The 72,089-nt window shown below is 32.6% G+C and overlaps 4 protein-coding genes, 1 non-coding gene and 1 pseudogene across 5 annotated transcripts; 4 read left to right on the top strand and 2 right to left on the bottom strand.

The window, feature by feature from the left end:
- Positions 1-17,395: 17,395 nt before the first annotated feature.
- Positions 17,396-17,490, top strand: LOC130942737 (small nucleolar RNA Z103). Its single transcript, XR_009071296.1, has one exon. It is a non-coding gene; the product is annotated as a small nucleolar RNA Z103 (small nucleolar RNA).
- A 916-nt stretch (positions 17,491-18,406) lies between these two features.
- On the bottom strand, positions 18,407-21,346 carry LOC130940705 (protein SET DOMAIN GROUP 40-like; annotated as a pseudogene).
- Positions 21,347-32,923: 11,577 nt separating this feature from the next.
- On the top strand, positions 32,924-35,190 carry LOC130941519 (universal stress protein A-like protein). The gene is made up of 4 exons (XM_057870056.1): positions 32,924-33,294; positions 33,806-33,915; positions 33,995-34,113; positions 34,822-35,190. The coding sequence occupies exons 1-4, from the start codon at positions 33,114-33,116 to the stop codon at positions 34,916-34,918; spliced, it is 507 nt and encodes a 168-aa protein (XP_057726039.1). The 5' UTR covers positions 32,924-33,113; the 3' UTR covers positions 34,919-35,190.
- Positions 35,191-44,728: 9,538 nt separating this feature from the next.
- LOC130940327 (transcription termination factor MTEF1, chloroplastic-like) lies at positions 44,729-45,806 on the top strand. Its single transcript, XM_057868438.1, has one exon. The coding sequence runs from the start codon at positions 44,754-44,756 to the stop codon at positions 45,663-45,665; it is 912 nt and encodes a 303-aa protein (XP_057724421.1). The 5' UTR covers positions 44,729-44,753; the 3' UTR covers positions 45,666-45,806.
- Positions 45,807-60,563: 14,757 nt separating this feature from the next.
- LOC130940748 (L-type lectin-domain containing receptor kinase VIII.1) lies at positions 60,564-63,330 on the top strand. The gene has a single exon (XM_057868980.1). It carries the CDS (start codon positions 60,691-60,693, stop codon positions 62,785-62,787), a length of 2,097 nt encoding a protein of 698 aa, XP_057724963.1. The 5' UTR covers positions 60,564-60,690; the 3' UTR covers positions 62,788-63,330.
- A 441-nt stretch (positions 63,331-63,771) lies between these two features.
- On the bottom strand, positions 63,772-69,002 carry LOC130941679 (glutamate decarboxylase 4-like). Its single transcript, XM_057870244.1, has 6 exons — positions 68,701-69,002; positions 68,416-68,620; positions 65,382-65,797; positions 65,030-65,283; positions 64,900-64,952; positions 63,772-64,485 (listed from the first exon to the last, which is right to left on the bottom strand). The coding sequence occupies exons 1-6, from the start codon at positions 68,784-68,786 to the stop codon at positions 63,988-63,990; spliced, it is 1,512 nt and encodes a 503-aa protein (XP_057726227.1). The 5' UTR covers positions 68,787-69,002; the 3' UTR covers positions 63,772-63,987.
- Positions 69,003-72,089: the final 3,087 nt, after the last annotated feature.

The following is a 72,089-nucleotide window of genomic DNA, read 5'->3' as shown; positions in this document are numbered from 1 at the left end:
ATTTTCAAATTCAAAGTTTTCGAATTTTTTAGTTTTTAAACCTTTTTAATTATGTTTATAATTGTGGTGATACTCGAAGATGTCAACGACACCGAATAGATGCTTGTTCTGGGTTTAGAACTCTGTTATTTAAATTTAAACTTTTAAGAATATTTAGTGTTTGATCTCTAACACATTTAAAAATCTTAAATTCATTTGTACTGTTTTATTTTATTGGAGAAATTAACTTTTAAATTAAAGTTAAAAGAATTCACCTATTGACAACTCAATTGTAATTATTTTTCAAAATTTGATTGGTTAAACGAAATTATTATTATCAGAAATTTTGTTTTGTCTATCAAGTTCTTATAACAAATAAAATATCTCACAAATAAATAAAAAAAATACACTCTTCTCCAACTTTATGTTTTGAGAAAAATGCCTAATTAAATTGTGGTTTAACTGATCATGTATTAAACTAAAGCTATAAAGCACAGACACTTTATTGAGTTGTCGTATTAACGTATCAGAGACATTTTGGATACGACACTTATTCGATACGCGTGTCTACTGTCCAATCCTGTCACGTTTGAACACACTTAAATATCATTAACATACCTAATCTTATTCTAATATTCTTAACATGTATTTTTAAAATAAATTTAAAAATAGTATATATTATTATTTATTGAAACAAAAAATATTTTAAATATTTTATATAATTAAAATAAGACATTAAAAATAACTAAAAAATTAATTTATATTTTAATATCAATAAATATCAAAATATCATTATAATGTATTTAAAATTTTATATTTTATATGTACGTATACTCTATGTTTTATAAGATTTTAAAATTTATATATCAACATATATCATATCGTATTATATTTTGTATAGTTGTGTTCGTATCAATATCCGTGCATCATAAAACTAAAGTATTAGACGTCACAATTGAATGAATGAATTTGATGCCACATATCGAATTCCTCGTAATAAGCTATCCATGTGTAACATTTTTATTGATAAATCAATTTTAGTCGTATTTAGCCACCATAAACCTTAGACACCACCATTATTGGCCTAAAAATAATACATATATGCTATAAAACAGTCTGTTTGTACTTAATTTAGATTAGTACATGATCTAAATATTTTAAGAGCATTAGTTAAGATAGAAATGAAAGCTTTTCTTTCAATACATTGATTTAATGCATAGAAAATTTCATAAATTTAATATAATTTTTATTTTTTTTTAAGTTAGAAATAAAATTTAAACTCGTAACTTCTAAATAAATATAAAAAAAATTATGTCATTTGAGTTTAGGTCTTTAGCTAATATAATTTACACTTTCTGTCAAAATTTTCCACTTATAATATTCTAAACAAGAGTCATGTTTGAATTGAATTAACTTGAAAATTTTACATGGATATGGTGGAATAAAGCCAGTTCCGATGGCGTGAAAAGCAAGTTCCATTACTGCAGTTAGGCGAATCTATCATGTGTCTGATTAAGTATTGTAATATTATTCGATATAAACTATGAAGCAACTTGCAACACCATGTGTTTCATTTTTGTGTGAATAGCTAGTCAAAAAAATAAAAAAATTAAACAAATAATAAAATAAACAAAATTAATTAATGTAACTGAATTCAATCCTTGGTTCCAATGATGGTAATGGAACCTCTTCCTTGGTTAGTACGAATAATAGTACGAGATATCACTTCTTTTTTCCTGAAATACTACTACTAAGCCCTGAATTATTATTATTATTATTATTATTAGAGTATATATCCATTTTGGTCCTCAAAGAACTTTAAACTAGACATTTTAGTCCCTAACTAAAATTAATTACTCAATTGGTCCCTAACAATTAATTTCGTCAGTCGTCTTTGGCTCCATCAACTCTAACGGAAGACAAAATGGTCCCTGAAAATTCTAACATGGGACAAAATGATCTCTAACAACTCTAACAAGGGACAAAATGATCCCTGACCCCTTTATTCGAAAACGACACTGTTCTTCCCCAATTTTTATGATATCTCGCATAACCCTAACATTCATACTCTCTTTCTTCACCTTCATAGTCTTCTTTTCCATCTTTTCTTTCCTCCTATTTAACTCCAAGATTAAGCCATGGTGTAATTGTCACACGTGTCGCACCTACCTTAACATGTCATGAACCACACACTTCCTAAGTCTTTAGCTTCATTCATTCTTTTCCGGAGTCTTAACAAATGACTTGCTGTCTGGATTCATGGGATCCATCGAAAACGACAACTAGTTGAGAGACATAGGCATTAGTTTCCTGAGTATGAATTGGTTGGGAACAAGTTGAGGATTTTTTTCTTTTTTTTAGATAATTACATCTCCACCCAATTCCAAACAAAGTGGTCGTAGTTCCAAAAAACAGTAACAAAAACAGAGCAATAACTATAAAGAAAACATAAAAACTAGCATAAAACAGCAAATATGGAGTAAAAGAATATAATGATTTTACCTCCTCTAAAGACATTTTAAAATGAACCCGATCAGTTATACAACATCAAATCATGATCATTCTCCTTCCAACTTTTACTCTGCAGAATTATTGGCCTTTTTCATATATCAGTAAATCATGCATCAAAGATCAACTTCATATGTCTTCTTATTCACTTTAGACTTGATATTTGCACTCATAAGTACATCAATTACTCTTATATTGTCGATCTTGACACCATCGATTTGTGCATTCTACAACTTCCTCATTTAACTTCTCTAATACCAACACTCCATTATTAAAGATAATGTTATTTCTACATTTTCATGTGCACCATATTACAGAAAAAAATATCACCATCCACACTTCCTTCATATTTTTCCTTATCTTTCTATCCATCCACACCTCAAAGCATTCTTTGGTGGTTCCTGGCCAAAACCAAATCACACTCCAATCCACCAAGATTGATTCCCACAACTTCCATATCCGATACATGAAAAAAAAAAGTGATGTATCATCTCCAATCTATCCTTACATAAGACACAAAAGGATTCCGCTTCTGGTACAACCTTAAACTTATATAATCTATCTCTAGTATTCAATCTTTCTAAAATTACAAACCACATCAGCAATTCAACCCGTGGAGGATTTTTTTTTCTTGTGAACATTAAATTTATAGAGTGTGCATTGTGTAGTTTGAAGTTACAGTGCTAGACTGTTAGTGTTATGCGAGATATGATGAAAATTGGGAGAGAACAATGTCGTTTCCAAATAAAGGAGATCAGGGACCATTTTGTCCTCCTGTTAGAGTTGCCATGGACTATTTTGTCCTTCGTTAGAATTAACGGAATGAAGGACCTAAGTAACTGACGGAGTTAATTGTTAGGGACCAATCGAGTAATTAATTTTAGTTGGAGACTAAAGTATCCAGTCTGAAATTCTTTGAGGACCAAAATGGGTACATACTCTTATTATTATTATTATTAGAATTAAGTACAATTTTGACTTTTAACGTAGATGTCGAAAATTTATTTCATCTTCGATCTTTTTTTCGCTACAAAATAATCCCAAAAATTTAATTTGTTTTAAAATTATCCTTTTCACCAATTTTTTTATTTTTATTACCATTTTATCTTTTTCACCAAATTTTTTATTTTTATTACTATTTTATCCTTAATGGGTGGGGGAAGAAAGAGAACGGCGGCGGGGAGAAAAAGAACTCGGGAGGGGGGAGAAAGAGAGTTAGGGGGTATGGGAAAGGTGGTTGTTGCGCCGCCCCCTGTGATGGAGAGTGGGAAATCTTCATGCCGCCGCTGCCAATGCTGTTTCCTCACCGCTGCTTTCTAGCTGTTTTCGTTGCAATTTGTGGCGTCGTCACCACTGCTGCAACCCTTTTCACGCGATCCGCTACCACCACGGCATCTCTTATCTCCTCGCGATTTGTAGTTCACCGCCGCAGTCCCTCGTCTTTCACCGCCGCTGTTTTCTGTTTTTGCTTTTGTTTTTGATTTTGTTTTTGTTGTTGTTGGTGTTCTTCTAATTGTTGTTGTTTTACTGTTTTTGTTTTTTGTTTCTGTATTCTGCTTCTGCATGCTGCTTCTGTTTCTGCATTTTGGAGAAGATGGAGGAAGAGCATTTTCGTCTGAAGGACAATTTTTAAACAAATTGAAATTTTAGGGACTATTTTATAGTAAAAAAAAGGCCAAAAACAAAATAAATTTTCGACATCTACGTTAGGGATCAAAATCATACTTAACCTTTATTATTATTATTATTGTTGTTATTACATGGATTAATAATAGTAACTGTTACGGTAGGTAACCGGAGATTAGTCCAATGGATGGCGTTCGGCGGCCCAAGTGTATAATAGAGGAGGGCTCCAGGTTGGTCCACAACTCGGGAGGCTCCGTCCGACTGGTGCTCGCGCGTGAATGGGGGGTGGTACCTGCAAGGACACTCTGATGCCTAAGTTAGCAAGGGTGTAAGCAGGTCTTAGAGAGTATTGGACTTAGGAATACCTGAGGCGTGTCAGTGTACTTATAGTGGTGAGCCAATAACCACCGTTGGAGTAGTGCCGTATCTTTAGGATAATAACCGTCCCATTATCTTAGGGAGGTTAAGATATGGCTTTATGAAGTGGTTAGAGAGATTTCAGGGGCGGTTACTCATTTGAATGAGTATTTATCTGCCAGCTAATCTCATAACCAACCTCTTCGTACTAAGTCGTGGTTGACACCGACTTCTTGAGTGGTGGTGGGTGCTTTGCTAGGCTTAATCTATTGGATCAGGCCTTTCGATTGGACCTGGGCCCTTAACATTGGGCCAGGGTATGAACAGTGCCCCTACTTGAGCCCAAGACCCTTTTAAGGCTTGGGTTCAAGTATTTAACTCGGGTTCGTAGCCGACCTTCACGGGTTTTGAAACCGACGTGATTTTCGCGACCTTTTGTTTCTGACAGTTACGTCAATTCAAGCGTCGTGTCCGTTGAGAAGGCGTTTAGGGATTGAGGGCTTTGGTAACGGTGCAGTCGCATTAATGGCTGCCTCGTTTTTACCATTATGCCCCTTAGCCTATTTTATAAATACTTTCCCTCTCTTTCTATTTTCCGTTTCCGCGATCTTTCAAGCTTCTCCTTATCCTGTTCGTGTTGCATCCTTGCGTTCAAAGATTTCTGTTCTTCCCCAACCCTCATTTTCGGATAAAGGTTAGCTTTGCCTTTTTCATGTCATGCTTTTTGTTTGCATGTTTTGTTTTGCAAGTAGATAGGTTGACCTGTAGATTCTAGTTTCGAATCTTTCTCCTTAGAGGCCGTGTTTTTTGATTTTTCCTTTTCTTTTCCCTTTTTGTAGGTTTCTGCCACTTTTCTTTATATAAAAAATGGCTTCCGTAGACGTTCTTTCTCAATGGGTAGATGTTACGGTCCTTGGGGAGGAACCGTTGGTCGACGCTGAGTTCATCACTCATCTTCGCACTCATCACAGGCTCTGTACTTCAGAGGAGGACGAGCCCAAATACGAACTGATAATCCCGGGTCCTGAAGACCGGGTCTGTTTTGGGAGAGAAAATGAGGAGGCCCCTCATTTTTTCTTTATGTATGAGTGCATGATCACCCGTTTGGGTGTCTTTCTTCCTTTCTCAGATTTTGAGATATCTGTTTTGCATCATTGTAATGTTGCCCCTACTCAACTTCACCCCAATTCTTGAGGTTTTTTGAAGATTTATCAGTTTATAAGCCATGCTCTGGACTTTCCGACCTCTCTAAAGATTTTCTTCTTTCTCTTCCATGTGACCAAGCCCTTTAGTGGGCTCAACAATAAACAGCAATGGGTATTCTTCCGAGCCATTCAAGGTCGGAGGATTTTCACCCTTTTTGATGAATCTTTCCACGACTTTAAAAACTTCTTTTTCAAAGTTCAAGCCGTAGAGGGTCACCACCCTTTTTTTCTGGATGAGCATTCCTCTCCCCGCTTTCCCCTTTATTGGTCGCCGCCCTCCTCTTGCGAAAAATATGGTCCCGATGACCTGGATGAGGTGGAGGCGGCCATTGTAGGGTTTTTCCGAGAAGCGTGGGGGAGGTCCCCATATTTGGATACCAGAAAAATTCTTCAGGGAACACCGTCTTTCGTTCAATCTCAAATAGGTAGTGCATGCATTCTTTATTTCCGAGTTGTTTCCGCCGACTTACATTTTACCGACTTGTAACTTGGTTGTTTCTTTTGTAGATATGGCAAAAAGAACGCTCAGGAGGCCTACCAAAGGGTCCGGGAGGCCAAGGCGAAGTCCCGGGCTAGGTCCGGGGGTGCCGGGGCGATCGCCTCTCCTCCTCCTCCACCTCCTCCTCCTAAAAACACTGGCACTCCTTCTCAACCCATTGTCATTTCTTCCTCGAGTTTGCCCCGACCACCTCCTTCTGCCCAAATTCTCTCCGAGCCCGAGAAGAAGAAGCGTAAGACTTCAGAGTCTGGCTCTTCTTCTTTTGATGGTGGGGTTAAGGCGGATGCTATGGCATTCGTCCGAAAGAACATCTATCCTTTTATCAGTATGGATGATGTTTCTGTTCGAAACCACCTCACCACCATGGCTGAGGAGAGTTTTAGGGCGGCGGGTGTTTGCGGCAAACTTTTGGACATCTTTGAGAAGGCTCCCCTTAGCTCCTTGGGTGCAACCTCGAGGGTTGAGGAGTTGGAGGGGAGACTTCTTCTTTTTGAAAAACATGAGAAGGAGTTGAAGGAGGAGAGAGATAAATTGAGGAAGGAGAGGGATCACCTTAGGGAGGAGGTAGGTAAGCTCCGGGCTCAGTGCACTTTGGAGGCTAACCTGAGGAAGACGGCGCAAGACAGCTACCATAGCTTATTTCAAGATATTGTGGCCGTGAGGAAGGACTTGCTGAACTCTCGGAACGCATAAGCCGAGTTGGAGGACTCTATCGCCGATGGTGCCGAGGAGTCTTGGAGAATTTTCTTGGAACAAGTCAGAGTTATCGCTCCCGACTTGGACCTTTCTCCTTTACATCCCGACAAGGTAGTTATTGATGGCGCCATCGTTGATCCTCCTGTCCCCGAGGTCATTTCCGAGTCAGACCTGAAGACTCGGGGACAGAGAATTATCGAGTCTCCTCCTCGTCCTACGGATGCTTCGGGTTCTTCCTCCGTTCCTCCTCCCGGTTCTGGTGGCGCTTCTCCTGGTGGTGGTGATTCCTCTATTCCGATGAAAAAATGACTCTTTTATTTTTATGGCTATATGGGGGCCCGGCCTGTGGGTCCCTTCTTTTTTAAACTTTATTTCTTTGTTTGGTGGTTGTGAACAATTGCTTTTTCTGGCCTTTTAAGGCCGTAAACAAAATATTCCAATCCGTACCCTTTTTTGGATAAGGGTTTAAGTTACCTTGAGCGTGCACATGCTTTTCTGTTTTGGATATGTTTGATCTTTTCTGAAGAAACCTTTTGTTGGCTTGTATTGTTTTCTCAAGCCCCTTTTCGTTCAAAGGTTTGTATGCAACCTTTGAGCTTTTTCCAGGTTTTGATATCTCTTTTGTTTATCCTTTATACTCAACTTTTGTTCTAGTGAGTTTTTATGACTTAGGTTATTTTTTGCGATGCGTTTTTCATTAACTCGGAATATATCCGAGTTTTTCTACTCGGGTTCTTGTCTTTGACTTATGAGTCGGACTGTTCCCGAGTTTAGTACGATCAACTCATATAACCTCTTTACGCCGACTTGTACCTCGTCGTTTCATCCTGACGACCATGTTAGGTCGGTTCGTAGGATTTTCACGTTTTGTCGAGCTTAAGTCGGCGCGTTTCGTAGAAAAGACTTATAAAAATAAAGAAGGATATTTAAGAGAGATATAATAAACGAAAAAGATCTTTATTAACTGGGAAGGTACCTTTTTGCTACTAAGGGTCTTGATAGCTTATTTTCCCTTAGCCTCTACTATGATGCCTCGTTAAAAACCCTTCTCCAGAAAAAAACCCTTTTCTTTGGGAAAAAATCGTGAAGTTGGGAAAAGAGTACATCAGGGAGTAGAGTTCGCTTCTAACTGTAGTACCTTTTCATATTACAAGCATGCCACGACCTCGGTAGCTCATTGCCATTTAGGTCGGTTACTTTATAATAACCTTTTCCTAAGACTTCTTTGACTTTGTACGGTCCCTTCCAATTCGCGGCGAGTTTTCCCTCTCCCGATTTGTTGACTCCGATGTCATTTCTGATTAGGACCAAGTCATCTGTAGCAAATGTTCTTCGAATGACTTTTTTGTTGTACCTCGCAGTCATTCTTTGCTTTAGTGCAGCTTCTCTTATCTGGGCCCCCTCTCGGACTTCGGGGAGCAAGTCGAGCTCCTCTTTGTGCCCCTGTATATTTCCGACCTCATCGTGGAGAATTACCCTTGGGCTTTGCTCACTGATTTCTATTGGAATCATGGCTTCTACGCCATAGACTAATCTGAAGGGCGTTTCTCCTGTGGCGGATTGGGGAGTTGTCCTATAAGCCCATAATACTTGAGGGAGCTCTTCAGCCCAAGCTCCCTTTGCTTCCTGTAATCTTTTCTTTAATCCTGCCAGTATGACTTTGTTAGCCGCCTCGGCTTGCCCATTGGCTTGTGGGTGTTCTACCGAGGTGAACTGATGCTTGATTTTCAGACTGGCTACTAGATTCCTGAAGGTGGCGTCGGTGAATTGGGTTCCATTGTCTGTGGTAATGGAATAAGGTATTCCATACCTTGTGATAATGTTTTTGTAGAGGAACCTGCGACTTCTTTGGACGGTGATAGTGGCTAGTGGTTCCGCTTCTATCCACTTTGTGAAGTAATCTATTCCCACGATCAAGTATTTGACTTGCCCTGGTGCTTGGGGAAAAGGACCTAACAAGTCCATTCCCCATTTTGCGAAAGGCCAGGGGGAAGTTATACTGATGAGCTCTTCTGGTGGAGCCACGTGGAATTTTGCATGCATCTGGCATGGTTGGCATTTCTTCACAAATTCTGTGGCATCTTTCTGCAAGGTTGGCCAGTAGAACCCGGCTCGGATTACTTTTCTGGCTAATGACCTTGCTCCGAGATGATTTCCGCAGATTCCACTATGTACCTCTTCCAATACCTCGGCGGTTCTTGAGGTCGGCACGCACTTCAGCAATGGTGTTGATATCCCTCTTCTGTAAAGGACATTTCTCACCAAAGTATAATGTTGTGCTTCCCTTCGGATCTTTTTAGCTTCTTTTTCCTCTTTGGGGAGGATGTCGAATTTCAGGTATTCGACTAAGGGATTCATCCATCCGAGGTTTAGGCCGGTTACCTCAAGTACCTCTTGTTCGTCCTCTGTTTTTGATACCGAGGGTTCTTGGAGGGTTTCTTGGATCAGGCTTCTGTTGTTCCCTCCGGGTTTGGTGCTTGCTAACTTGGATAGGGCGTCAGCTCTGCTATTCAGATCCCGAGTTATATGCTTAACTTCGGTTTCCGCAAAGTGCCCAAGGTGCTCCAAGGTTTTTTCCAAGTACCTCTTCATATTGGGGTCCTTTGCCTGATACTCTCCGCTTATTTGGGAGGTCACTACTTGTGAGTCGCTGTAGATTATCACGTTTGTAGCGCCGACTTCTTCCGCTAATTTTAATCCGGCTATCAAGGCTTCATACTCTGCCTGATTGTTTGAAGCCGGAAATTCAAATTTTAAGGAGACCTCTATCTGGGTTCCTTTTCCATCTACCAATATTATGCCTGCGCCGCTCCCCGTCTTGTTGGAGGATCCGTCTACATAGAGTTCCCATGTAGTCGTTTTTTCCTCTTGTTCACCTGCGTATTCCGCTATGAAGTCGGCGAGGCACTGGGCTTTAATTGCAGTCCGAGTTTCGTATCTCAAATCAAACTCGGAGAGCTCTATCGCCCATTGAACCATTCTCCCTGCAACATCCGTCTTTTGAAGGATTTGCTTCATGGGCTGGTTCGTACGGACTCTTATTGTGTGAGCCTGGAAGTAAGGTCGTAGCCTTTGTGAGGCTATCACTAAGGAGTAAGCAAACTTCTCTAGTTTGTGGTACCTTAGCTCAGGACCTTGTAGAACCTTACTGGTGAAATAGATCGGGTGTTGCCCGACCTCGTCTTCTCTGATTAGGGCTGATGAGACAGCCCTGTTTGCGACGGATAGGTATAGGACGAGGTCTTTCCCCGGTATTGGTCGAATTAATATGGGAGGTTGGCTTAAGAATTTTTTGAACTCTTGGAACGCCTCCTCACATTCCGGAGTCCATTCAAACCGGCATCCCTTCCTTAATAGGGAAAATAATGGAAGGGATTTTAGTGCCGATCCTGCCAAAAACCTGGAGAGGGCTGCAAGTCGGCCATTAAGCTGTTGAACCTCTCTCAAACAAGTCGGACTTTTCATTTCTAGGATGGCTCTGCATTTGTCGGGATTGGCCTCAATCCCTCTTTGTGTTAGCATGAAGCCTAGAAATTTCCCTGCTTCTACTGCGAAGGCGCATTTTGCGGGATTTAGTCTCATCCCATGCGACCTTATAGTATTGAAGACTCGTGAGAGGTCGGTTAAGAGGTCGTTTTCTTGCTTGGTTTTTACTAACATGTCGTCGACGTATACCTCCATTAGGTTCCCTATATGGGGGGAAAACACTTTGTTCATCAGCCTTTGATACGTGGCTCCTGCATTCTTTAGTCCGAATGGCATGACCACATAGCAATAGTTGACTTTTGGTGTGATGAACGATGTTTTCTCCTGATCGGGTTCATGCATCGGGATTTGGTTATACCCCAAGTAGGCATCCATGAATGACAGGTATTGGTACCCCGAGCTGGAGTCCACCAGGGTATCAATACTCGGTAGAGGATAAGGGTCCTTAAGACATGCCTTATTCAGGTCGGTATAGTCGACGCACATTCTCCATTTACCATTTTGTTTTTTGACTAGCACTACATTGGCTAGCCATGTTGGGTATTTGACCTCTCTAATAAAGCCGGCTTCCAGGAGCGCCTGTACTTGTTCTTCTACTATTGAGGCTCGTTCTGGGCCGAGCTTGCGTCTTCTTTGCTGTACAGGTCGGGACCCTGGGAAAACCGAGAGCTTGTGGGACATGAGCTCGGGATCAATCCCGGGCATGTCGGAAGCCTTCCATGCGAAGAGGTCGGAATTAGTTCTTAGGAGTTCTCCCAACCTTTGTTTTAGGGTTTCCCCTAGGTTGGCTCCTATGTAAGTGTTTTTTCCTTCCTCTTCACCGACTTGTATCTCCTCGGTTTTTCCTCCCGGCTGGGGTCGTAGCTCTTCTCTGGTTCTTGCTCCACCTAACTCTATGGTGTGGACTTCTTTGCCCTTTCCTCTCAGATTTAGGCTTTCGTTATAGCACTTCCTCGCCAATTTCTGATCTCCCCTCACCGTTGCTATTCCTCCTGGAGTCGGGAATTTCATGCAGAGGTGAGGAGTTGATACCACTGCTCCAAGGCGATTAAGGGTAGTTCTGCCGATTAAGGCATTGTAGGCTGACCCTTCATCAATGACTATAAAGTCTATGCTCAGAGTCCTTGATTTTTCCCCTTTTCCAAAGGTGGTGTGAAGGGGTAAAAATCCCAGTGGCTTTATTGGCGTATCCCCTAACCCATATAGAGTGTCGGGGTAAGCTCTCAACTCTTTTTCATCTAACCCTAGCTTGTCGAAGGCGGGCTTGAAAAGGATGTCCGCCGAGCTTCCTTGGTCTACTAGGGTTCTGTGGAGATGGGCGTTGGCTAGGATCATAGTTATCACCACGGGATCATCATGCCCGGGGATTATCCCTTGCCCATCCTCTTTTGTGAATGATATAGTGGGGAGGTCGGGTGTCTCATCCCCGACCTGATAGACTCTTTTGAGATGTCTTTTGCGAGAAGATTTGGTGACTCCACCTCCCGCAAATCCTCCTGAGATCATGTGGATGTGTCTCTCAGGGGTCTGTGGTGGAGGGTCTCTCCTGTCCATATCATCTCGCTTTCTCTTTCCATGGGTGTCCGACCTCTCCATAAGATATCTGTCAAGCCGACCTTCTCTAGCCAGCTTTTCTATCACATTTTTGAGGTCGTAACAGTCGTTGGTGGAGTGACCATATATTTTATGGTACTCGCAATACTCGCTGCGACTTCCCCCTTTTTTATTTTTAATAAGTCTTGGGGGTGACAGCCTTTCAGTGTTGCAAATCTCTCTGTATACGTCCACTATAGAAGTCTTTAGAGGAGTATAAGAGTGGTACTTCCTGGGCCTCTCGAGACCGAGCTCTTCCTTCTTCTTGACTTCCCTTTCTCTCTCCCTAGAGGAGGAAGTGAGTCCAGGTCGCGAACTCAGGTCTCTTAGCTTTGCATTCTCTTCCATGTTGATGTACTTCTCGGCCCTTTCTTGTACATCACTTAGAGAAACGGGGTGTCTTTTAGATATGGACTGTGAGAAGGGGCCTTCTCTAAGTCCATTGACTAACCCCATTATTACTGCCTCTGTGGGCAGGTCTTGGATCTCTAAACATGCCTTGTTGAACCTTTCCATATAGGCTCGTAAAGACTCTCCGACCTCCTGTTTTATTCCCAGGAGGCTCGGTGCATGTTTTACCTTATCTTTTTGGATTGAGAACCTCATCAAGAACTTCCTTGAGAGGTCTTCAAAGCTAGTGATGGATCTCGGGGGAAGGCTATCGAACCACTTCATCGCTGCCTTTGATAAGGTGGTCGGGAATGCCTTGCATCTCGTAGCGTCGGAGGCATCGGCTAGATACATCCGACTTTTAAAGTTGCTTAGGTGATGCTTCGGATCCGTGGTTCCGTCATAGAGGTCCATATCAGGGCTTTTGAAGTTCCTTGGAACTTTTGCCCTCATTATGTCCTCGCTGAAAGGATCTTCTCCGCCTGGGAGTTGATCTTCTCCTTCATCGCGGGAGTTCTTGAGGGAGGATTCTAGCTGCAAGAGTTTTCTTTCTAACTCTTTTCGCCGTTCCATCTCTTCTTTAAGGTACCTTTCGGTTTCCTTTTGCCTCTCCCGCTCTTGTTCCAATTGTTCCAGGCGGCTATGGACCAATCCCATTAGTTCAGCTACGTGAGCTGGTCCGCCTTTTTCTGATTCACGCCCATCTGAGGAGTTTACCTTCGGATTCTTTACTCCGGAGGTACCCTCTCTGTGTTGATCATTGTCCTGATGTTGGGCTGTGTCTTCATTGTCATTGCCCATGTCTAGATTCTCTTGCTCAGAATCTGTTTCGACATGGCCTTCTTCATGGGATCTATCTGCCATCGAGGGATGATCTCGCGGGTCCCCGGCAACGGCGCCAATGTTACGGTAGGTAATCGGAGATTAGTCCAATGGATGGCGTTCGGCGGCCCAAGTGTATAATAGAGGAGGGCTCCAGGTTGGTCCACAACTCGGGAGGCTCCGTCCGACTGGTGCTCGCGCGTGAATGGGGGGTGGTACCTGCAAGGACACTCCGATGCCTAAGTTAGCAAGGGTGTAAGCAGGTCTTAGAGAGTATTGGACTTAGGAATACCTGAGGCGTGTCAGTGTACTTATAGTGGTGAGCCAATAACCACCGTTGGAGTAGTGCCGTATCTTTAGGATAATAACCGTCCCATTATCTTAGGGAGGTTAAGATATGGCTTTATGAAGTGGTTAGAGAGATTTCAGGGGCGGTTACTCATTTGAATGAGTATTTATCTGCCAGCTAATCTCATAACCGACCTCTTCGTACTAAGTCGTGGTTGACACCGACTTCTTGAGTGGTGGTGGGTGCTTTGCTAGGCTTAATCTATTGGATCAGGCCTTTCGATTGGACCTGAGCCCTTAACATTGGGCCAGGGTATGAACAGTAACATATTTTTCCATCAATGATGATGATGATGGTTCCTTTTGAATGCATTGGTTTAGCTGTATATAAAATTTAAGTCATTTTATATAAAATAAATATTAAAATATAAAATATATATTTATATTAAATTAAATAATATATATATTTATATACAAATACATAATAATTAATTTAATAGCTATTTTTTTATATATATACATAACATTTTTTATAAAAACATTGATGATAAAATATTAAGAATAAAGGAACAAAAAAATAAAAAGAAGAGCTGTAAAATATTAGGATTCTTTAACTTGAAAATTATCTATATTAAATCATAAAAAAAATATATCAAAGTGGAAGCATATTTAAAATTTTGAGAATGGCTCAGAGCATTTAATTTTGGTGATTTTTTTGATTTTTTTTAACCAAAATCTATCGAATCATTATTTTAGATTAAATAACAACTCTCTAATAAGGTAAGAGTTACAAAATGATTTTGGTATATTGGGGACCAAAATTTTAAAATTCTATTTATACTTGACTATTAGTTCTTATTAAATCCTAAAAATTCAAATAAAATATAATATTTAATTTTTTCTCATTTAAACTCAAATTAAAAGTAATAATGATGAATTAAGCTTTAAAATAGTTCTCGAAATTGTACTCAAACTTTAAAGTAGTCTCTAAAATTAATATTTATCCAAATTTATCTTCGAAATTACACTTTAATATTCATAGTAGTTCCTAAGATACTTTTTACCCATCAAAAATTATGTTGGCACTGTAACGATTAGTTGATGTAACAAATTTTTTTTTTTTGCAATTTAATCCTTTTGCCAAGCATGCAGAATCATAAACAGCAGCGAATCCAAGTCGAATAACAATTTGAGACTTTTTTTTATCCTAATAACTGGAGGACTTGATCAGATAGCTGAACTTTGCAAGGCTAAAATAAAAAGAAAACATCAAAATTATACACCTCATAAGAAATGATAATGTGCAATTGAAAAGCCAACTCAAATATAGAACCCTTTAAAATGTTATAAAAGTCTAAACCAGAGTGAATCTTCACAATTTTTTTAATTATCATTTAATACATTCTATCACATATTTTTTTTGTTTCATTTAAAAAATATAAGGTGAAAAATAATATTTTATCAAAAAATTAAAAAAAATTCATTTTTTAAAAGTCATGTACCACTAATTTGATCTTCATTCTAACATCCAAAAAGCATGTTACTTCAAAGTCATTCATAGAAAATGTTGGAGTATCATCATATGAAGTAAGTTTATAACTTACAATGAAAAACGAATAACCGACAGCAACTTCTGTCTTAAACCCTAAACTCTAAACCCTAAATCCTAAACCCTAAACTCTAAAGATTTAACTCTAATAATAACTTATTCTATCTAATATTTATAATAATAAATAAAATCACTTATAATCATATAATATATAAAATAGTTAAGGTGATTATAATCAATTATATATATTGTCCATAAATAGATTATAAAGTTATAATTTCCTAACAATCTCTCATTTAAGCTATACATATATATATATATATATTCTCATAAAATAATCACATTTTACAAATTTTATGTTTATATTTGAATGTTATTTTTCTGATTATTTTAACAATATGGTCTATTTCATATATTAGTTATGAAATTATCACAACTTTTATCACATAGTATCGCAACAAAACTACAATGATCACCATACTGATATACTTAATGACATAAATTAAATTTGGATGAGAAAATTCAGAAATTATATGCGAAAATGATCTCTTGCATACCTATTTTCAATTAGCCAAACTTTATGAGACTATAAGTTAAAGTGAAAATAAAACAGTAAAAATATCTATATTTATAATTTTGTCTAAATCATATAAGCATCCAAATGCACACTCCCACTAAAATAATATATCATAAAATGATATGACACCCATATGAATAGTATTCATAGTTGTGAAGTTTGTCTTGCTCACAAGACACTTAAATACTTTAAACTCTCTTATCTAACAATAATTTAAAATATTAGACTATTAACACATTGTCATAAAATCAAATAATTCAAGTGGTCTTTCATATATATTCATAATTTGTGACAAGTGTTTCTAGTCTTCAAAAAATATTTTATATTCAAGTACTTTAATATAAAGAGTAATAAGTGTCTTTTTAACACCTTTTAAAAGAATTCTTTCAATGAATATATGAATATATATACAATGGATCAAAATTGTCTTTGCATTTAACAAAGTCAGAATCAAAATATATACTAAATGATTTCTAATTTTATTTTCTGACTTCATATATATAGACACATATTGCTTTGTTATAACAAAATCTTTTTCATTACTATTTAGTGATACATTTTTCTCAAATTTTAAAGATATTAATAATGTACACAATAATTATAAGTATACAAATTTAGTATTAACCATATTAGTGTTGAAGCATAAAAATTTTTATACATTTTGAATTTTATAACTTTTTTGACACATCTAATGAGACTATATTTGATTCTTTTAAAATTGAGTATAAAATTTTAATTATGCTTTTGCATGTGATTGGCATATAAAAATAATAAAAATATATTTATTTGCACTGAACTGATATACAATCATCAAATATATTTATCTCGAAGAATTATATAAGATAATAATTTGATAAAATATAAAATACTAATAATAGAAAGCTTTATTGAGTCCATAAATAATTTTTTTAAGTAGTAGTTTATATACTTATTATGTCTTATGAGTTATGATACAATTTTTTAGTGTATTATATCAATTGTCTCATCAACATTCTTACAGAAAAACAATTTCTTATATCTATTTATTGTAACTCAAGATCTAATATACCATTAATATTATTATAGTCCTAAATGAGTGTTTTTATATCTGTTATATCAATTGCCTGCAATCTTATCTTTGTAAGTTTGTTATAATTAAATAGTAGATGCTATGGTAACTTATTAAAAAAAAATAGATAATATTTAATAATTTTTAAATATTTTAATTTTTATTTATAAAAATGAGTTAGACAATTTAAGTATCATAATAAAAATATCATAAAATTTATCTATTTAAATAATAAATCTAGCTGCTGATTTTTTTTTTTTACCGTATTTTTTAACTCAATAGATCAAGGGCTAACCTGTTACTGTTACAACTCAAAATTCTATTAAATGGTTTTATTAAATTACATCAATCTACTGTATCCTCAACGGGCTGAAAAAGAATCTGATTTCGTGCGGGCCCAAATAATAAAAAATTGGGCTAAACTCTTTCATGGCCCTCACTTATATCGAGAAACTTCTCAGATTCAGCTCAAATTAGGGTTTAGTCACCTTTATAAGTAGCTTCACTCATCTCTCTTTGCACTCACAATTTCTCTCATAGTCTCATTAGACTCGTTCCTTACGACGATGCAAATCTTCCTGACATCTGATTTATGCTTCTTTTGGTATTTTTTTTAAATTCTTGTAAACAAATGAAATTGCTTTGAGAGTTTGGTAATGGTTGTTCTATTTGAATTTTCAAGCTAATACTCTGATCTTTTCTACTATCTCTTTTCAACTATTTTGGAATGACTTTAGTTTCTGGTTGGGGTTGATTGTTGAAAGTGATAGAGATGGAAGTGATGATCTTTTCCCCAGATGATCGAAACTGAACATACTGTGCGATTTTTTCTCTTTTGAGAAACCAAGCCAATTACTTCTGATCCATCTCTTCCCTTAATAACATTAACAATAACAGTTATTTGGTTTCCGTTAGTTTTTAATTATTGAATATATATCTAAGATTTTGTTTTGCATCTGGCATTTCACAATGTACCTATTTTGAGCAACGAATGCATGGGTTGATTTGAACAAAAAAAATTAATTGATTAAATCCAGATTTTATAAATGAATTAAATTAGGGAGTTAATTTTTTCAATGCATATTTGTTAAATGTTTGAAAATATTTTTTATTTCAAATTTTTAAATCTTAAGTTCCGAAAATTAAATCTGAAAATCTAAATCTTTTAATAAATTTAAGATTGAAAAATAATTTTAGAATAAAAAATTACTAAATGTTATTTAATTAAAATTTGATTTTTATATTTATTTTTTGTAAATTGAACTAACACTGATGAGTCGAAAGATAATGTTCAGATTAATCTATTTTATAGGTTGTGTAAGTTGTGAATATGAATATGTTTCGATAAAATTTTATTGCTCATTTTTGCTCATTTTTGTTGAATATAAGTTAACAACGGTATGAGTATGACAGAGGGGAAAACGAAGTTTAGTTTACTCATAATGTTTGAAGTTTATACCTAGGAAGATCTTGGATTAAAGTAATTTGAATTGCCAATGAAGTTCTTTTTTTTATACATAGACTACAATGATTATAATATTTAAAAAAATATTGTTAAAATTAAAAGTATTGCTTAAAATGTTACTAAAATATAAAAGAATATGTAATTTGAATTTTAATAATATTTATATAATTATTATAACTACGTTAACATAATCATACTAAAATCTATTTTGTTATATTCAACACTTTCAACATTAACAATATAAAGTAACTGGTTAGAAGAATGTCAAGATTATAAGAGAAATTTGAAGAGGAGACAATTAAGGAGGACTTTCTTGAAATTCTTGAAATAATTAAGAAGGCAGTGAAGTCATAGCACTATTATTTTATTCCACGAGAGAATCCAATATTTGACTACAATAAGAGATACAATTAAGGAGGACTTTCTTATAATTGATTCTCCATTGAATACTCAACTTCCACTTATCCATAGACCACCTTGTTTTTCTAGATAAAACTATACTGCTATCGCTACATTTATCCTTCATATTATGAGCTTCTACGGGTATCAACTTCATCCCGGAAAGACATGAGTTTTGTAACTTCCAAAAAAGTACAAAAATCTTGACTATTATCCATTGCATTCAGGAGCAAGGTGTCATCTTCAATAGATGTTGGCAAATTCTTTAAGACTCCATGGCAAGTCTTCAATAGCCATTTCATGATGAAAATTTCATTGTCTGCAGAGATTTTAGAGCCGGAATAAACAAGATGTGCAACAGACCTCCTCTTGATTTGAGGGGTCGCCCACAGCCGCAATGTAGCTAGTAGTGCAAAGGAAGGCTTCCCATTGTAATGGATGTACAATGATTCCCTGGACCAAGAAGTGGAAGAATACACAGCAGGTTCCAGAGGAATAAACACTTTATCATTTGGATTTTCTTGTAGTATAAAACCATAGTGTTCAAGAAGCTCTAAATTTGTGTAAGTTCCATAACATAGCAGAACCTGATGAGAATAATAATAAATCACATTATTCTAATGGGACGAGTAACTAGTTAATTAATTCAGGCCAGTGAAGCACATGCAAAATATCATAGTGACATCCAGTAACGTAACATAAGGAACAAGAAATGCATTGTTCTCTAAGACATAAGAAGCAAATTTGGAAAAAGACATAAGAAGAATGACTCAATTACTAAGGTTACCCAGTCAAACTATATATATATATTAGTTTGTGTGGGTAATACCTGATCTCCTTTATTGTAATTTGCCCTAGCATAAAAGCAATATGCATTAGCATCTTCTTCAAACCCCCCATCTGTTAATCTCTGAGACTCAGAATCAAGCTGCTCTGTATCTGCGACTGTAGTATTGTCTTCATTTGATGAGGAACCATCATGGATCGAAGAGCTAGATAGCAAATCCTCTAGATCCCCAATGTCCGATGGCTCCGCTCCAGGTGCATCATAATTAAACAGGTCACCCACAGGGCATAAACACCCAGCTGAATCCCACGGTATATGCAATGTCCGGGAAGATATCTAGATTTTGAAAGATCAGATGAGACAAAATCATAAAGGTAGAATTCTGCCATTTACTCTAACAACTGAAATACTAAATAGTAATATAAATATGCCCTGTAATGCAAAAATGCATTTGATGCATCAACCAGCAGTAACTTATCAATAATCCATAAAACAGGTTTATTTTTTCAATCATTGAGATAATTTTTTAATTCAGACAATTAACCACAAGAAGTGTGTCAGGATTTCATGGAGGTAAGAGAAGGCTCAGCAGAGGAAAAGTTTATTCAGTATATTATCACTTAATAACCAAAATCAGAACCAAGAAAATGCAAAAGGCGCTTGAACTCCATGTGTCATACGAAAACCAAATTGAATATTTGTAAATAAATAAATTAGCATGCATGAGTCTTTATAACAAGCTAAATTTCTAACCGTTGCAGAAGCCCACACCCAAGCCTTAAATGTTAGAAGCCGGGGCTTAAATTTGAGATCTTCCATCAAAGCATGAGCTTGCTTCCAATCTGATTTGGTTTTTAGCACGGCTTTTTCAGTTACCCATATAGCCTCATCCACCTAAAAACCACAACATACATAAAAGATTACTTCAAAAAGAGAAGTGCAAATGAAATGCTGATAAATAGTATTAGGTCAGATGCTGTGTCTAACCTAACAAGACAAACTAAAACTTCTAATAGAAACTGAACTTGCAGAGCAGTTTTCTCGAATTCACCAAACATGGCTAGGATGTCATAACTCTTTGGTAAATGCATGAGGTAAGGATACCACCTCGAAGCCTTTCCTTTTCCAACTTCATACAACAAGCAAACATTCAGTATCTGCATTGTGCACAAGTTGAGATGTAAGGCTAAATGATTCATTTGCATAAAAAACTCAATTATAAGCAACGGCACAGGTAATAATAATACAACAATGATGAAGTCACACCATACTATTATATTCCATGGAATCAGACCCTGGTTCAAGCAAAACCGAAAAACATTTGCTTCGGGGGAAATGATGTTGTCAATCCTAGTTTTTATAATGTCAGTCGATCATTATTTTTTTTACACTGTATATTTGCATGAATTTATAAAGAAAAAAAAGGTGGCATTATCAAACTAGGAGCGACAATAACCATTTCCCTGCTTTGATGCAATAACTATTGTCTATTGAGAAGAACTTAAAACAAATGGCTTGAGCGCATTTTCACAAACAGTTAGAGGGCACAAAAAGATTCCAACGTAGCTCACCTAAGACATTCAAAATAGAGTAGAAATAGAGTTATGAAAGAAAACCTGGGTTGAAGAAAGAGAAGGGTGGCTATTAAGAGCTTGAGAGAGGTTTGTATGTTGCATAACACTATCAGTTGTCATCAAAGCAGATTTTGGAACTCTGAGAATGAGTTCCCCCATCCTAAGGTCTCTTACAGCACCCAAACCTCTACTGCAGTATTAAATGAATTAGGTATGAATGTGAAGAGGCTGTGCATTAAAGGAAGAATGAAAAAAGGGGAAGATTAGGTGGTACCCTCCAGAGTGAGGAAAGTGAGAGACAAAGAGAGAAGAACCCAGAGAGAGAGAGTGGTGGGTGGTTGTTGATGCATCCGAGATTCCAATATGTGATGCCCATCTTAGTAAGCTTTCAATGCTTCCATCTTCATCCTTTTCCTCCATCACAAAAATCTCAAACCTGCTTCCTTTCACAACCCTACAACTCAAAAACTTAAACTCGCCCACTCAGCTGTGTTTTTTTCTTTTCTTTTTTTTTTTTAAATTAAAGGTATCTCGGCTTATTTTATCTTGTGTTCTTGGGAGTGGCAAAACGGCCCAAATATTTGCGAATTTTGGCGGGGTAAAGCAAGACGGCCCGTTGGGTCAAAAGTTTTTATTTTTTTATTATTAAATAAAAGAATTATTATAAAAAAAATAATTATTGCTACAAAAACTAATTATTATATAATTTTTAAATATATTTTTTATTTTTTAGTTATTAATTTTATTTATTTTATTTTATATTTTTATATATATGTTTTTACTTATTTTATTTAAAAAAAATCTAGTAACGGATATTATTTTATATAATTTTATTAAAATTAAAAATTTTTAAAAAATATATATTATAATTTGATTATTTTTTAATTATATTTAATTTTAATTATTTTTATTAATTTTATTTATTTTTTAAAAAATAGTTAAGGAAGTTAGTCCATCACAACCTATTATAAAATAAGACGAACTATCATTTCAAGAAAAAAAATTTGGTGAGAACGCCGAAAATAAGCATGTGATATTGATATAGCGTGTCAAGTTTGGATTGTAACACGTGTAAGATGTATTGACTGTGGAGTAGTTATGAGTTTCGGTTTCAGTTTTTGGCCAGTAAAATTAATGATATTAATTTTAGATTAGGTGTTAATGTTGATGGTTATCAGTAGCTAAGAGAAGACGAGGTTGAATCTTAACTTCTTTTTTCTGCTGAATAGTACTTTTGCTTTCTCAAAGAAATTTAGAAGATATTTTTACTTTTGTCTTGTGGTTAACTAAGAGACATTTTCATTTTTGTCTCTTATATAACAGAAACAGAAATGTAGTAAGAAAGAAGAAATAACACACAGATGTATCTTGATTCAGCTACCTTGTACAATGTAGCCTACATCTAGTCCCCATCACATCAGTGGCGAAATTTCACTATCTTTCAATAAGATTACATTCACTAATTCTCCTTAAGATCTACCCAATCCTATATGGGATAAGTTCATATTCTAACTCAATCTGAACTTGACTAGACCTCAATCTAAGTTTCAACAACAAAGTGCTAACCCAACTTGTAAGGGACTAGGACTCACCCTAACTTTCAACTGCAAAGTGTTATCCCAACTTGCAAGGGAATCCCCTCAAGATCATGACAACAAAACAGAAATACCTTCAAAAAATTTCTGAGATAACTATGACTTTTTCTTTAACTCTCTGTCTTTTCCCACTCATTGGCTTTTTCTTACAAAACCTTACATTTTACTTTTTATAAATGAAACACAAGCAGACTAAACTGAAAAAAAGAAATATTCAATGAAAGCCATGAAGGAGAAGAGTAAATAGTTCAAAGAGCTATGGGAACCCAAACGCGTGCTCTCACTCCTTATCTTCAATCCTTGGCCGTTCACCCTTAATATAGAAGAGCGGAGTTTTCAAGATTTAATCACGTTCAACCCTAGCATTGTCTTCTTCTCCAATATCAGAGTAGTAGTGGCTTCATCAGAGAGGATTGAGAGGACCGAGGCTGATGCATGCAAACTCACATCTTCTCTCTCATCATTTTTCTTCAAACTTCTTCAATCTTAACCCTTGAACTTGACTTTAACCCCAAATTTTGATTCTAATCATTGATGAGCATCTGACTTAAACTAGCATCACATTTTTCATTTTTTTCCATATTTGAGACTCTCAGACTTTCCTCTTCTTTGTAGCACAAAAGAGAAAATAATCTTTTGTTGTGCCTTTACCAAGATAGATTTGCTTCTTGATCGAAGCCTTTCTTTTTTTCTATGCAAAAATCGTTTACCCCTTCGTTCATAGACCTTCCTTTTGTGAAAAATATCTTCTTTCTTTCTTCTTCTAGTATGGTGTGGTTGAAATCTTTACCACTAATGGCAAGATGTGGTGAAGAAGCCTCAAGAACTCCATGCCTAAAAATGGTAGCAATCCAATTCAGTCAGAGAAGAAGATCCCTGTGGTATGACTCGTTTCTACTTTTTGTTCATCCATCACAGAAGGTAGCTACTGTAGCTACGTGGAGGAGGAAGCAAAAGTAGAGCAGATGGAGCTGTCAAGGATCAAGTATTCATCAAGGGTCAGAAATCCTTCTTGGGGACCAAGTCAAGATGAAAGGCTCAGATTAATGAAGCTTGATGAGAAGGAATGAGAGAGAGGTACATGCATGTTGGTTTTGCTTTTGGTTTCCCTTTCTCTTCTCTCTGTCCGAACCGATTTTGATATTGAAGAAGAAGAAGTTGGTTCGGTTGAACCGTTTCAACCTTGGAAGCTTCCCCTTCTATAATAAGGGTGAACGGCCAAGGCTTTAAACAAGGAGAGTAAGTACAGAGTTCTCATAACTACCCAAGCTAACAGAAGTTCTTCTCCTTCAATGTGTTTCATTTTGTATTTTCTTTAGTTTTGTCTGTCTGAGTCTCATGATGAAAAAGGCAAACAGTGTGAAGTTTGTAAGAAAAAGCCAGTGAAAGGTAAAAGGCAGAGGGTACAAAATTAAAGAAAAAGTTATAGGTGTTCTAGAGGTCCTTTGTACATCTATGTTGTGTATCATGATTCTGTGGGAATCCCCTTGCAAGTTGGGTTAGCACTTAGCAGATTGAAAGTTTGGTAGGTGACCAAGTCAAGTTCAGGATTGGGGATAGATTCTGGACTTGTCTCGGATAGGAATGGTAGTTCCTAAGGAAGAATTGGTGTCTGTAATCAAGTTTGATTATAGTGAAATTCCATCACTGTTGTGATGGAGACTGGACGTAGGCTGCATTGTACTTAGCAGCTGAACCAGGATACATCTTGGTGTGATTCTCTCTTTCCCTTCTACCCCATTACTGTTTCTGTTGCATAGGAGACAAAATTGAAAAATATCTCTTCAACAGTCACGAGACAAAAAGAAAATGTCTCTTGACCAGTGACGAGACAAAAAGAAGAAATATCTCCTAAAGCTTTCTTAAAAGAGCAAAAAGTGTTCTCAGCAAAAAGGGGCTAAAATTCAACCCCTTCTCTTAGCCATTGATAACCATCACCAAGAGATGGAGTAATCGAAGCATTAGAGAGGAAAGAGAAGAGAGAAGCTTTCGGTGGAAGCTTTCCAAGAAATTAAATTGGATTGAATTTTAAGTTTCAGTTACCAATAAATGAGTAACATATAAAGCTTGGTCTCTTGGGTTTTCTATTATTTGCCCCCCTTTTTTTTTCTTCAGCCACTAATTTTCAATCAATTTGGTATGGCTGAATTTGTTTATTGATCAAGATGGGATTGTTTAATTTAGGATTGTTTAATTTAGGCTACAATTAATTTGCTTATCTGCACACTTAAACTAAATAAATCAAATAAACCAATTGGTGATATTTTTAATAATCAACTTAATTTTTTACTTTTAATAATGTTTGTTCATCATATTAATTTAATATTAATTTTTTTAACTCAACAATCTCTCTCTTGATGACAAACATTATTAAATTAATTGAAATTGAATGAGAGAGGTTTTAGAAACTTCCCTTTGATGTTTTCTTTGATTTGAAGCTTCCCCTTTCTTTTGATCTCCAAACTCCTCCTGAATATTTGATTTTCATAACTTGATACCAACAAATTTTATACTGAAATAATGCCAAACATCCACTAATTTTCCAACAAATTCATATCTTAAGGAACCTGTTCGATCGTATGTCAAAGTTTGCATGGCTATTATCAATTCACAAAAAACATCAACCAACCTTAAAACAAGTATGAATCAGAGCTAATCCAAATATTAATTAAATGCTATTTATTCATAAGCTCAGATGCTAAGCTATAAATAATATTTACAACTAGATCAAATTGCAGACTTTTAAACACAAATTCAAATTATAAAAAGCAACTTCAAACATCATCATCATAGATCAAGATAGAAACAGACAGCAGCCTTTCAAATCATTTTTTTCTCCCCCTTTTGTCATTAAGGAGGGACACTTGCATGGAGAAACAGTTCAACACTAATGCAAAAAATGTAGAAAATCTAGAAATAGAACAAAAACTAATGATAAATCAATTCTTCAAAAACAATTTTTTAGCAACAATATCATGGAGCAGCCTTAATAAAAAATTTAGATACCAAAATAAGACAAAAGCTATATAATAAATATAAGCAATATTCACAATCAGAGCAATATGTATAATCATAGCTGCATGAATAATAATTTAAACAAAGAAAATTTGCAGCCAGTCTCAAGCATCATAAGTTCAACTGTTTCACTATAACTGTTTCAATTTATTTTCACACAATACTTACTCCCCTTTTAGTTATCAAGAATAGGAAACCTGCACAAAAAAATAGTTTAATATGCAAACCATAAGTGCAAAACATGTAATAATGTTAGTATTAACAGAAGTTGTAAAATATATCATAAAAAGTAGATTATAAGAAAATAGCTGCATCAAATTGGGCTAGACATCAGATCCCTCATCCTCGGTTGCAAAAAGATTTTCTTCTTTTAAAATTGTATCCTTGGCGGCCTTTGTGCCCCTTTTTCTTAGATTTTTTTACAGCGCCACTACTCTTAAAATATAAAATTCTGTCTTGAGCTTCATTGCTCATATCAACACTAAAATACTCAAAAATACAAGTTAAAATATTCCATATGTAAGAAATAATAGAAGTAGTGGAGAAGATGAGAAATTATAATAATAACTGCTTTAAATGCTCAAAAATCCTTTAAAAACACAAACTAATTTAATAGAATGGGATTTAAAGAATTTGAATTTTAAAAACAATGCAAGTAGTTTTGAAATGACAAGTCAAATAAAAATTGAAAAGAATTTAAAATTGATTTGACTTGAAAAAAGATAAATACAAATACTCTCTTTTTTAGTGTATGTGATCAAAACAAGCAATGAGACCCACTTCATAAAACACAACAACTTTCTCTTGGGTTTAGTGGTGGTTTTAAGAAAACACATTTGATCATCAAGGATTTAGTTCAAATCCAGATTCATTTAAAATTATCAACACATAATCTAAATTTTATGGAACCTAAACGGAGTCATCATCTGTCCAGTTTTGTCTTCGTGTAACCTGAGAGACAAAAATAACCAAAAAAATCTTTAAGCATATTTAATTCAAAAACTCAACAACCAACAGTCCCTAGAGTAGTTCTCAATTTACAAAATCTATCTTCACATGTGAGGTTTTGTAAAAATATCAACCAATTGATCCTCAGATTTAACAAATTGTATGTCAATTATTCTCTTTTTGCACATGTTCTTTTATCGAATGAAATCTTACTTCAATGTGCTTGTTTCTTGAGTGTAAAATAGGATTTTTTAAAAAATTATTGCACTCAAGTTGTCACAAAACATAGGGATACTATTGACTTGCAATTTGTAATGTGCAAGTTGTGTTTTAAATCAAGTCAATTGAGAATAAGAGAAAGTCGAGATATATTCAGCCTCAGCCGTTGACAAAGCAACAGTAGCTTGCTTCTTACTTGACCATACATTCAAGAATTGTTCAAGAAAGCAAAAAATTCCTGAAGTATTGCTTCTATTCACACGATCTCAATAAAATTTGCATCACAATACCCAACTACACAAAATTCATTAGTTTTAGAGTACCATAAACGGAGGTTGGGTGTGCCTTTAATGTATCTAATGATTCATTTAACAGCTGAAAGATGTAATTCTTTTAGGTTGTGATTGAAATCTAGAACACACACCTACACTATAAACAATATCCAGTCTAGAGGAGGATAAATATATGAGAAATCCTATCATTCTTCTATACCTTATTTTATCAGTATCTTTCCCTTTTTTTCAACCTTTTCAAGTTTGGAATTTGGATGTATAGGTATACTCATTGGTTTAGAATTTTCTAAATCAAATTTATTTACCAACTTCTTGGCATATTTACCTTAGTGTACAAAAATTTCACTAGGAATTTGTTTGATTTGGAGTCCTAGAAAAAATCTGATTTCTCCCATCATACTCATATCAAACTCACTAGTAATTAATTTTTCAAATTCATCACACAAGGCTTCAAGTGCCAATCCAAACACAATGTCATTCACTTAAACTTGAACAAGTATGACGGGGGGTTGAATCTTAATTTCTTTTTCTGCTGAATAGTACTTTTGTTTTCTCAAAAAAAATTTAGAAGATATTTTTACTTTTATCTCATGGTTAACTAAGAGACATTTTCATTTTTGTCTCCTAAGTAACAAAAATAGAAATGTGGTAGAGGAGAAGAAATAACACCCAAATGTATCATGATTCAGCTACCTTGTGCAATATAACCTACATCTAGTCTCCATCACAACACTGACGGAATTTCACTATCTTTCAACAAGATTACATTCACCAATTCTTTCTAAGATCTACCAAATCCTATCTGGGACAAGTTCATATTCTAACCCAACTTGAACTTGACTAGACCTCAATCTAGCTTTCAACAGCAAAGTGTTAACCCAACTTGTAAGGGACTAGGACTCACCCTAGCTTTCAACTGTAAGGTGCTAACCCATCTTGTAAGAAAATTCCCTCAGGATCATGACAACAAAACAGAAATATCTTCAAAAAATTTCTGAGATAACCATGGCTTTTTCTTTAACTCTCTGCCTTTTTTCACTCATTTGCTTTTTCTTACAATACCTCACATTTTGCCTTTTACTAATGAAACATAGATAGACTAAACTGAGAAAAAGAAATAATAAAAGTCATGAAGGAGAAGAGTAAATAACTCAAAGAACTATGAAAACCCAAACATGTGCACTCACTCCTTACCTTCAATCCTTGACCGTTCACCCTTAATATAGAAGAGTGAAGCTTCCAAGGTTGAATCACGTTCAACCCTACCACTGTCTTCTTCTCCAACATCAGAGTAGCAGTGGCTTCATCAGAGAGGATTGAGAGGACCAAGGCTGATGCATGCAAGTTCACATCTTCTCTCTCATCCTTTTTCTTCAAACTTCTTCAATCTTAACCCTTAAGCTTGACTTTGGCCCTAAGTTTTTATTCTGATCGTTGATGATCATCTGACCTGAACTGGCTTCACGTTTTTCATTTTTGTTTCATCCATACTTGAGACTTTGAGGCTTTTCTCTTCTTTGTAGCACAAAAGAGAAAATAATCTTTTGTTGTGCCTCTATCAAGATAGATTTACTTCTTGATCGAAGCCTTTCTTTTCTTTTCTAGGCAAAAATCTTTTAACCCTTCGTTCATAGACCTTCTTTCTGTGAAGAAAATCTTCTTCCTTTTGTGTCTTTCATTTTTCTTCTTTTTTCTTCTATGAAAGAGTGATTTAACTAAAGCAAGAGAGATGAGAGGGAAGAGAGAAACTTTCGGTGGAAGCTTTTAATGAAATTAAATTAAATTGAATTTCAAGTTTCAATTACCAAGAGATGGAGTAAGCGAAACATGAGAGAGGAGAGAGAGAAAAAAGAAGCTTTCGGTGGAAGCTTTTTAAGGAATTAAATTGGATTGGATTTTAAGTTTCCGTTACCAATGAATGAGTAACGTATAAAGTTCGGTCTCTTGAATTTTCTTTCTTTAATTCATCACACTTGGTTCTTGGGCTACTTTTCTGCTTGGACTTGGTTTCTTTTATTTGATATGGCTGAATTTGTTTATTGATTAAGCTGGACTTGTTTAATTTGGGCTACGATTAATTTACTTACCTGTATACTTAAACCAATTAAATCAAACAAACTAATTGGTGATATTTTTAATAATCATTTAATAATACTTTTAATAATATTTGTTCATCATATTAATTTAATATTAATTTTTTAAACTCAACAAATGTATAGGACATATTTGGGCTAATTTAAAGGATTTAGGTAGTGAGCCTATCAAGTAAGTTAGTGGGAGAGATATTTTTTTAGATTGTATTATTTTTGCAAGTATATGAACTTTAATAGCAGTCATTATTTAGAATAAAAAAAAATAGTGAAAAAAAATTATTTTTGTTGGGCAACATAATTTTTTATTATGTAAGTTATGATAAGAACAAAAATATAGAGAAGATGAACAAAAGAAAAAAAATATCAAAATTTTAAGTTTGAAAAATAATTAGAAAAAACAAATAGTAAATTTTATCCTTTTAATTTGAAAAAATTGATATTTGTCAATTTTTTTATGTTACTAATATGTATTTATTGCTTCTCATAATCAATTTTTTATTATTATTTTATTAACATCTGATTTGATGTCAATGCTTATTTATTTGTTTTTTTTAATTTTTTGATATTTTACCACTAATTTTATATAAATAACTTAAATCAGGTGAACAACTTAAATAATAATATTACCTTTAGAATTATTACTAATAATTTTCTTTTAATTTTTTTCTTTTTTAACATGTATTAATTAATTTATATTGTACAACAATAATTTTAACATAATTATAATTAGGTATGATAAATAGTAAAAATAATTTTAATTTGTGGCAATTTAAAACAATAAGAGTGAATTTTTTAATAACACTAGATAATAAGTTAGTAAAAAAATAAAGACCACATATTTAACCACATTAACAATTTATGAAAAATATTTAAAAATTTAACATGTTATTTCTTTCAATATCACGTGCATATTCCTCTTTTTATTTTTTTAAAGTTCTTTTCCTTTTCTCTTTTGAATTTAATATGAAAACTTATATTATATCAACAAGAGAAATTAATGTATAAATCCAAATCCTAATAAATTCTACCATTGGGTTTTACTCACCTACTACACTATTCCAACTCTTAAAAATGTGTTTAATATTAATTAATCGCATTTTTTTTGAACAGAAATGCGAATATTAACATAACTTTACAGATAATTAGTGTCTTGTGAGCTAGTAATTTTTGTAAACACATTGTACTAACATTTAAACACGTAGCATAAGAATTATTTTTATTATAAGTACTAGGAGTGTACGCGAATCAGATCAGATCGAATATGGCTGAAAATTCGATCCGATTCGCATAATTTTCATCGAATCGGATCGGATATGATATCCACATTTTTTTAGTGTCGAATCGGATATCAAATATATCCACATAATTAAACCTTCTCTTTTTAATCATATTTCTATATAAAAAATTTAATAAAAATATTTCTTTCACACTTTTAAATTTATTTATTTCTAAAATATTTTTAATCGAATTTTTTTTAAATAACAAAAATAAAATAATACAATATATAAATAATAATTACTAACTAAAACACACAAACAAGTATAATATAATACCAAATATATATTATTTATTTTTTAATTATTATTGTGCGGATCTGCAGATCCATGAATCGGATACATGAATGTATAGCAGATATCCACGATCCGATCCGTAAAGAGTGCGGATTGAATCCTATTCGATCCGATCAATCTATGGATCGATCATATCTGTAATTTTCGGATCGGAAACGGATATTTACTGCGAATATGCGAATATGAATAATACACAAGAATTAATCAAGTATAACAAGTAAATCAAAAAATAATTAAGCATGTTATACAATTAGAGATAATACGTAAGTAGACAAAAAAAATTCTCATTTTAAATATATTTTATTTAACAGACGGTCCTTAGCAGGGCGGAACAGAGCGGGTGGCCACCTCGGTTCTAGAAAGTACAGAGAACCATATGTGTACATTATAAGCAAAATTCTTCTCAAGCTGTAATCCAATTCCACTTGTAGAGAAATTTTTTATTCAAGAAATTATATTAAAGATGATGATATATTATTAAAATTACGGTTCATCTCAAAACTATTCTTTTTACCATATAATTTGAGTTATTATCAAATGTAAAACAGATATTGAACCAATTAATAAAAAAGCATAAGTGAAAGACAAGTTGCAAAAGGTGTTTATTCTTTTCTGGCTTTGTTATAACTTTCTACTGCTCTCTTTATTCTCATTTCTCAGCATCTGTCGTCTTAAAACAGAACAATAACAACTTCTTTGTAAGCTAATTAATATATTACATTAACAAGTGAAAGCGATTAGAAGCTGTTCCATGATCACAAATTAAATTAGAAAGAAAGGTGATGAATTGGCATACACTTGTGTGTTTTTCTGATAGTAGCTCAAAGGTTACACTCTGTCTTTATCATCATTAATTCATTATTATTATGTCGAAATTTAGATTTTATAAATTTTGAATTTTTATTTTAAAGAATAAAATGTGATCTTTTATTTTTAAATAATTTTTTCTCACATTTTTTTAGTCCTATTTGTAAAATAAATGATAAAAAATCATATTTTATCCTCTAAATAAAATTTAAAATTTAAAAAATACAAATTCTTTATACATATTCCCAATCACACGGCTTTCTTATATAAATATTTTGATATGATAATTAATTTTATTATCGAGTTTTATATTCGTAAGTCGTTTTGATTTTATGTCTTTAATAGAACGCCAAAAATGTTACTTGTTATAATATGTGACATTATTAGATTATGTTAGCGATAATACATAATTTAGTCTCTCAATTTGTACATAAAATTTAATTTATTTTTTAAAATTTTAATTGGCATTATTTAATTTTTAAATCTTGTGAACGTGATTTATATTAATTTCTAAAATAATTTTCAACGTATAGACATTAACAGAACGCTAATGTAGACAATTGGATGTTACGCTGAATTTTGTAAACTAGTATCATTTTAATTTTAATATTCAAGTAATATGTAAATGATGTTTATTGAAACTTTTTTTTTAAAATAAGTAATATGGCATTGATTTTAGACTAATTAAGTGTCAAAACTAAAATTATATCATTTTACAAGTTTTATCATAGTATTTAACTATTCATATCAGCATTTTATTAATGTTTGTAGAGATAAAATTAGATGAAATATTAGAGAAAATTAAAAATATTTTTACAATAAAATAAAATTAAAATAAAATTTTAGAGAAGCTAAATTAAAATTATTATATAATTTATATGTAAAAAATTAAAATTATAATACTTTTTCATTATGTGGCTCGGTCACTAAATATTTATGTATCAAAAATGATTTTAAAGTCTAATATAAGTTATGTTTGCAAAATTTGAAGTTAAAATAAAAATAATTAAAAATTTAAAACAAAATTAAGGGTTATGTGTATAAATTTAGCAATTAAATTGAATATTATCTTTTATATTATCATGTGATGTAATACTTAATGGCTTATATATATCCATACAAGAGTCAGTTAAAGCAAATTGATTATAGAATAACAATATCAATAACCAAATTAATTATTATTTATTTTTATAATCATACTAGTTATATATTAAAATTAGTCACTAAAATTAATTATTATGTATTTGTGTATAAATATATGTTATTTAATTTATTTTTAATATGTATTTTATAATTTAATATATATTTTATACTAGTAACTGATTTTAGTATATAAATAATTAAATAGTATTTTTGTTATTTTTATTAGGTTTAATATTTTGAGTTGATGAAATTAGTTTATTTGTTATTGAATAGAGTTTTAACATTTTCACACAAAAAAAGTAGAAAGGAATAAAAATAAGATTTTGTTTTCTCAAACTGTAGAATTATCTTGATATGAGAATAAGAAAAGCACACCACCCTGTATTTCATTTTGAAGAATCCATACTTTCTCTAGCGCCTTCAAGAAGATTCTTATCTTAATTTGCATGTAAAACTCTCTATCTCTGTTCCAAAACCATTAGCTGAGCCGCCAACACAACACAACCCTGCTCTCTATATATTCATAAGAAGGATCACAACCTTTGAAGCAGCAAGTAAATTGAGTTAGAGAGTATATCATAATGGCAAAGGCATCATCAAGAACCGTTGGAATAGCAATGGATTTCTCTCCAACAAGCAAGTTAGCACTCAAATGGGCTGTTCATAATCTCATCAACAAAGATGATCGAATCATTTTGATCAATGTTCAGCCTCCACAAGCTGATCACACCAGAAAGGATCTCTTTCAGGACACTGGTTCGCGTAAGTAGTAATCACTAATTACTTCTCCTTTTTCGCTTTCAAAAAGATTAAGTTAATTCGACCAAACTATCTAAATAGATAGTTATGTCGGATTAATCCAATCTTTTATAAATATCAAATTGGTTTATAGTTTTTGTAGTTATAATTGTCCGTATTTAAATATTTGATAATATATATAACAACAAAATGACAAATAAACTCTTGCAGATTTACACTTTAGAGTTTAGATAAATTAATTTTTTTAAAATATACTAATAAAATTTTTTAAGATAATAAATATGGATATACTATCTTTAAATTAGTTCTTTTATGATTACGATAAAAAAATCTTAATTTAAACTAATTTATTTATATTTATTATTTTAGAGAATTTTATTAATATTTTTTTGTAGAGACTAATATGTTTAAAATGTAAATTCTCAAGAGTTTATTTGTTACTTTATTCTATATATAATATATTACATAATTTAGGGTCACATTTTTGTGTGATTTTGTTGTTTTTTGCTTTTAGCTTTGGTGCCTCTGGAAGAATTCAGGGAGATGAATTTCACAAAGCAGTATGGGATTGCTAGGGATCCTGAAGTCATAGATATCCTTGACACACTCTCAAGGACCAAAGGGGTATATATTTATCTAGAAACAATTTATATAGTATGGTAACTAAATCACTAGTTTATTAATTTTGGTTTTGTTGAAACAGGCAAAGGCAATGTTTAAGGTGTACTGGGGAGATCCAAGGGAGAAATTGTGCAATGCTGTGGAAGATCTTCAGCTCAATTCTTTGGTTATTGGAAGCAGGGGTTTAGGTCCCATTAAGAGGTATAGTAACATAAGCATCCCTAAATTCTCACCTTACTTTGTCTTTTCTCAAAAGAAGAAAAATTGGATCATTATTTTTTTGTACTTTATATCAATACTTGGACTATATCATTCTTAAATTTTTGTGAGATATTTATTCTAATCGACTATGATAAGTGTATATCAAAATCAACCATCAAAGTCAGTTATCAGTATAAAATACATACTAGAATATAAATATATATTAAAAATAAACTAAACTACACATATATTTATACATAAATATATTGATAGTTGATTTTAATATACAAATAGTATTTTTGTATTCTAATACTAAATTTTGAAACTTACAAATAAATCAAGTTCTGATAAAAAAAATGTCTAATCACTCTTAAATTAAAATAATAAAATTTAAATATAAAAATAAAAAATTTAATAATATTTCACATTTTACTTTATCATTAGTTTATTAAATTTTTTATTTTTAAATATTAAAAAAAAAAGAATTTTAGAAAATATATTTTTCACTAAATCTGTCTTTTATATTTTTGCTTTTTTCCACTATTTTTAATATTCTGAAATATAACTTAAGCTCTTGTATTTTCTTATTGAATTGTGTCCGTTGTGCATCTAATTCTATTTTTGTTTTTAAATACCATATATCTAGAAATTGAATTACTATACAATGAATTGGAGATTCAATTAAAGTGCTAAATTGTTACGTTTCAGGGTGTTGATGGGCAGTGTAAGCAAGTATGTGGTGACAAATGCTTCTTGCCCTGTCACGGTGGTTAAGGGCAACCAACCTTCAAATTCTAGGCATTAATCAAACTGTGATTAACATAGTTTGCGTCTTTATGAAGAAAATCCACAAGTTTGATTAATAAAAGGTGCACGTGTACAGCCTCATAATTGAATCATAATTAAGTGTGATGCACCCTTTGAATTGCTTTCACATTAATAATAATTGCTATTTGGTTTTTTGTACTTAAAGTAGAATTTTCTGTACTTCAGCTTTCATTACTGTATCTTTATACGCCTCTCTTGTAATTATAATTAAGTACGTAGTTATCAGTTGTGTGTCATTTTACATTCAAATAAACTAGATTCATAAGAGGTAGATATTTGTCATTTTAATCAATCATTTTCTTTATATAATATAAATTTTCACAAATATTTGCAATCAAAGAAAGGTAGATTCATAAGTTTGTATTGCAATGTCACAACTACCAGGGTATGAGAACTATAGAAAAATAAAAAATATAAAAATGATAAATTCTAATAATTTATTATGTTTTCATCAGAAGTATATATAATTCCTCAGTTCTAATTTTCTCCGAACTTATTTCTTGTTTTATCATTGATATTTCACACATAACCACTAATCATCATCTCCCCTTTTCATCATTGCCATTGAGAATTCGGTACAACCTATTTTCAACCAATCATGTAATCTTTCTTCTTAAGTCATAGATACAGAATTATTGTTAAAAGTAACTATCTAACTTGTTCCATTATTTTTTTTCTATGAATATCTAATTCCATAAATCAAAAACTAATTTGTTGCAAGTCTTAGTTCCATTGTATATACAAACTAAATTTTTTTTTTTTGTATAATGGAGGTCTATACAAACTAAAATTTAAATTATTGATACTTATTTAAACAGATGAGTAAAATGAGTAAATTGACTATTTGATCAACCAAAATGATTTTTTGTTCCACTATTTTAAATTTTTGATGGTCTTGGTGCATGCTGATCTACAGACTCTATGGAAGGCAGAAATTAAACATGTCCGGCCGAAATTTGAAAGCAAGCTCAATTTTTGATAGACAAGCTTTTCGTTGTTTAAATAAAGGGCCCAGGACCAAAAGAACATAAAAAATATAAATAATAAACAAATAAACCCTGACAAAAAAAATCAAATTCCCAAATTACTCATGTCCAAAAAAAGAAAATCTAGTTACTAGTTGGCTATCAACTTATGCGGCCAAGAGGCAGAGGCTTCATCTTCATGGAGGGTGTGTCACTAAGCAGCTCCTCCTAAGTTTAGTTCCGCCATTTTCTTTTTTTTTACAAAAACTTGAAAGAGTTGAATTTCATGAATAAAAAGGTGCGCAAGAGTAACACCAATCATGTAAAAAAAAAAAAGGTAAGAGTAATATCAACAACATGTACAGGGTGTTACCTGTACCTAATGAAGGAGAGAAAGGAAATGAAAGAAATTGAGTGGATTTTTATTTTCTTTAGATGTGTTTGGTTAGAAGAAAAATAAGAAAGAAAGAAATGTTATAAAAAGACAATTTTACCCCTATATTATAATATATATTGAAAAAAGTGAAGGGATAGTATTGGAAGTAGAGAGAAAAACATTAGTTTTCTCTCCATTTTCTTTTCAACGTTAGAGAGAAAAAAAATTGGTGGGTTCCACCAGTTTTTTTTTCCATCCATTTTCTTTCTCTTCAATTTTCCTCTTCAACCAAACAATGAAAAATAATTATTTTCCTTCCCATTTTCTTTCCTCCATTTTCTTTCCTTCCATTTTCCACTCAAACAAACATAGCAGAAATGACTGAGTAGTATCTACAATAATATTCTAATGTTTAAGTTAGAGAATTAGAGAGGTAGGAATTAGAATTTTGGGGTGAAGTTGTTTATACTTGGAAGTACAGTTATGTTCAGGGATAAATCTAAAAAATTTTGATAGTGGGAACAAAATATATATAATATGATAATAATTTTTTTAATAAAAATAAAAAAATATTATGTTTATATAAAAAAAATTAATTATCAAATTATCTATTATAAATTCGAGTATAAATATATATTAACTTATTTTTAATGTATTTTGTATTTTAAAATTTATATTTTAAGATTTATTCGGTAAAAGTGATTATTTTATGTATACGTAGCGTAATTGTTGTTATAATTATATTTGTTATTGTAAAATATAATTATATTTTAAAATATCTAATTACAAATTAAAATACTAAAATAGTAATTTAAATAATAACACATAATTTAACATTTAATTTTTTTATATTTCATATTTTGAAACCTTGACCATATAATCAAAATATATTTTTTTGTATATGTCGTTAAACAATCATTTAAAACTTAATTTTTATACGATTAGCTCTTGATGATATTCATAGTTGAAAAAATTCATTCAATTAGTGTAGTTATTATGAAAAAAAACTAAAATTAATTTCAAAAGAAGAAATATAAATTGATAGATAATATTCTTTCGCGTCGATTTTTAAGAAAGAACATCAATCTTATTTAAATTTAAAAATTAATCATTATAATAGGTATCTAATATAAAATTTTTAAATTGACTATCAAATATCGAAAATTGAATAAAAAATTATTTGTATAATCAAATTTAATAATTAAATAAAAACAAATAAATATTATTATTATTATTATTATTATTATTATTATTATTATTATTATTATTATTATTATTATTATTATTATAATATACTATTCAATAAAATTCTAAATTCTATTAGAAGCACTTGTCCCCATACTTATAAAAGTGGATCCGTCCATCGTTATATTTCTTTTTATATGTGTGTTCGGATATTTATTTTTAGGAGATACTTTTTGAGTTTAAAAGGTGGCTAAGAGAGAGTGTGTTCGGGTCGAAGATATTTTGGCAGTAAATTTGTTTGGGTCGATTCAGTTCGGATTTTGGTATTCAAAGAAATTATTTAAAACACAATACAAATATTATTCGCATATAAAGAATTAGTAATTATATATTTTATATTCTAACATGTATTTTATATGAATAATTGAGGTCGTTATCTCTAACTATGCCAAAAAAAACTATATCAAAAAATATTATCTACCTCTTGACTTACAATTCTCTTCCAATTGCATGATCCTGACTACCTAGATTCATTTTTTAGCAGATTTGCAAACTCTCCCAAAGTCCCAATGCTTGGTTGTAGAGCTAAATTTAATTAAATTCACAGTGCAGTCCATGAAAGTACGAACATTGATTTAATATGATGGTTATTATTCAATCAAGAATAGAATTAGTAATATTAAACTTTCTCTTTCCTCTCCGTTTAGAACAGCCTTTCTATATAATTTATAATCTAATCAGCACTTCAGATGTTGGTAAAAGTGGATTAGTTCAAATCCAAATATAGAATTAACAACAATTATTTATAAGAAGTAGAGATTAGTAATATAAAATTAATTTATATTCATTAATTAATCAATATCTCATTGGGCCTACCCTTATTATATTCAAATACTATATAATTTGTTTAAGATCTTATGATGAAAGTGATTTTGGAAAAAAGTATTATTATCAATGTTTTTGGTCATTCATTATGGACTACCTGGTTCATTTTTAATGTGCTTGGTGTACATTGACCGAAACATACAACAAACGCAACTAGTTCAAGTTCAGCTGAGAACCAAAGAAAGAAAAGTGAAAGCAATATTATTTAACTTTTATGAGGATAGCTAATTTGGCTTTATTATTTCAATTATGGTTGGGTGAGATCTCGTCATCTTGATAACACTTTTTTTTTTAGATTAATTAACCAAAAGTGGTTGGAGCGATTATTATTGGTGGATATTAATTATTTGGATTAGTAACATTTTAATAATTATGTGTGGACATGGCATGATGATCTTTAATAATTTATCATTTAATCACACCTTGTTAGTCAAATATAAAATATTTGACAAGCTAATTAATAACATTTTACACCCTGATTAAAAATTTTTAATGGTGTAGAATAGAATTGAATTTTATTAAAAATTAAATTTTAGTCTAAATTAAATTAAATTTTAATGTTTGAAATAAATTAATAAAATTATAGAATTGAATTTCATTGTTTAGAATATTTATGAAATAAATTAAAATTTTATAATGAATAACTTTATCTTTTATTAATATAACATCATATTTAAATAATAAATATATTTATTTATTAAATTACATAAAATAATTAGAAAAGTTATCTTTTAACTAAATTTTTTTTATTAAAATTTGTTCATTTAAAAAAAAACAAAAATTAGATCAATCTAAAAAGACTAAATTTAAAAAACATTATTATTAATTAAAAAAATTAAATGGTTCTTCTTCCACCATGATGGTTTCAGTGGCTAAGAGAAGGGGGGTTGAATCTTAGCCCCCTTCTTTGCTTGAAACACTTGCTGACCTTCAGAGAAGACTTTTCTGTTTTTGCTCGTCACTGGACACGAGCAACTTTGTTTTGTCTCGTCCTTTGCCACGAGACTTTTCTTTTTGTCTCGTCACTTGGCACGAGAAAATTCTGGTTTTTGCTCCTGTGTATTTGAAAACAGAAATGGAGTGGAAAGGAGAAGAAGATTGCACCCAGATATATCCTGGTTCGGCTGCTAAGTGCAGTGCAGCCTACATCCAGTCTCCATCACAAACATGATAGAATTTCACTATAATCAATCTGATTACAACTTGTAAAGTGCTAACCCAACTTACAAGGGGATTCCCACAGAATCATGATACACAACATAGATGAACAAAGGACCTCTAAGACATCTATGGCTTTTCTTTTAATTTTGCACTCTTTGCCTTTTTCCGCTCTATGGCTTTTTCATACAAACCTCACTTGTTTGCTTTTTTCATGAGACTCAAGACATGACAAAATTAAACAGAAAAATTACAAAACAGAGAACATTGAAGGAGAAGAGAAAACTGTTAGCTCAGGTAGCTCTGAGAACTCTGTGCCTTGCACTCTCAAATTTTCTCCTTGCTTCAAACAGTGGTTGTTTCCCCTTTTTAAAGAAGAGGAAAGCCTCCACACTTGAAGCCAAAACCGAACCAACTTCTTCCTCCTTCAACAAACACAGAACCGGTTCGGCCACTCAGAGAGAGAGGAGATAACCATGCATTAACCAACATGCAATTACCTCTAGTCCTTTCTTGATCATCACCTTTCATCAATCCGGGCTCTCCATCCTTGGCTTGCTCTCCAAGATGGATTTCTGGCCCTTGATGCCTCATGATGATAATGACTTCATCTGCTTCAATCCCTGCCTTCAACCATCACTTCGCCACTCTAGCTACTCCCTGTGGTGGTTGAGCAGAATCAAAGACAAGCCATGCTTCAAGAATCTCCCTCTTGGCCGAATCTTCAACGTCCATTTTTGAGCATGAAAAGCTCAAGATATCCTCACCAAATCTAACCACATTTGGTAAGTATCTTAGCTACGGCTCATTTTTATTTTAGTATCTTTTCTTGCCATCATCAGCTTGATGGTCTTGATGCATGCAGCCTCTTTCTTTTCTTGGTTGAAGAACATTTCTTCCATTGTTTCCTGGACAAGGACCGAAGAAAGAAGAAGAAAGAGATGAGAGAGAATTAAAGAATCTGAAGAAAAGCAATGTAGAGTGGTTAAACACATTAATTTGAGAATAGCTTGCTTTTACTTCCCTTAGAGTGGCGTGCATAGTCATAATAGCCATCAAATCAATCTTCTCTCTCTTTCTTATGTTTCCAATGCATTGAATTAAATTTGAATTCCATCCAAAGTGAGAAATGGAATCCGTTGGAGGCAAGCAACAAATGTTAACTTTTGCTTTCCTGATGGACTTTGGATTCGGATCATGCATGAAAACATTCATCAAAATTGAATTTGGGCTTTGTTGCAATAAAGCTTAATCTGACCCAATAAAATTTTGATTCAATCAAATTAATTGGGCTTATGATCATGTTTGAGTTTTGGCCCAATTAATTTATTTTCCATTCAGCCATATTCATCATAAATTATTAAAACCAAGGGCTGAATGTATATTGGGCTTGCACCAGAAAATTGTTTTCGCCCCAATATTAAACCTGCACAACAAAATTATTTTAATTAACACATTAATCAAGATTAACTTAATAACTTTGCTGTTAATAATGTTTGATCATCATCAATTTAGTTTAGAGTTTTCCAAACTCATCACACCAATAAACCAATAACAAAAAACAAACATAAACTATTAAGAATTAACTTGTTGAGTGGTCTAATAATATAGTAAGTAAAAAAAATTAGTCATTAACGATAAATTATAACAACTAATTTATGTTATTAAAAATTTAAAATAGAACAAAATTATGCTACTTTTTGCTAGTGTCGTGATTGACACAATTTTACTTAAAATGTTTAGACATTTTGGCAAACGCTTAGTATCATTAATTTAAGTTAAACACGTAAAATTTATACGTGTGGATATTTTTTAAATCTATACAGTAGGGGTGTGCATGGTTCGACCCGGCCCAAAGACTCGACCCGGCTCCGAACACTTTAGGGGATAATTTGGTGTTATTTCACCGGGTCTAGAGCCGGGTAAGGGTTTCAAAAATAGACCTGGTCATTATTTCAGGTCGGGTCTGAGCCATGGCTCGGGTCACCCGAAATCGGCCTGATGGTCCGGTCATCATACACAATTAATATTTTGTGTTATTAGTGATGGATAATGGCTATTCTTATGTGGAATTTAAGTATTGGAAACCTTAATATTTTGTGTTATTAGTTATTATAAGACTATAAGTTAATATTTTATGTTTAAAATGCATAAGATTTTAGACTAATTAATGCATAATATTGTGTTATTTGTATTAATTTAAATATTTGGTGTTATTAGACAATATTAGTATTTATTATAATTATGCTTTAATTTTAGAGAATAGTTGGTTCTTGTTATATTTTTTTAAGTGAATTTTACCATGTCAAATAATGGTTGGAGTCTTGAAAATTTGGATATTTTCACATGCTAGCTTATAAGAAGGTATCAAGGTAAGGTAATGTTAACGTCCCGGTTTCACCCGATTTTTACCCGGTATAATCGTGGCCCGAAAATGTATAGGTTTAACCGGGTCTAGGGTCGGGTTCGGGTCTAATAAATAGGCCCAGCATATATTTCGGGTTGGATCTGGGTCACATCAAACCCGATTTACCCGACCCATTTACACTCATACTATGTAGTAGATCTTTCAGAAAAAATAAGTATATATTATATTAAGGGACTTGAAGAAAAGAAAAGAGAAGAGAATGAAGATGATGAGAAAAGAGAAAGTGTATATATTAAAAGGTGGGAGACATTAAGAGAAAGTAAATGAGAAAAGTTAAGAAAAAGTAATTAAATTATAAAGACATTTTAAACGTTTTAAATTTTAAGTGAAATATCAATAGAATGGAATTCTAAATCAAACCTATTTGAATCGGAATTAATTTAAAAAAAATAAATTAAATTAAATTTCATCCAAACTAATTTAATTATTTTTATTTTAAACATTAAAATTAAATTTACTTCTCATAGGAATTGAATTCCAAATTATTTCCAAACGCCATGTTAATGTTGATGATGGTAATGTACACCCTTTTTTTTTAAATGCATTTTCAATGAGCTAATTATTGTTACTTTTTCATACTATACCGTATAAAAGAAATGAAAGGATTGAACCAGATACATGAATTATAAATCATAGAAAAATGTTAGATTACTAATATATTTTTTTTAATATTTGAATCAAGACTACTAATTCTCCACTTTTTATTACTAAGATTGTTGACCTTTGTATAAAACACTATATTGAGAATTTACAAGATCACCTATTTATATGACAGACGTTGTTATAAAAAAATACAATTATTTATACAAAAGTTAATTTAAAAAAAATGACACTTTTATCTTCTAATAAAAAAAAGGCTAAAATGATATATTTCTTCTTTTTATTTATATATATAATATATATATATATTAGAGTCAAATAAATATTTACTAATAAATATTATTTTTTTACAAATTTTTCTGTTGTTATTAAGTAGCATTATTTTTTTTAAAAGAAATAATAATAATAATAATAGGAAAATGGCATAAACACACAAAATACATGATAGAGTAGTTCATATATTCAATAAAATTAACATCAAAAGCACATTTAAAATATAGATGTCTTTGAAAAGGTACTAGAAAAACAATACTATATAAAAAATATACTAAAAAATATAAAAAAATTAAATATACTTAAAAAGATAATATTATGTTTTTTAGTAATTATTTATCTAAAAGTAATTTTATCTAATATTATTTAAATAATATTTATTTTATCAAAAATTAATTTTAATATAAAATTATCAAATATAAATCATGTTAGCACAAATTTACTTTTACCCAAATTAATTCTATAAAATTATTTTTTATAAAATTACTTTAGTTCAAATTTCAATTTGACAACCAAACGCACATTATATTGTATCACCAATATTTATTAATCATTTCGGCTTAGTCATTTGTATCTGGGTAATAGAAAAAATATCAATTCATCACTTCATGGGCTCCGCTAGGTAAACAACTAAAAAATTGAATAATAGATTAAAAATTTGATCCAATAAAATTTAAAAAATACTTCACTCAAATTATTCAATAAATTTTTTTTGAATAATTTAAAAATTTAATCATCTGCATATTAGTAAATTGAACATATAACATATTTCAATTGTATCTAACTAAATTATATCCAATATATTCTAATCGTCCCTAAGATTCAACGTAATTTTAAAATTATTTTTCTAATCAAAATACTCCTTTCGACTCAAATTATCCACGGCGCCAAGCTCGAATCCACCGCCGGGACACCCCAATCACCGTCGTGAGGCCAATTCTGTGATGGGAGCATCATGGCGTGCGTTGTCGGAGTCCACAGAAAAGATTCTCATATTGGCCGCTGGATCATTCTCTAAGACTGCCTTAGATGCATCGCACTTCACATCTCAAGTTTGATTCCAACACATCTTAAGTTTGATTTCAATATTGTTATTGAATTTAAAATATTAAATTGAAATAAATTGACAATGTTGTTGTTTTTTAATTTAAATATTGGTTTAATTGTTAAATATTGTGTGTTGTTGTTAGAGCTCCATTTATAGGTTTTTTGTGGTTTTTTTCCTTTCTTCATGACTTTTCTATTTTTATATATATATATATTTTATTATTAAAGATAATTTAGTTCAAAATTTTTAAAAAATTTAAGTTAAAAGAACGATTTTAAAATTACGTTAAACCTTAAAACGATTTTATATGCAAAAAATTGAAAATGAAAATTTTTTTGACTTATAGTCTAGAACAGAGTTTTGTGATGACGACAATGATCGTTATGGGAGAGATCGACGCTCGTGAGGATTGCAAAATGGTATTACTAACAGGATTGGAGGAGAATTTAGTGCGGCAGTCAAGTGCTTTGCAACAATGATGATGATGATAGTTGTAGGAGAAATTGACGCCATTAAAAAAGTAAAATGCAAAACGTACAATTATTTAATTAATTAAACATCTAAATTCTAATTTCAAATTTACCTTCCTTTTTAAACTGTTAATCACATGGTTCACCGTATACATTGTTTCTCTATTCTTTTCCTTCTATTAAAATTCCAAAGATTATTTGAATGCATACAACCAAATATGAAGGGCCATTTGGGAATTAAGCAATTAACTCCGTTGTTCTTAGACCCAAATTGAACCTTATAGTCCACCCAAATTGAGATGGAGAATCACTGAAATCCAGCTACAGCCAATCAAATCTAAAACTGTTGCCACGTGTCCTGCCACAATGTCATATCCTCTCCATAATATCAGCACACCCCACCTTCATCACCAATCTCATCACAATGACCCCAGCAGCCGTAGCAGCGGCTTTACGCTCTTCCCTCTCCACCATCTCTTCCCACAAACCATCGCCATCAACGTCAACCAACAACCATGTTCTGCTCAAACCCAAGCTAAGCCTCATCCATAACAACAACCACCACCACCCAGTAATTAACCCAAAGCTCTCCCTCCAATTCAAAGAGAAGATCCTCTGCCTTGAGATAATGGGCATTGATGCAGGGAAAGCACTCTCCCAGAACCCTAACCTCCGTACAGCCACCATGGAATCCATTCAGTCCATAATCTCCTTCCTTCAATCCAAAGGCATCCACCAAAAAGACTTGCAAAGAATCTTTGGCATGTGTCCCAAGATCCTCACCTCTGACATCAAGAAAGATCTCAACCCAGTCTTTGATTTCCTCTTACAGGACCTCAGAGTCCCAGATCACAGCTTCAGGAGAATCGTCAACAAGAACCCAAGGTTGCTTACCTCAAGTGTTATGGAGCAGCTCAAACCAGCACTGTTCTACCTCAAGAGGCTTGGCTTCAGGGACATGGCAGCCTTGTCTTTTCAAGACTCTGTTCTTTTGGTTTCCAATGTGGAGAGGACACTAATTCCTAAGCTCAAGTATTTGGAGAGTTTGGGGTTTTCAAAAGATGAGGCTAGAAACATGGTTTTGAGGTGTCCAGCGTTGTTTACTTTCAGTATTGAGAATAACTTTCGGCCAAAGTTTGAGTACTTTGCTACACAAATGGGTAGGGAATTAAAGGAATTGAAGGAGTTTCCTCATTACTTTGGGTTTAGTTTGGAGAATAGAATAAAGCCTAGGCACATGGAAGCTGTAAAGGCTGGGGTTAATTTGCCTTTGTCAGTTATGCTTAAAAGCACTGATGAAGAATTTAGGGAGCTAACAGGTCAGAATATGAGATGACTGTCAATATGCTATGTATTTTACCAATTGAGTTTCTTTGGTAATTAAATCCTTGTGTAGATAGTTTCAATGATACTGGGATACAACAGAATTATGTCTTTGTTGATATTTTACACATAATGTAACTTATGTTCATATTTATTCACTTATAACATAATTTTGTTGGTTGAATACACGGTAAAAGATAATAGAAACAAACTTGTAAAAACATCGAAAATAAAAAAATTTCTCTAAAAAAAGCAATTCATCTCATCAAATATTCAACATCTTATTGTGATACTTTATACGAATGCCTTAGTTGACATCATTGGCATTCATGAATCGAAAACACAATATAAATGTCCTTGAACTCCCTCCTAAAAGGAGGCTTTCATGACATGTTTGATTTCAACAATATCAGGATGTCGAAGAACTCCAAGCAACTTTATCTCCCAGAGAATGCTATATGGGATCAAATATATCATGAATATTTGGTGGCTGAACATACAACACCATAGCTTCCTTTTCCGATGACGACTTGAATTTTGTACCGGCTGGCATTGCTGTAATAGGAGAAAAACTCCATTTCAGTTGAAAAGATAATCAAGTTCTTCCACAAATTAAAATTAGGATAATCCAACATTGATTCCAATCAAACTGAGGCTATAATAGGATTGCAAATTTCATAAGGGACTAATAGAAATTAAAACCGAGATGGTAAATATTATTGGCTGTCTAGAAAAATTAAATTGGAGATATCTCAAAGCTCACCAACAAAATTGATAAAAATAATACAAATTTGTATGTTTGTTAAAATTTGAGTTAATATTCAAAATGACTCTTGAAATTCAATGTCAACTTTAAATTGACTCTTGAAATTTTAATTGACTCAATTTAAACTCTCAATTTTTAAGAAGTGATTCAAGTTATCCCTTCTTTTAATCTCTATTAACGGTATGTTTATCTGGAACGTTATGTGATACGTGGATCCGTTATGTGGCCAGTTAAGACTTTGTTGACTTGAAAAAAATTAGTTTAAGCTCAATTTAGTCTTGTTTAATGAACATAAAACCTTAACAAGTACCAAATTTCAAAATTAAGATCGTTGTTTGGGTGTTGAAACAGATGGTACAGAGTACCAGGCAAGGTTTCGAAAACTACAACACGTCTAATTCACATGAAAGTTTGGGAAGGAATCCAAATTGAGTTAGAGCTAAAAAGGTTCTACACTTGAGCTTTCAAATTGGTCAGGCCTATATAAGTTGTCTTCTACAAAATCATATGAGTCACTACTACTGCTGGTTTGATCTCCACCATCCTGAGTTTTCACTATTTTACTTGATGATCTAGCAGATGATCTGGTAATAGGATTGGTCTTGGCAGAATTAACTGAAGTGTGTTTGGGTTGGGGATTATTTGTATGCTTAGTGGTTATGACTTTAAATGATGAGAGTTTGGTCTTGGGTTTGGGTTTAGTTGCAAATTTAGATGATGTGTGGATAGTCTTAACAGAATTAGTTGTAGTGAATTTGGGGTTTGGATTTGAGTTTGGGTTTGATGTTAGTGGTGGTGAATTTGGTTGAGGTGGGCTTGGATTTAGATAAGTTGTGCTTGGTTGGTAGATTAGGTTCGGTCTGGATTGGTAATTCGAGTTGGGCCTGGGCTAGTGCTTTGGGTTGGACCTAGACTGGTGTTTTTTCAACGGGCTTCGTAGCTGAGACATCATTTAGGCTTTTTATTGGATTAAGTGTGGTGATAGGTGTATCCTTGACTTCTTCTGGAGCAATGGGAGTAAGCTCTATTAACTCAAGTATTTAATTATCATGATGTTGAGAAATTCTATGCTCAAAATATAAGTGGACTGTTTCTTGGTTTATTCTTGCAAGATAGCACATCTCTAACAATTTCTTGTCATGTAAAAGTGCTCTCAGTCCACTCTTTAAAGGTCTACCAGGAATAAGCCACCAATATTCAACAATGTCAGCATAACCGAGTTCTTTATAGTAATCCCTCAATGAAAATACATCCAATTTATCTTCATCTAGTTCAGTTAATTCATCTGTGTTGTCCCTTTCGTAAACTACATTGTCATTATTCTTTATAACAGAGCTACCTTCGCGATGATAGACAATAATTATCAAATCACCTATTTATAAATATAATTCAAACAATTAACAATTTAACTTCAAAATTCAAAGTTTTTTTTTATATTATGCATCAGCTGACTCTACATTAATATGTCAAGCAATCTTTTTTTTAGAACAAAAAATGTAAAAATTCATATACAAAAGTGATCCCTGTAATATTAGCTACACAATTTTTTACTATATATAATTAACAGCTACGTATGATCACATTGACAAACATAATCTATTTACTCATACATGAATTTTTCTTATGTTATATTTTTAGAAAAAAAAATATCATTACAGAAAATTTAAGTAAGTTATTTGTCAAAAAGAACACAGTTATCACTAACCACAGTAAAAGCTCAGTTATTGGAATCATCTATAAGAAAAAAGTGGTACATAAAGAAGTGATAGACTTCACTAAATTGAATGTATTTTTTCTCTATAACACAGTTAATATTAATCATAACCAGTCTTTTAAAGAAAATATATCATAACAGAAGAGGATCAATAACTAAAATTATTTACTTTCACAATGCACCAAATCCATTTGAGCATCAAATAAAGCACAAATAATAAAGAGAAGACACAACATAACATTGAATCCAAACATAGAATGATTGCATTACTAACCTTTTTGAGAGAAACGGTGCTGCACAGATTCTTCCTCGTCCTAGCAAATAGAAATGTGTGCGACGAGCTTTACCGGCGACCTACAGTAGCAGCGACATTGATCTTCTACAGTATGGTGCATGCAAGAGAATGAAAAAGAAGAAAAAGAATTTTCCTGTTTGAGTGGTTTGATTATTGTTAATAAAGTGTAGTTGAATTTTAACTCCAAAAATGGCTAAAACGATGTCGTTTAAAGAGAGGTTATGCACCAAAGAAAAAATGACGTCGTTTAATAAGATTAGGTGTCAGGTCCACGTGTCACTTAACGTTTTAGGTAAGAATGCCGTTGATAGAGATTAATAGAAGAACTAACATGAGTCACTTCTAAAAAATTGAGAATTCAAATTGAGTTAATTGAAATTTTATAGGCTAATTTAAAACTGCCTTTAAATTTCAGAAACCATTTTGAATATTAATTTATTAAAATTTACATAAAGAACTTCTACAGAATTACATAACCATAGCCAAAAAAGAAGATAGATTACATATGCAAGAACATGATCATGTCAGCATAGAATGATAGAACTGGAAAACTTAAGCAAACTAATAAACAACGTAAATAATAAACATGAAAAAAATTTTCTCAATACAACTCCTCACTCCAATGTACTATATTAACATCTCATAGGAAGCAATAAAGGGGAAGAAATGTACATAAAGAGAAAAACAAAAAGCTATCACATAATAAAAATTGTTGAAAGGGAGAGATCTAAATATAAAAATTCTCGTTACAAAGGACATCTTATAAACTTTTGCAAGATATAGCAACCATTGATAAACACTTAAGAGACATGATTGGTCATACATATAAGCTAACTGCAAAATATTAAATCTTCATCAAAAGCTTCACAATGCACAACTTATGATGATTAAAACAGGCATAAAAAACTCAAGGCAAACTCTTTAATTTAATAAACTAACTAAGGGTAATTTAAGAAATTTAAGTTCCAATAAGCAATTAATGGAAAGTAAACAGACCTATGTATTGAAGCTAAGTGACTGTATAATATAGCTGCACCTTTTATTTAGTTTTGTTCATTGCTTTTATATACATTAAACTTAAAGTACAATGGGTATAATATTGCATTATATAAAACTTCTGTATTTTGAAAGAGGTTTTAAGATCTTATATTAGAAAATTATAATTGAATCAGTAGGTAAAGATAATAAAGGCATATTGTGTCTAATAACAACTAACTACGTAAGGAGAGGAACATCGTTTAAAATAATATAATGCATAAATGAATGGACCAAAAAGTGCTTTGTATAATGAATTGATTAAAATTCTGAATTGGCAAATGCAGTTAATTGATTAAAATTATGAATTGGTGAATGCAGCATAAAACAGGAAGGAGATTTGAATTGCGATAATGCAAAAAGGAAGGAGATTAATGTCTCAAAATTAAATGTTTTCAAACATAAATACAGGAACTACAACTTCTCCAGCAAAAAAGAGTAGAAAAAGGGAATGATATGAACAATTAAGAATGACATGAACACATAATTGAGACTCAGGAGGTGATAAAAGTTTGCAAAATTAAATAAGTATTCTAAGATATTAATATGTAAATATAGTGTAATTTTTGAAAATGAACCATTAGACACACTCAGAATTAAATAAAGATAAACATTTTAGGTCTAGTACTATAATCTTAAGAAATTGAACTATGGCAGAGAAGTCTCAGTTTGTCTCATTAGGTTCTCCAACAAACAAATGGGTGGTTTTGGTTTCATCACACTGAAATTTAATCCAAGTAATCTGAACTACCAATCAATGAAACCTATCTGAATTTATTTCTTCATTTAATTTAACTATATAAAACAAAGGATAGGATCATAATTCTGCTACATCATGATTTTGGTTCTTATTATGTACATTAATCTTCAAATCTGGGACATATTCCTGACTGACGTTATGATAAAAAAAAGGGTTAATTGATCAAACAGGGATAAAATGAGACTACTTTAACCCCTTCCAAGGCTGTTTCATATATTACTGAATTTAAAAAAGGAAATTCACAAAAATCAAACCAGAAATAATAACATCTACAACTAAACACTAATAGATGGAACAACATCAAATGATAAATAATATATTAGGCAAAAAAAAATTAGGAAAAAAACTACATATAGTAGGAAGATTTTTCATATGGAATAAAATAAAATAAAAATAAAAATTTTTAAAAACCTGATTTGTCCAAATCTAATGTCCTAAATAAAAATAGTAAAGCTCTATATTCAAACAAAATACTTAACCAAGTCTAAGTGTCTAACAAAAATTTTTTTTTTGAAACAGATGAAACTCAATACATTAAAGTGGAGCAAAACAAACAAACATAAATACATAAAACACTGCAGACAAAGAACCAATCTCCTGACACCTCCGGCTATACTACCAACCACCTAAAGAATCACAACCAGTCCACTCTTTGTAGCTTAACACTGTCCTTGTTTGAATGAAGTCAATACTTGTTCTGTTATTATTGAATATTCTAGCATTACGTTCCAACCATATGTTCTAGATCACTGCAAAGAACGCCGTCATCCACAGCTTCTACCTTTGCCTTCTGTTGTGCATGCCAATCAAACTCCCAAACAGTTCTTTCATTGTTCCAGGAACAACCCATTCTCTACCAAAGAATCGCAATCAAGAGCAACACACCTGCCATGTTACCTCACACCTAAGAAATAAATGCTCAACAGTTTCTATCCCCTTGTGACACAGGACGCATATATTATCATTATGAATATCAACTCCTAATCTAGTCAACCTCTCCTTAGTATTAATTCTACCAACTAGCACAAACCAACCAAAAAGCTCAATTCTTGGGGGTACCAGGCCTCTCCATAGTGCACTTGTGAAGCTATAACTCGTGATCTCATCCGACAACATCTCCATTTGGATTACCTGCAGAAAGGATTTCGTGGAAAAGACACCTGTATTATCAAATTTTCACACCACACTATCCTCGCTCTCAGATGACAGCTTTACTGGCCTTAACCGCTCATGCAGTTGATGGACAAGTTCGAGCTCCCATTGGAACAACTCCCTCCTTCATTGAAAATTCCATATCCAATCTAACCCATCCCAAAACCTACAGTCTCCAATTACAGATCCTTGTTGGCTTGAAATAGAGAAGAGTCGTAGAAAATTCACTCGCAGAGGACCATCTTGAACCCAATTATCTTCCCAAAACCGGGTTTTTCTACCATTGCCGACTTCCATCGCCAGACCACTCGCCAGTTTATCTCGCACCCTTTGCTCTTTGATATTGAGCTGGCATATGTCCTTCCAAGGCCCCCTTTGACCGGTAAAGACTGAGTTGCTAGCATTACATTACGGGACTACTTGTTACAAGAACAGACAACTTGTCTAACCAAATTGTTATAACAACTTTTCAATTGCGCGCCTCCTATTCCTTCTCCTTCTCAGTTTCCTTCTCCTCTTCCTTCTCTGTTTCCTCCTCCTCCTCCTTCTTCTTTTAAATTTGCGCACGAAGGTTGTTCTTCTCCCCTTCTTCTTCTCCTCCTCATCCTCCTTCTTCTTTCAAATTCGCGCACACAGGTTCTTCTTCTCCCCCAATGTTGCGTCTTCTTGTTTTTAGTTTTCTTTTCGTTATCGTCATCACTAATAACACCAATATTTTACAAACATCTTTATTAGTTCTGATTTTTTCTGATGCTATCATTAAATAATTTCGGTTCATTTCTTAGTTTATTTCGGTTCATTTGTGTATTAATTGAAGTTCACTTGATGCTGCTTATAAGTATTGACAAAATTTTTTATTTTTTAAATAATTTCAGTTTATTTCTTAGTTTAATTGAGGTTCGTTTGGATCCAAAAATAAATTTCAAAGAGCAGATATTTTAATGTTAGAGATTTATTTTTCAATCTTTTGTCAAGATAACTAGGAAGGAAGATCATGACTTTGATTTTATCAAGAATTTCAACATCTAATATCGATGATAAATAGTTGTTTCCAGATATATCAAGAATATTAAATTCAGATAAGAGAGCTTTGACATAATAAAAATTTGTTACTTAAATCTTCCTAAATTTTGATCAAAATCTTGTATTGATAACGTGTTATAAAATAAATAAATAAAAAAAATAAATAAAAAATAAAAAATTCTAATATTAATATTCACTAATATTATTAAATCAAATACTCTTTGTATATTGATGAATGTACCTATATATATAGATAGAGTAGTGTTTTCTAATATGTATGTCTTTTGTCTCGGACCACGCTATTCTATTTATACACTTACAAGAGGAGTCATCCTTTTTAGATCTCATTAAATTCAATATTTTTTCAGTTTTTGATAACATACATGAGCCTCCTAATATTAAAATATTGAGCAGCTCATGGACATCCATATTAGTATATTACCACACTGTGCTATTATATTTATTTATTTTTTGTCGGGTCTTAAATCGTAATGTAATATTAATATATGTTTTGGTGGAGCTGATGTTATATACAAAACAATGATATAATACAAACATGGCAACGGAAGCGTTGACTATGTATATAGCAGAGACCAAGCTTAAGAAGTGGTTTTAAAATCAAGATTAGAGATTTGATGAGCTTACTTGGTTGTTGAAGTCATCACTCATTAGTAATACGATGCAGAATTATCATAATCTGAAGTTGTATAATTTTTCAGTTTTTAGAAGTGTAACTTTAGTTTAAGTTAATTTTATTAAGAAGTTAAATAAAAGGCTACTAGAACGTAACACAAAATATGTAATGGACTTTTACTTCTAATTAATGAAACCAAAAAAGTTCATCAAATAAATTCATATGTATAAGAAATCAAAAGGGATTGAGAAAAGACATTAGAAATTTTTTTTTTTTTTTGAAAAAAAGAACTCAACACTCAAGTGGAGCAAGTACAGATATGCAAAGGACATAAAATTACAACAACTCCTATGTCATCTCCGGCATAGCCATCGACAACGTGAGTTATTTATTACACCACTCTGTAGCAAAAGTAAACGTTTGATCCACACAATCTGCAACTCCTGTTGTCTTGTTCTGAAATATAACTTCATTCCGTCTTAGCCATATAATCCATATTACTGAGAAAAAACCTACTATCCAACTCTTGCGCTGTGTCCTTTTTACTGGCATGTATCTCCAACTCTCGAAATGATCTTTCAAATTACCAGGAGCAGTCCATTTCTGTCCAAATGATGAGACCCATGCACACCACACTTGCCAGGAAAGCTCGCAAGTAACAAATAAATGTTGGGTATTTTCAACCTCCTTCTTGCACAACACACACAAATTATCATTCTGTTGTAGAATTCCCAGTCTACTTAGTCGATCCTTTGTGTTAACCCTCCCTACCAATACAAACCACGCAAATAACTCGACCCTGGGTGGAACTAACCCTTTCCAAATTTCCTTTGTGAATCCATAGCTCAGTATCTCCTCATCCAAGGTCTCCTCCTGCAAAACCTGCACGAATGAGTTAGTAGAATAAACTCCTTCTTTATCAAACCTCCACACCACTCTGTCTTGTACATCTGCTATTAAAGTAACAGAGTGCAAGACTTGGAGCAGTTGGTCCAAAATCTCGGTCTCCCATTGGCGTAATTCTCTTCTCCATTGGAAGTGCCACACCCACTGTATCCCATCCCAAAACCCACAGTCCCCAATTACTGATCCTTGTTGGTTTGAAATCAAGAAGAGTCTCGGAAAGGAGTCTTTCAGCTTTCCCACCTGGAGCCATGTATCCTCCTAGAATCTGGTATATCTACCATTTCCTACTTCCATAGCAATGCCATCAATAATCTTCTGTCTGACATGTTGCTCCTTTATTTGTACTTGACATATGTCTCTCCACGGTCCCCCTCGCTTTGGTAGCGCTTGAGTAGACAACAAATGATTCGGATTCAAATTATTGCAGGAGCACACAATCTTCTTCCATAGAGGACATTCTTCCTTTGAGAATCGCCACCACCATTTAAACAATAAGGCCGTGTTACGGACTACCGCATCACCCACTCCCAACCCTTCTAGCTTCTTTGGAGCCTGGACCATCTCCCACTTCACAAGAGCCATACCCGGTCTTCCATCATCCTTTCCCCATAAGAATCTCCTCTGCAAAGAAATGATTTTACGTGCAACCGTAGTTGGCATCTTATACAAGCTCAGGTAATAAATAGGTAGGCTGTTGATCACCGACTTGATGAGCACTAGCTTTCCAGCCTTACTAAGCACCTTTGCTTTCCACAAGCTCAGTTTCTCCTCCACCTTATCTAGAACCGGCTTCCAAGTTTTCACCAACCGTGGATTTGCTCCCAGATTAATTCCAAGATACCTCACTGGTAAGGCTGCCTCCTTGCACCCTAGTAATTGACACATCCGGCTAACCCACTCCTGGCTACAATTCACTGGTATCAAGCTGGACTTTTCAAAATTAATGCTCAATCCAGACATGATTTCAAAGCACCTCAGTAATCTCTGATAGTTTTGTACTGTATTCTCTTCCTGCGGGCAGAGTAAAATAGTGTCGTCAGCAAATTGAAGGTGTGACAACTCTATATTATCCTTCCCGACTAAGAGTGGAGATATTCGACCGTTCCTAACTGCCTCTCCAATCATCCTGTTAAACACATCGACCACGAGAACAAACAAGAAAGGTGATAATGGGTCACCTTGCCGTAGGCCCCTCTCCATCTTGAAAGCTTAGGAAGGTGACCCATTAACCAGAATGGATATAGATGCGGAGCTAACACACTCCTTAATCCAAGCCCTCCATGTTCTTCCAAATCCCATCTTCTCTAATACAGTATCAACAAAACACCATTTAACTCTATCGTATGCTTTATGGAAGTCCAGTTTAATAATTGCTGATGCCTTCTTTTTCTGTTTTAACCATTGCACTGTTTCACATGCAATTAATGCTCCGTCATGTATCTTCCTCCCCTTCACAAAGGCAGTCTGTGACTCCCCAACCAAACCTGGCATCACACGCCTCATTCTTCGAGTCAACAATTTAGAGATCACTTTATATACACATCCAACCATGCTGATAGGTCTGAGATCTTTAATCTCCTTTGCCCCAACGAATTTCGACGTCAACGCTACCCATGTGACATTAGATTCTGCTGGTAATCTTGCCGTCTCAAAAAAACTTTATCACAGCTGCAGTGAATTCCGTTCCTAGCTCGTTCCAGCACTTTTTTATAAAATTCATGTTGTACCCATCACTCCCCGGAGCTTTAGAAGATTCACAATCCCATACTGCCTCTTTCACCTCCTCCACAGATGGTACCACCTCTAAGCCTTCCGCTTCCTCCCTCTCCAGCCGATTGACTAATCCGTCCCGAAAACTCACACTTGGAGACACTTCTTGGTGGTACAGACTTTTATAAAAATCCCGAATAGCAATTTTTATAAAAGACATTAGAAATTAGTCAAGAGGTTAATTGGTTGGTGAAAGCTAAAATTAGTAAATATGAAGTCCCCAAAAGAGATTAGTTGGTTTGGTTCTGTGGATTAATTGGTGTTTATGAGATAAGGTTTATGAAGAAGTAACCTAATTGTCAAAAAAGGCATCATGGAGTAGTTTGAGTAGAAGCTTGGTAAAGTATGACTAAAAGCTTAATTGGTTCCATATGCATATACCTTTCTCATTTTTGTTGTGGTGGAAACAGCATCTTATCTTATATGGCAACATAAGCAATGATATCAATATTGAAAATAAAATAAAATAAAATAAAATAAATAACATTATACTCTCTCCCTCTCTCTCCTCTTCTAATACGACTAGGAGCATTAATATATAACGAACCGATCGTCATCTTTATTTCATTTCATTATTAAATTTCGTGGAAACATACATAACGATATCATATATTGCGTGTGCATCAATTCTCAACGCAGCATTTATGCGTATGTTTAATTTTCCGTTGTCCCACATCTCAATCTTGTAATGTCTTGTGAAAGAAATTCTTGTTCTTATTATAACCTTATTTATTTATTTTTTTACAATGAACGAACTATAATTATTTATGTTTATATGATGTAAAAATTATTAGATGCATTTAAAATAATATAAAAAATAGGTGGAAACTCAGGTGTAGTATACTTCATGTGAAGTTGATACCTGAGAGCTGTTAGATAATTTGACTCATTTAATTAAATTTTTATCTAACGACTCTTAAATATCAACTTTACCTGAAATCAACTTCTCCTGAGTTTTCACTATCTATCCGTATCTTGGGCAGCTATTTTTCCGGTTAGATGTTTTGTTCTAAACTTGCTTAGCCTCTATTTATTGTCAACTAATTTTTGGTGATGAAAGGCTTTTCTTAAAACCTAAATTAACTTTATGAGTGTATAATGACTTCTCATTGTCAAACACAGAATTAAGACATCATATCCAACTAAAAAGATAGCTAATAAAAAGAGAAAGAAAGAAATAAAAGTAACATACAAGAAGGGAAAGAAAAGGGGGAGCAAGGCAACTTCGTTTCCGATTGCACTATCCTTTATTTGTAAAAATTGGAGGCATAAAAGATGATTCTTTTTTTATTTTTTATTTTCCCACTAAATCTTTCCTTTATTCCTTTCTACTTGGATTGTATTTGATAATAGGAATCTGGGCAACATTCAAGTGCAAGTTACACTAAAGCTGGACCAACAAGAATATATAAAATAATTGACATAAATTTTTCCTATACCTAGAAGGCTAGAACAGCATTTATATTATAAGACCTTACAGAATGTATTAAAGATACAGATTATTGATTCAGTGATTCTCTTATAATTAGGGTGATAATATGTTAACGTATGTATATTAATATTCTTCGCATTTAAATTGGCATTTACGCTAGAATATGCATAAAGATTATCTACGCCTTATCAGCCAGCAAGAATATCCAATTCTTTTATTCACTATTGTTTTTGCTGTTTCTAAAAAGTTGCCCTAATATAGAAAGATAGAATTAATACAATTAATATTATAGAAAAATATTATTTATACACTAGAAATTAATTAATTATATAATATATATAATAATACGTATTGAAAAATACAAATACATAATAATTAAGGAAGTTATTCCGATAAAGACGTTAAAAATGTCATTTTATAAAGATATTTTTTTAATAATTAAAATTTAATACATATAATTGATTAAATCGTGTTATTTTTGTCAAAATTAAACTAGAAAAATAGTGAATTAAATCTTGAACTGGTCTAAATTAATATTATTTTTTATAGAAGATGACTACAATACCTTATTATAGAAAATGACTAAAATACTTCTATTATATATATATATATATTAATTTTGAGAATCCTAAATTTTAGTCTTTTATTTTTCTATCGTAAGGCTAGGACTTATAATTTTTAAAATTAAATATATATATAAAATAAGAGTATTTTAATCATTTTCTATAATAAGGGTATTGTAGTTATTTTTATAAAAAAATAATATTAATTTAGACTAGTTCAAAATTTGATTCACCATTTTTTTTGCTTAAATCAATTTGTGTAGCCTAATTTTAACAAAAATAACATGATTTAATCGATTATATATATTAAATTTTAATTATTAAAAAATATTTTTAAAAAAAGACATTTTAGACGTCTTTATTTGAGTGGCTCCTAATAATTAATTATATAACTTTTTCTAAAAATATATATTCCCTATCTTATGGTGATATTTGGGACAAATTAAAAAAAATTATCTAAATATTATAAATAAACAAATATTTAAAAACATTAAAAAATACGTACGAAATCCACATTAGAAAAAGAAGTAATAATTAATAGGATTAAAGGTATGAAACTAAAAAAAATTATGAAAATTTTTTACTTACAGATAATTCACACTATATATCTATTATACACCACATGTAAATTATTTGTATGTATTGCTTGACTATATTTAAAATTTTCCTTTTTATAAAAAAAAAACAAACAAACTATCAATTTTGTTCTTGAAGGCACATCCTTTCCATAATTTTGCATCTCCAAGAAAAACTCCTCCTTAATTTGTAGCTCAAGAAAAAAAAATCAGAGAGAAAAACTCATACCTTGGTTAAGTTACCACCACACAAAAGAATCGTCACTCCCTCTAACAAGCTTCACATCCCTCAATACATTTATCATTACTTTTCTAGTTATCTCCTCTTTTACTATTTTCTTTAATATTTCATGCATTCTCAACTGTATGTTATTCCTATTAAATCTTTCTACTATTATTTTCCCACTTGAAGTTCCAGCATATCACTCCTTCTCATGTTATGTTGAGCTAGATATATCATTCATTGAACCATTCAATATCCCCTGCAAAAACATCTAAATTATGCAATTATTGTAATAGTAACACGGTTAATTATGAAATTCGCCCATGCACAACCACACATTCTCAATTTATCTATAATTTTGTCAATTAAAAACCCACATTTGCAGTTGCAATAATAAATCTAGCAATTGATGATGGTGCCATGTTAGGCAAATGGTTTTAGAATAAAAAATGAAAAGTCCAAATTAACATTACCCATAGGGTCACAGTGTGCATCAGGGAATAAGGAAGCAGAACAGTAGGGATGTGTTGTGTTATCCCTCTGACCTTATAATAATTTATTGTTTAATACTATGCGAATATCTAGTTATTTGCATTCGTAATATAATAATAAGAGTGGACATGTGCGTGACCGATACACCCCTTGACTTGGGGGGTAAGATTAACAATTTGTCTGCACTACAGTTTAACGCATTTAGACGCAAAGCCACCCTTTAAGTTCACACCTTTATAGCTATTTGCTTTCTCTTCCTAACCTACACTTTTTTCTTTTTCAAATTATCATTCTATTTACTACTCATATGTTATGCCTAAGAGTACTTGATCAAGTTTAATACTCTTTCTTATACTATGTTTGAATAGACAGAATAATATGACCTTAAAACATTGAATTCATCATCTTAATAGCACAACATTATACATTATCCGATTAATGCAATAATACAACAATTTTGCGTTAACACATCCCTTTCAAAATACCTCATGACAAAAAGATAGAATCGCATAAAGTCACTGAATTCAAGATAAACCTACAAAATACATTAATGCACATGACGCTAGGAGGGCTAATAAAACAAAACAAATAAAGTATAAAATTATTTTTCGGATTATACTCTGTATAAATATAGATACATACATGGTTATTTTGGTTATGCAAACTTTTCATTGATTAAAATAGTAATTTGACAAACATTTAGTATCAAAATAATTTAATTTATTAAAATTTATAAAGACCAAAACAATGAAATATTGTTCGTCTTTAATTAATAATGTCACTCTTCTATTGTATATTATTTTTAAACTTCTCTTACAATAACTTTTTGTTCACTATAAAAAAGTAAAACTGTAAAAATGAATGATAATTTAAAAATAAAATTTAATTTTAATGTATATCAGTATAAACAATTTTACATGTATAAATAAATTATGTATTATTATATCAGTAAAAATAATTATCTTTTATATAAATTATATAAATAATCATAAAAATAGATATAATAAAATAATTATATAAAATATTTTACAATATTATTAATTTATTAAAATTAAACTGTTAAAAAGAATCACATAAAAAATATAAAAAATTAAATTTTAATTAACTAGCTAACAGTAATTATTTTTGAAAATTTAGATTTATAATTTAAAATTAAAAATAAAAAAATTTATAATTTAATATCTAAATTTAAAATAAATAAATATTTTTTAAAAAATTAACTGATATTAACTAAAAAAAAGTTAGTTACCTAAATTTATATAAAATGAGAATGGGATTATGAATTCATTGAATTATAGAAGTGATATCACTCTCCTACATATGCTATATGCTAGTACTAGTATATACATACACACTATGACACTAACACACATACGTATAAAGAGAGTATTTTGCTGAGGGGAGAGAGAGAGAGAGAGAGGGAACACGTGGCGACATGTCGACCTACCTGTCATCTTCAGTCCCTCTTCGGATTCTCTGCCACTTCATGCCATCGCTTGTTCTCTTCCTCCGTTTAGTTTAGTTTAGTTTCCTTCTCCAAACTACTCTCTCTCTCTCTCTCAACCCGTGAAGAAGCTAACACTTTCACGTTCAGTAAACAACAAAACAAAAATCACACTCTCTACTCTAACACTACATACTACACACACTCGCCAATTGGAATTCAATCAAAATCACAAACCCTTCCATTTTTCCCCAATGTCGCTTCTTTCCTTCTTCACATTCTTCATCTTTTTCTTCTTCACACCCTCTCTTGCTTCCACCGAGTTTGACTTTGGAACCTTAACGCTCAGTTCTCTCAAGCTCCTCGGCGACGCTCACTTGAATAACGGAACCGTCAGCCTCACGCGCGACCTTCCCGTCCCCAACTCCGGCTCCGGCAGAGCCTTATATTCTCGTCCGATCAGATTCCGCCAACCGGGAAACCATTCTCCGGCCAGCTTCCGAACCTTCTTCTCATTTTCTGTAACCAATCTCAACCCTTCATCAATTGGCGGCGGCCTTGCATTTGTCCTCTCGCCGGACGACGACTCCCTCGGCGACGCCGGCGGAAGTCTCGGCCTCGCCGCTGCCGCCACGAAGTTCGTCGCCGTTGAATTCGACACGTTAATGGACGCTGAGTTCAAGGACATTAACGGTAACCACGTCGGCGTGGACTTAAATAGCATGGTTTCGGCGAAGGTTTTCGACTTGGGATTCATCAATGTCGATCTCAAAAGCGGTGACACGGTGAACGCGTGGATCGAGTTCGATGGATCAACAACGGTTTTAACGGTTTGGGTCTCGTACTCGAATCTGAAACCGAAAGACCCCATTTTGACAATGAATCTTGACGCCGATCGATACTTCAACGATTTTATGTATGTAGGGTTTTCTGGTTCTACACAAGGAAGCACCGAGATTCACAGTGTTGAATGGTGGAGCTTTAGCTCTTTCTTTCCGTCGTCGTCGGCGGGGGCGGCGGCGCCGCCACCGCCGGCGGTTACTCTGATGAACCCGGGGGCTAATTCAGCTGGTTCTTCGTCGTCGTTGTCGCCACCGCCATCAATTGCGCCTTCAGTGGCACAAAAGGAGAGTAAGTCGTCTTCTTGCCACAATGGTTTGTGTAAAGAAAATTTGGGTGCGGTTGCCGGTGTTGTTACTGCTGGTGCTTTTGTTCTTGCTTTATTTGCTGGTGCTTTGATTTGGGTTTATTCTAAGAAATTCAAGCGTGTTAAGAAATTGGATACACTTGGTTCTGAGATTATTAAGATGCCTAAGCAGTTTAGTTATAAGGAGTTGAAGGCTGCTACTAAGTGTTTCAATGCTAATAGGATCATTGGTCATGGTGCTTTTGGTACTGTGTATAAAGGTGTTATGCCTGAGAATGGCGAAATTGTTGCAGTGAAGAGGTGTAGCCACAGTAGTCAAGGGAAGAATGAGTTCTTGTCTGAGTTGTCCATAATTGGAACCCTTCGGCACCGGAATCTTGTTAGGCTTCAGGGTTGGTGTCACGAGAAAGGCGAGATTTTGTTGGTGTATGACTTGATGCCTAATGGGAGTTTGGATAAGGCTTTGTTCGAGGCCCGGATGCCTCTGCCTTGGTCACACCGGAGAAAGATTTTATTGGGGGTGGCATCCGCATTGGCGTACTTGCATCAAGAGTGTGAGAATCAGGTTATTCATAGGGATATTAAGACTAGTAACATAATGTTGGATGAAGGGTTTAATGCCAGGTTGGGGGATTTTGGTTTGGCAAGGCAAACTGAGCATGATAAGTCTCCGGATGCCACAGTGGCGGCCGGAACAATGGGGTACCTGGCGCCCGAGTATCTCCTTACTGGCAAAGCTACTGAGAAGACTGATGTGTTTAGTTACGGGGCGGTGGTCCTTGAGGTTGCTAGTGGGAGAAGACCAATAGAGAAAGATGCTACTGGGGCTGGAAAAGGCGGTGTTAGTAGCAATTTGGTGGAATGGGTTTGGACTTTGCATAGGGAAGGGAGGTTGCTAATGGCGGCAGATCCGAGACTCGAGAACGAATTCGACGAAGCAGAGATGAGGAGGGTGCTGATGGTTGGGCTAGCTTGCTCGAACTCGGACCCGTTGGCTCGGCCTTCGATGAGGAGTGTGGTTCAGATGCTGGTTGGTGATGCTGAAGTTCCTATTGTCCCAACAACAAAACCAAATACAGGTTTAAGTACCTCACACTCTCAACTCTTATTGAGCTTGCAAGATAGTGTATCTGACATTGACGGAATAATCACCATTTCTACCTCAACTTCAGAGAACAGCTTCAGTGGTATAGATATAGTCTGAGTTGGAAAATCTTATAATTATTGACTCAATAGTGTAAATAGAAAGATTATTCATTTGTTCATGTATGTAAATGATTTAATAACATGCAATTAAGAGGCCTTGAGGAAAGGAATTTTGGGGGGATGGGTTAAAGGTAATGCAATTTGTGCCTCTAGTACTCATAGTTCATGGCAGAGTGCTGGTGTGTGTACAACTTTTTTGGGGACAAACTAATTGGAGTGATTCATTTCATTCTAAAGGGCAATGCAAAAATGTTGGTGTCAAAATGCTGCTACAAGTTAATGATCTATGGAAGGTTATGGAAACTCTACATTAGTTATGTAATTGATGGATGATAAGCAAGGTTTTCTTTGGGGAAACTTGATTTAAAGGTACCATGGTACTAATAAAAGATAAATATTTATCTAAAGCATTCACCTTTGACCTCCAAGTTTTGTATCTGCACCAATGAAAAACATTGGTAGATAATGTTTCTTTTCACTATTGTTGTGTATATACATGTATGTATTCGTTTCACTATTAATTCAAATATCTCCATATATAGGTTCCATTCCATTTCCTTCTTTCTTCAATTATTTATGAATTAATTGAGCTAAATAATGCCTGAGCTTCTCATGTGGATTTCATTTATTGAAACTGGTTTCTTCACCAGAAATATAGTATCTTCCTTGCTGGCAAATTCTATATTGAATTGGAGAAAAAGGACACCAATACTCATCTCTTGTCACCACATTCTCATAATTTGTTTTGGAATTTTGTGATAAGGACATTAAATGAGTGTTGGTCCTAATCATATGTATGTTCTTACTTTTCAGTTCTATAATTTTCTTGATGTATGGATTATGGAAGCGCTCAGCACAGTATTTCATTATTGTACTAGTGTACTACAACATTATTTGATCAATAGCAAGAACTAAGATATTAATGTTTAAAACATGAGATTAATATTGGTATTTTATATTGTTAACAGATAAGATATTATCATCTATGTAATCTTAGAGAAATTTTTGTATGATCTAAAATAATGGTTGATACATTTTAAACACACATGGAGGAGAAGTTTCCTTCAACAATAAAAGAACTTCTTTTCTGGCTTAAAACATACATCTCTCTAATTTGTACGAGTTTAACAAAAATATTGCATAGACTCAATCAATCTTCCACCATAAATCACAATTATCTAAATAAAGCTAGCTAGCTCTAACAAACACCATTCATCTTCTCATTCATCTTCTTCCTCTCCATCACAAATTTCTTCCAAACCATAGTGATTTCCCTTTGTGTTTCCAATTCACTCTTCTTGACTTTCACATTATTGTCCACAACTTCTCCATTGGGTGTCACGGTGGTGTTGGACACTACCCTTGCAGGAAGCAATTCCAGCTCATGCAACACTTTCTGGACATCGAGGACAAGGCGCTCCGCGAGGGTGCGCGAGAAGTCCTCCCTTATGACAACACGCAGCACGGTAACATGCTGTGCGTCTGGAGGCATGGTGTATGCCGGCACTATCCAACCAAAGCGACGCAAGAAGTCCGAGACTTGGAACTCGTTGAAGTGGCTACTGTCCTTGAGTGTGAAGGCCACCAGCGGCACGCCGTTATCTTTTGATACAATTTTAAACCGGTCTGTTTTCTCGAGTCCTTCTTTAAGTACTAGCATGTTATCTCTACAATTTTCCATGACATTCTTATATCCCTGAAAATACAATCAAGACAAAGCATTTAGTAGCTTTATTTGAACAAAATTTTTTGGAGAATCATGTATGGAAATTTTGTTGGATGTCTAAGAATTTCTCTTTAGCAAATCAATCTCATGAAATTATAGACAACTATTGCATCTATCAATAATTAAATATTTCAATAGTCTTGTGAAAGATTCTATTACACACTATCGGTTGTCTTATTAACATTCACAAAATGAAAAGAGATGTAAAATTAAATGGTATCTAGGTAATCTTATGTGATAAAACATTTAAATCATTATTAATTAGTAGTCCTTTATATAGTAAAACCAAAGTGTAACTTGTTTCTGAAGAAAGAAGGGTAATGGACAATTACCCTTATTTTCTTAGTTTAAAATGAAGTTGAATTTGAAGGATTAGTGGAATACCTCATAACCCAAACGAATTAGTTGGTAATACTGAGCAATAACTTGGCTAGAACCTGCATTAATAAATACCACATTTAATAAATAGTAGAAATAGAGTATGGTGTTGGAATGAAGTTGTTAGTATATATACCCTTGGAGAAGTTGAGAGTAAAAGTGGGTTGATCAGCACCAAGATAGTTAATATGGAAGATGAGTTCCTCAGGAAGGTCTTCTTTGCTTCTCCAAATGGACCAACCAATGCCAGCATAGACAAGACCATACTTGTGGCCACTAACATTTATGCTCTTCACTAATGGTAACCTAAAGTCCCACACAAGATCTGGATATAGAAATGGCGCTATGAATCCTCCACTTGCTGCATCCACGTGAATTGGAGTTTCCCATCTAACACACATTTATAACACAACAATTAATGAATGCTAAATAAGACAAGTTTTGATTTTTTTTTTGCACAAGGATGTTTATATGTACGTAGTACGTACCCTGTTTCCTTATTCTTTTGCTCAAGGAGGTCGTTAAGGCGCTTGACATCTTCAAACTCTCCATTGAGAGTGGAACCAAGGATTGCAGCCACACAAATGGTGTTCTCATCAACCATTTCCACGGCCAACTCAGGGTCCATTACATAGTAATCGTCGCGAAGCTTCACCTCTTTGAGTTCCACCTCGAAGTACCTGGCGAATTTCTCCCAACAAACCTGCACATTGGCACCAGTCACAATGTTGGGCTTGTCAAAAGGCAATCCCTGTTCCTTCCTTCTGTTCTGCCACTTCCGTTTGAAGGCCAACCCGGCCAACATTATGGCCTCCGACGACCCAACTGTGCCGACGCCAACTGCCGGCTCTCCGTCTTCGAGTGGCGCATTGAATAGATGTGCTATCATGTTCACACATCGGTTCTGCAATAACATGTATTCATGTTAAGATCATAACTAAAACGTTGCATGTATTATCTTAACCAGTTTAGTCAAACATATCAAATCATCAAACGATTCTCATAAAGATATCTACTTATGAGTATTCACATAACGCGATCTCTAGGTGAGTATGAAAAGACTATGTCATTTGAGTTATAGTTTGTTGGCCTTCAAACAACGTTAATTACTTGACTATTAAGATGTTTGGTTATAACTTATATAACATGTTGGTAACTTAAATTTTTTGAGGTGAATGTTACATATCAAACATTGTTATAATATTAAGAGTAATTTAGAAGATAATAGTCCTTCTATCGAATCATCTAAATTATACTAGTGATGCTAATGGGCAATATTCCAAATTACTGTAGATTTATCCAAAATATTACATAATTTTGTACATGCATGATGCATTTGATTTGACCAACTGATAGAAATGTTGTCCACAGGAAACATACAAACAAAGGAATTAAAAAGCACTGATATTGATAAGCACTGATATTGATGAAGAAAAAATAAAAGGGAAACTGTCCCACATATATTATTGTCAATCCTATTCTCACCCACAATCCATATATGTTTGTATTGAAAGAGAAAGAAGATGGCCTTCACTATATAAAGAGAAAGATTCTCCAATCAATTGGTGACACAATTTTGTTTATGCATCCAGAGCCTCATCATCAACATGGAAAAATGCCCCCCAATAAATTACTAGACTTTAGGAAACTCACTATAGGCTTAGAGGAGAGGGTAGGAACAAGGAACAAAGTCAAGAAAGGGATATATCACTGCGCTTTTTTTTTTTTAGGAGTGTTAGGCCAATACTTTTGTTAAATTTTGCCCGGTACTTAATAAAAAAATTGAATAATTCTACACCATTAGATCCAATCTCACATCATTAAAACATCATTGATGGCTAAAAATTACAAAATCTACTAGTTCCCTAAACTTTTTCCTTTTTTTTTTAATAAAAAGTGTTCGGGTTTTTTTTTTCTTTCGAAAATATTTTTGGGAATAATATCCAAAATTTTTATTCTAATGAGTTTTGTATTGGACAAATTAGTTTTTAATAAAAAATTTGATAAATTAGTTCATAGTTTTTAAAACATTAGAAAAATTAGTCCTTGATCAAATAAACGGACAAAATAGTCCCTAATATATTTGAAAAGTAGTAAAATTAGTTCTTAATTTTTCTAAAAAATAGTATGGTTCGGGTATTAAATTGTCCAAGCTTTTTAAAAGATAATGGACTAATTCATCTATTTATTTTATTAAGGGCTAATTTGTGTAATATTCTAAAAATGAGAGGATAATTTGTCAAATACTTTTATTATGAACTAATTTACCTGATATATTGTTAGAGATTAAATTGGGATATTTGTTATTGCTATGTGCCCAATATCACTTAAATTTACCAACATGATTTTGTTGATATAACTAACTAAGCCACCCCCATCTTTGCTAATGGGCCCACAAATGTCCAGCAACACATCATTTAAACTAGTCCAACAAATAGTTTAGACCGGGATTCAAGAAAGAAAAAAGGAATAAATATTATCAAAGGCCTCAATATCACACACAACACAATTTACGAAAAGTATATGTTTTCATTTTCAATGATTAAAAAAATAAAGCTAACAATGCAAGTGGACATTTTTTAAGATATTAAATGTAAAAAATTTGTTGAAAACTAAAAATTTTAAGTTACATAAGAAAAAAAATATTATCTGCACACTAAAATTAAATACTATATATTTATGTATAAATATATGTATAATTTAATTTATTTTTAGTATGTATTTTATACTGATAATTAATTTTAATAGTTGATTTTGATATAAACTTACCACCATGAATAAAAAATGTATAGTATAAAAGTTTTTGTAATTTTAATATTGTACTTAGCAAAATCCAACTTGTTTTCTTTCTTTTTTTTTTTTTTTGACCTGATAACTATCATGTACTTGGATTGATGAATTACATGTGCTATACAGCTATAGTTGCTACAGTCTCGTTTTTCAACGTATCTCCCCATACCATTTTTTTTTTTTTGAGAATGGGGAGAGGATGGAGAGTTACCAAGAGAAAGGGAGAGATGGAGAGAGAGGGAGAAATGACAAATTAAAAAAAAAGGTTTAACAAAATAAGAAAGGATAGAAATTAAAACTATTTACATCTATTTTGGATAATATTACTAAAGCGAAAAACTTTAGAGTAACATAGCTTTAAATAACTAAAATTAAGAGTCAGTGGATGTATGATTTTTGAAAGAATAAAAAATTTGTAATCTTTGTTGCTAATTCAGTAATTCTTCATCTCCACTTACCATATATTAAGAAATAATATATATACTTAGTGAAAAAAATTGATGCGCAGGCAAAATAATTGCTAGTGTCAGGTTTATAGACTTTGGGCATTTTGACAAAATAGTACTTTTAAAAACAAATGACCAGAACACGTTAGCACAGTTGAATATTAGTAAAGGAGTAAAGGACGGTGACATTGTAATAATTAAACTATGGAGAATTCTATTCACCCGTGACACATGCATTTACCTAATACCATATGAGATTTTCATGAAATAATAATAAAAGTGGTACCTGGAGCTCAGTGGTGACAGGGTACTCGTCCATATCCACATAGTTCTTGTTAATGGCAGCCATGATGAGTTTGTCGCATTCAGGCTCCATCCATGTCGTTACGAACGACGCCAGATTCAGTCTTGGATTTCCGTCCAGCATTAGCTCGTCGTTTATTATCTGATACGCTGCTTCCTTTGGTATCGAATTTTCCGGCATCCTAAACCTGTATATATTTGTGCATATTTAATATATGTATTATTTTATATATTTTTAATATGTATTTTATATTCTAAAGCGACCTACCTGGGAAGGGAGGCGCGGACGTAGCGCGAGGCGAAGGTAGAGTGGACTGAGACATCGGTGCCGGTAGCGGTTTCTGAAAGAACCATGATAGCTAGAGAGAGAGAGATCTAAGGGCGTGTTTGTCTTGAATTTGATTTGATTAAATGTGATGAATTTGGGAATGAGATGAGAGAGAAGAGTTTAAATAGGAGTGGTGATGGATGCATGGTAGAGAAGCCATGTGTATGGAAGGAATTTAATGGGATTCATTGCAATAAGAATTCATGCTCCGAGCCAAAGAAAATTAAAATGCTACTACGCGTTCTCGTTATTCCAGAAACCAAACACGGTTTTGAGTTTTCACTTCTTGTAAAACAAAATTAAAAACTGACATTTCACTTTTCTATGGTTGCCGTTGATTGAGCTTTCAACTTTATAACATATCTCAAATAAAATATGTTACTGTTTTGTTTTCACATGCCGTATATTAATTATTCATTTTTTGGTTTCATGGTATTTACCTTTGGAACACCGCTTGTGATGAGAAACCGAATTAGTAATCGAATCCATTAAATTACTAATTATTTTAATTGATGAGCTATTGATTGGCAGAATTAATTTTACGTAAATAAAAAATATAAAATAATTAAAATTTTAAAATTAAAATTTAAAAAATATATTTTTATTAATATTTTAAAAATAATTAAATTTTAATAAATTATAATCAACAAATAATGTAGTTATTATTAAGTAAGCATATAAAATTTTAGTATATTTTATAATATAATTTTTTAATTTTATTTTTTATTAAAGTAACTATTTTATATTTTAATAATTAATTAATTAGTTTATATTTATTATATTGTTATATATTATATGTATTTATTAAAAAATAATATTAATAAATATGATATAATCATTAAAAAATAATTATATTATAATTAATAAAAATTTTGATATTTTTTATTTATATATATTTAATTACATTTATATTAATAATTATGAATAATAAAAATATAATTAATTTAAATATAAATGAGTATAAAATTAAAATAATATCTAAAAAAATTATTGTATGTTTTTACTATATAATTAATAATTAGCATCTAAAATAATAAAGAATAATATAACTTAGTAACAAGAGAATATGTAGACATAAAAAAGATTTAGGTTTAAAAAATATTTTCATCAATTTTAAAATTTTCTCTCAAACAGTTTCGTTGAACCGATTTTTATCTACTTTGATCGATTTTTACCAGTTTTAACCAATTTTTATCTTTAAATGGTTTGAAAATTAGACTAAATTGGTTAAGAATCCGGTTCTAACAACTATAATTTTACATACATGTTTAAAAAGTAGTAAGATTCAACTTTAAACCTCTTAGTTAAAAAATTAATTAATGTGTCATCAAATTACATCCACTGTAATTATATATTACTGTAGATTTATAAAAATGGAGATCAATCATTGATATTATAAAATTAAATGGGAGATACAGGATCACCTACAAATAAAACTAACTTCACATAGTTATATATTAAAAAACACTTAATTTAATTACTGATTAATAATTTATAAATTATACAAATATAAATATATAATTAAATAATAAAAAATTTTATATTGTCAATAATACATGACAAATCAATTATATTATGTATATACAAAAAACCGTTACTAATTAAATTCATATATAAATTATGAAATATATATAAAAAATATGTCAAATGACGTGTCTATATATATATATATATATATATATATATATATATATATATATATATATATATATATATATATTCTTATGACCAATAAACTCTTTAATGAGCAAAGATGCTGCAAAAGGCACGTAAACCTTTTAATTTTATATTGAGAGATTCTTTTATTCATATGACCATTATTACTATGAGAAATTCTCCATATACAAGCATTTTTTTATACAAGTCTTTACAAGTTATTATATTATACCTCTTCCTCTTCTTCTTTTTTTCTTTCGTTTCTTACTTTCTCTTTCTCCTTCTTCAACCGTTACTGCACAATTTTACTGCATCGTCTTCTTCTTCTTGCTGCACATTCTTCTTCCTCTTCCTCCTCTTCTTCTTCTTCTTTTCTTTCGTTTTTTGCCCTCTCTTTCTCCTTCTTCATTTACGTGCTTTTCTCTTTGTTTTCTTTTTTCGTTATTCTTGATTTCCATTATTTTTTGATATCAAGCTCTGAAATCATTTTTGAAGAAGAAGAAGCAGCAGAATATGAGGAGGAGAAAGAGAAAGAGTTCTGAATTATGCATAAAGTGTCCTTTGGGTGTATTTTCTATAATCGTTTGGGTGTATTTTCTGTAATCGTTTGGGTGTATTTCTGAAGTTTCATTATTTTCAAAACGATTTCAAAGCTTGATTTCAGAAACCATGAAAATCGAAAAAAAGAAGTAAGAATACCAGTAATAAACGAGTAAAATAACTAATGAAAAGGCAAAGAGAATAACGAAGAAATATCGTTTGGGTGTATTTTCTATAATCGTTTGGGTGTATTTTCTATAATCGTTTGGGTGTATTTCTGAAGTTCTATTATTTTCAAAACGATTTCAAAGTTTGATTTCAGAAACCATGAAAATCGAAAAAAAAGAAGCAAGAATACCAGTAATAAATGCAAGTAAAACAACTAATGAAAAGGCAAAGAGAATAACGAAGAAATATCGTTTGGGTGTATTTTCTATAATCGTTTGGGTGTATTTTCTATAATCGTTTGGGTGTATTTCTGAAGTTTCATTATCTTCAAAACGATTTCAAAGCTTGATTTCAGAAACCATGAAAATCGAAAAAAAACGAAGCAAGAATACCAGTAATAAACGCAAATAAAACAACTAATGAAAATGCAAAGAGAATAACGAAGAAATACATGGAGGAGGAGGAAGAAGAAGAAGAAGGAGAAGAAGAGGAAGAGGAAGAGGAAGAGGAAGATGAGTTGTTCATAATCCACGGTGAGTGAAGAAGAAGAAGAAGAAGAAGAGGAAGAGGAAGAGGAAAAGGAAGATGAAGATGAGTTGTTCATAATTCACGGTGAGTGAAGAAGAGGAAGAGGAAGAGGAGTCGTTCATAATTCACGGTGAGTGTAGCGCTTTGGAAATTAAATAACGCATTAAAAGACTCTAATGTGTAGCAATTTGTAAAACTTGTAAGTCAAAAAGACTTGTATGTGTAGCAAGCCTCTATTACTATTACTATTTTTTTTGAGGCTGTCTATTACTATTATTATTTTAAAATGAATAAATGATTCATCTAACTACTACATTATACGATCGTTATTAAGAAACTGATTTTAGATTTTACATAAACAAGTGTTAGGTATGTGCCTTACATTAAAAAAATAAACAAGTAATTACATAAAAATAAAAAAGAAAACAAGTATAAGT

Source organism: Arachis stenosperma, chromosome 7 (genome assembly GCF_014773155.1).
Source record: "Arachis stenosperma cultivar V10309 chromosome 7, arast.V10309.gnm1.PFL2, whole genome shotgun sequence".
NCBI classification, from domain to species: domain Eukaryota; kingdom Viridiplantae; phylum Streptophyta; class Magnoliopsida; order Fabales; family Fabaceae; genus Arachis; species Arachis stenosperma.
Note: the sequence above shows the minus strand (reverse complement) of the source record. Positions and strands in the feature narration are given on the sequence as shown.

Bases quoted from the DNA above. Each gene is read 5' to 3' on its own strand.
- LOC130940748 (XM_057868980.1), top strand. From the start codon at position 60,691: ATGTCGCTTCTTTCCTTCTTCACATTCTTCATCTTTTTCTTCTTCACA.
- LOC130940327 (XM_057868438.1), top strand. From the start codon at position 44,754: ATGACCCCAGCAGCCGTAGCAGCGGCTTTACGCTCTTCCCTCTCCACC.
- LOC130941679 (XM_057870244.1), bottom strand. From the start codon at position 68,786: ATGGTTCTTTCAGAAACCGCTACCGGCACCGATGTCTCAGTCCACTCT. The intron at 68,621-68,700 runs GTAGGTCGCTTT...AAATATATACAG, and splicing joins GTCCGCGCCTCCCTTCCCAG to GTTTAGGATGCCGGAAAATT. The intron at 64,953-65,029 runs GTATATATACTA...TTATTAATGCAG, and splicing joins TACTCTCAACTTCTCCAAGG to GTTCTAGCCAAGTTATTGCT.
- LOC130941519 (XM_057870056.1), top strand. From the start codon at position 33,114: ATGGCAAAGGCATCATCAAGAACCGTTGGAATAGCAATGGATTTCTCT. The intron at 33,295-33,805 runs GTAAGTAGTAAT...TTTTGCTTTTAG, and splicing joins CTTTCAGGACACTGGTTCGC to CTTTGGTGCCTCTGGAAGAA. The intron at 34,114-34,821 runs GTATAGTAACAT...GTTACGTTTCAG, and splicing joins GGTTTAGGTCCCATTAAGAG to GGTGTTGATGGGCAGTGTAA.